Genomic DNA, 72,089 nt, shown 5'->3' with positions numbered 1-72,089 from the left:
TGAGGACAATCTCTTAAAGCCAATTTGTAACTTTGCAATATCATTCAGTAACGTGTCACACTTTTCCTTGTTCAGGGATCCCAGTCAGTTAGTCAGTCCTTTACCTGAGCCTATTTGACCCTGACTGTCTGACCAAAGTTAGACTTAAAAATGTTCGACACACATTTATAAACACATACATTTGAAACATATATTGTAGGGCCATACCTACAAAACATGTCTGTAGCATGTCAGATCACCCATTGTAGCCAGGCTGATTCTGCTTTAAATGGAACGGCTGCTGCTAGCCACGCCCCTTTGTAGCGTCACGCAGGTTTCCCCTGCTAGAGAGATTTCTACCGGGAGAAACTCAGCTAAACGCTGCGGGGATTAAATGCCATATTATGCTCCCAACCACTTCAAGCTTTATTTCTGAAACTGTATGGAGCTCAAACCTTTCTCTCTAGCAGGATTTAGCACAAGGACATTACGTTACACATAGGGTGTTTCTCAATGTCGAGGACGCTTCCTTGGTAGGACATGTCCCTCCAAGTCAGGTCCTTCAGAGTCAGGCAAGAATCCTTCCTTTCATTCAGAGAACGAAGAATGGAACAGGCTAGCAAGTGTGCAGGTGTGCGTCATATGAGAGGCCCCGCCTTACATTTTCCGCCAAAGATTTTGGAAATTGGTTTTGATTGATTGATTGAAACGTTTATTAACAGCTTGTATATTGGGTACAGTACAGTACAGCTCAAAACATACAATTGTTAAGGGGATGCAGACCAGAGAAAGACTTTCGTCTTGTTTACATCAGGGTCCCCCATTTCCAATTCATCATATCATTTAAGACATATAAGACATATTTGACATACAGATGGCTTATTTACAATTTACATACAGGTGTTTTTTTACATAGAGATTGCTTATTTACAATTTTCATTTTAGATTTCGTTCTAATACATCCTAACCGGACATTTAAGACATACCAAGTCTACAGATATACAGTTAGTAACAGAGTCTAAAATGCGAGTATATACATAGATGGGGGGGGGAAGCTGTCCATTGAACGACAGGTTGAGATTTGTACCATTACCGGGGCCAGTTTTGCAATGCTCTCCCCCGAAGGTGCTCTTTAAGAGAGGTTTTGAAGGTAAGTATAGTTTTACTTTCCTTTACAGTTGTGGGAAGAGTGTTCCACCTTGATGTGGCATAATTGCGAAACGTGTATTCCCCCTTTTTTGTGCCAAATCTGGGTTTCACATGATTTGTGGAGCTCCCTCTGGTGTTATGATCATGGTATTCCTTGACCTTTGGGAAGAATTTTGACATGTACATGGATACCATAGAGGTGTAGTGGATCTTGTAGACCAGGCCCATTGCAAGTAGCTGTACTCTGTCGTCTACTCTAAGCCATCCTAGGTTGTCAAAGTGGGCAGAGGTGAGGTGGGTTCGAGATGAAAGGTCAAGCAGTAGTCTGACCAGTTTATTTTGCGATGTTTGAAGTTTTATTTGTAGCGCCTTGGAGGTGCTATGGTACCATGAGGTGCAAGCATAGTCATAGTACCCTTGAATGAGTGCTCCTGCCAGAGTTTTCAGGGTGTTTTTGTTTACCAGAGAGGAGATCCGGTATAGGAATCTAGTTCTTTGATTGACTTTTTTTATTACATTGGATGCCATTTTGTCACAGGAGAGGTTTGCCTCAAGAATAGATCCTAGGTATGTAATTTCCTTCTTACTTGTGACAATAATGTCACCCACTGCAACTGAGAAGTCGTCGGATTTGCTGAGATTATGTTTCGAACCGAAGAGAATGGACTCTGTTTTACCCAGGTGTAATGATAATTTATTATCGGCGAGCCAGGTGCAGATTCTGCCGAGCTCGGAGCTGAGGGTTTTTTCAACCTGCAATCTGCTCCTGTCAGAGACCAGCAGGGCTGAGTCGTCCGCGAACAGGAACAAGTTGCAGTCACATGCTGATGACATGTCATTTACATAAATTAGGAACAGTAACGGACCTAATATGCTTCCTTGTGGAACACCACAGCTCACTGGGAGGGGGGGGGGACAGAGTACCGTTTACCTCCACCATCTGTTCTCTCCCCTCCAGGTAGGATTGCATCCAGCTCACCGATAGTTTATCAAAACCAATTGCTTTTAGCTTGTCAATCAGAATGGGGTGATTGACAGTGTCGAAAGCCTTTTGTAGGTCCAGCATCACCATGCCGCAGTATTTGCCCTAGTCCACCTCTTGTTTGATGTGGTCACTCAAATAAAGAAGGCATGTGTCAGTGGAGTGGGATGTTCTAAAGCCAGATTGAAATTCATAGATTAGTTTCTTTTCCGCGAGGTACTTTTCGACCTGTTCATATACTATTTTTTCCATGACTTTCGAGATGGAGGTAAGTATAGAAACAGGGCGGTAGTTGCCTGGGTCCAATTTGCTGCCCTTTTTGTGCAGGGGGGTTACTCTTGCAATTTTGAAGTCTTTGGGTACTTTTCCCTGTTTTATGGAGAGGTTAATTATGTGAGCTATGACTGGTGAGATGGCGGTTGCTGTGTCTCTGAGGAATTTGGAGGGGATATTGTCGTGGCCAGTGGCCTTGTTAGGTTGGAGGGCGCTCAGTTTAATGAGTACCTCTGCTGTTGTTACCCTTGCTAGACTGAAATCATCTTTGCGTACCCCTAGGTTTTTGTAGTAGTTCATGATGTGATCTACTCCAAAAAGCCCTGAGTGGGAGGGTAATTTATTTACAAGAGTTGTGGCTATGTTTGTGAAAACAATGTTCAAGTACTTGGCCACATCCAGTTTGTCTGTGATGAGCCTGTTATCTGTCTTTATGTTTAAGTTAGAAAATCTCGTTTTGAGTTTTTTACTGCAGCCAAGCTGGTTATTGAGTAATTTCCAAAGTTCACAGGGTTTATTTTTGTTTTCCTCAGTTTTGACATTGATGAAATTCTTTTTGGCAGTTTTGATCATGGAGCTTACGTCATTTCTTAGTCTGTTTCTTTCAATTTTTAGTTCAGTCACGTGGGCCTGGAGTTCACTGCTCGTGCTTTTGGAAAGCATTGACTGACTTTTATGAAACTCAGAGCATTTTTTGTCTCTAGTTTTCATGGCGGTCAGTATGCCGGAGTGCATCCACAGCTCAGCGCGATTTTTTACCCTGGTTGTTCTTAGGGGGGCCAAATCATTGAGTATTGCAGAGAATTTGTTTTTGAAACCAAGCCATGTTTCTTCAACTTGTGTACCACTGAGCTCATCTGACCAGTCCAGGCTCTCCAGTTCTAGGTTAAAGGCCTCGCTAGAGTAGTTTTTGAGGTCTCTAGATATGACTGTTTTGTGACAGCCGGCCCTTTGTTTTAGCTTTTTGCGGGTACAGAATATCATATAATGATCACTTAAACCGCATGCTATAACCCCTTTACTGGAGATCCTGGACTTGTCAGAGGTCAGAATGAGATCAATGGTAGTTTGTGTTGTTTCACATACCCGGGTGGGTTGGGTGATTAGCTGGCAGAAGCCGTGCAGATCATAAATCCTACTGAAGGACTTGAAGACGGACGTGTCTTCACGTTGCATATCCGTGTTCCAGTCTCCAATAATAATTGACTCTACATGTCACGATCTGTCTTTATGGTGTTTTGTCTTGTCTTGTTTCATGGTGAAAGGTCTTCACTTCCTGTCTTGCCTGTTTCTGTCTGCGTTGTGTCTTGTTTAAATCTGTCTGTGGTTCCCGGTCGTTAGTTTCCCTGGTGTGTCTAATTTACCCGATTGTGTTCACCTGGTGTCCCTGTGTTTTCTCCTCCCTCCTCACCTGTGTCTTGTTTCTGTGATTAGTCTTGTGTGTATTTAAGTTCTGGTTTTTCTGTCTGTCTTTGTCGGTTCGTCTTTTGTTGTTGACTGTGTTCACCGGTGAGTGTTCTGTCTGTCCAAGTTCTATTCGTTATCCTTGAAATAAAGGTATAATCAGTTCAATCTGCATTTGGGTCCTGCTTCCTTCGCTCTACCGTGACACTACATCCTCCACATCAGCCAAACACCCATCTAATGTATCATAAAAGTCACTCTGTTCCGGTGGTCTATAGATTGTCCCGACTATTACAGATTTAGCATTGTCAAAAAGAATTTCAACCCACATAGATTCAATATTTTCATGATGCAGGTCAGTACGGTTTTTGAAATTGGTGTCTTTATGTATGTACATGCAGACACCACCTCCATTCACGTTCCTGTCCCTTCTCACTACAAGATAATCTTCAATTTCAATCTCTGAATCTGTAATGGAATTGTCCAATTTGGTCTCAGAAAAGCATAATATGCTTGCCTTACCGTTCATGAATAGCTGCCTGAGTTCAGCCAGTTTGTGTCTCAGGCTGTTAGTGTTCAGATGAAAAATATGTAGTCCATTTTTGTTGCTTAAATGAGGCGAAGCCTGCGAGCTAGTTCAGGCAGTCAACTCGAGCACTTATGCTGCATTCATACATAACGCCCCTTGCCACTCTACAACCAACCAAACAGAGTCTCCTTAATATGCCGCTCTATTTAACCTGCAGATCTCTCTCCATGCATTGCTTGCTGCTGCTATTGCCGCAGCTACCTCTACGTCGCTGCTGCTTGCCTGCTGCCACTGCTGTGTTCACTTGCTATTGCTGCGTTCATGTTCCTGCTGCTGTGTTTCATGTTGCTGCTGCTTGCCTGCCCCACCACCACCCCAGCTTCCACCTGTAGGCTCGGGGGTTAGTTATTTAATCATCACTCATCGTGCTATGTATATCTATGGAGTGATGATGCCCGAGCCTAGTCGCCAAACTCAACTATATGCTGCTTCTAATAAACATGTTAAAGGAACACGTGAGTTGTCTGACTGAAATGCACAATGTCGTCAGCTTGCAGATATTTGTCTTTGTCCGTTACAGCAACCGGCTTGCGGCCTCCCGTGGTGTTTGGAGAGGTGGGGTGGTGGGGGGAGGGAGGCTCCGTTGTAGCTTTAGCCGTTGATATGCTAGCAGGGTGGCTAACAACATGGTGGTTCGTGCGCAAAGCATTGTGGGGATTTTAAGACCGCGGAGGATACACTGGTGCATCCTCGAAATTTCCCGCAACGAAGGATTCAGTCCTCTGTAGAATTCCAAGGATCCTGGACATTGGAACAGTCCTTCGGTGGGATTCAATGACGTAGCGTCCTTGAAATAGTGGCTCTGGAGGAGCCTTCCTCGACATTGAGAAACACCCATATTCTCTCCAGTAGCCTACAGCGTTAGCTCCATGGTTAGCTCTGAGTGCTAGCATGCTTGCTAATGTAAACACAGAGCATATTACTCCCAAAACACGCCGCGCATTGTTTCTGATACAGCACTAGCTTGACATGTTCTTTCTTAAGTGTTAACGCTAGAACAGTGCCATTATATGTATTATATATATATAAGAACTTTACTCTAAGTGCCTCCTGCTGAATACAGACACACAGCTGGGACTGCATACGGAAGAGGCTTCTCAATACTCAAATTTCCCCTCCTCCTCATTTCATTGTCTCATTATACCGCACTGTGAATGAATCAAAGTAAATATATAAGTGGTCATGAACACATCTGTCATCATTAATGGACGTCTCTTTAAAATGACCTCTCAGAGGAGAGGAGTTCTCATTTCTCTAACTGCCTGCTGCTTCCCCTCCTCTCTCCTCGGTTCCCTTCCTCAGTCCTCCGCTCGCATCTCCTGTCAACACACTCTCACTCCCTAAGCGTCCAATAACGACGTTTGGTCAGTGTCCGTGGCGTCCAGTTATGACGCTCCTAGGCTCCTTCAGCGTCATAAAGGGACGCAAATAGCGTTCAACTGATTGCAATGTATTCCCATCTGCGGCGGTATTTGACGCTCAGGGAAGCACGGCATTCGTTTGTGTCGGCTGCCCTTAAAGGCAATGTGAGCGTCCATTCCCATTGGATAACGGAGAATTGTACACCCGGAAGTAAGTATTCCTCTTACTGTCGATTGATTTTACAGTGATATCTGCACTACTTATCGACTAAAAAACACCAGATTATCCTTGTTAATTACACAACATTGATTGGTTTAAATTGTGTGCAATGCTTTTGTATTTTTCCCCTTCGATTCGGAGAAACAAATATTTTTTCTGAGTAAAGGATGGCAGAAAACACTACACTACCCAGAATCCCCAGCTATTGTTTGGACTACACCATGTGCTCCGTTTGACAAACCCTGTGATAGTCCTCAAGCTCTGTGATTGGTGAGTGTGCTCCGAGGGTTACGCCGATTCTCGAACAGCACTTGAAATGGAATGGAACCACGTCAGACTGTCCAAAACTGGATTTGAACGGGTCCACCGCGTCCCCCCCTCCCCCACCCCGTCCCCAGAACTACACATGCTGGCTATTCTGTTTCGCAACATGCTCTCTATCTATGGCACGTCTCTACTGGGAGTTGTAGTTTTAAAAGACGTTTTCGTATTTCCCATAATAAGAAGTTGCCAGTATTAAACTGTGTACATCCCTGGAGGTTTAGGGGATAGGAAACACTCAAATGTAAAACATATCATTAATAAATGGGTGAAAATTGCTTGTGCCCATAATGGGCAGCATTAATATATATATACACACATGCCAGCTAAGGTCAGAAGAGCTTTATTTAACAGCTGGTCTTATGTTTTTGACCCCTCCTGTTGTTAATAGATAACATTACATTACATTACATTAATTGATAAGCCTGAAACATGCACTTGTCAAGGTTCAGAGGCAAATTTTGCAAATATGGCAGTAGCCATCGATCAGCTTAAGATAAGATATAATTTATTGATCCCAGGTTGGAAACATTTGCGTTACATCAGCATGTGTTACAGTTGTACATTATGCAGTGGTGTTTATTTGTAAATCATTTAGTATAATCACACAAATTCTGTGTTTTATATTTAACAATTCTGTGTTCTTTATGTATTGATTGTTCAATACCTGACAAGGCCGGAGATGAAATATCTACATACATCTTATAAGAGTATAATACATGATGTATAATATCAGTTAAAATAAGTGCTTCAACATAGTTAACATTGCTGGAGGTATGCACAAATATTGATAGATGTCTTGTAATGCGCTATTGAGGAACCTGCGACCCAAGTTTTTCATTCAATGCAGAACTACACCATAGTTGTGTAGGCCTATATGATATGTCAATAAACCTTAGAAAATCTTGAAATCTTGAAAGGGATGTGCAAAATAGTAATTATATACAGTCTTTAGTGAACTATTAGTAGAGAATAACGAGTAATGAATATACTTTATAGGGATCCTATTAATATCTAATAATAAAAATAATGAAATTCAATAACATGCTTTAACCACTAGGTGTCCCTTTATATCAGCTGTGCACCTTTATGGTGTAAATACAGCCTATCTACCAATTGGATCAAATATAAAAGTCAGCCGAATTAGTGTTGATACTGCAAGGAGACGTATTGTGTGAAAAGAAATGTAAGATGTTGTTTAATTGCTGATATATTTATGACCCACGTCACGTTTTCAGTTCCTCATGTTTGTCTAGAAGTCTTCTCATCAGGGCTCTATAAATAGAGAACTACGGCAGATATGTAATATTTAATGCAGCCGAACCGTGTATTACAATGCCGTTATGTGATGACTTTCAAAGAGAAAATCAAGCACACTCGGAATAAAGTATATATTTTTTTTTTATAAATGTTTTCGGTCTGTTTCCGGTATTTGTTAATGACGATGTGCTGTGAGATGTGAGACTGGAATTGCACAGGGGAAAATAACGTATCTTTAGATGCGGATTTTGTTAAACTAATATGTTTGCGCTGTGGATCAACATTGACGGGGAAGGGGGTAGCAATAAAGATAACACCATTAAACAGTTACACAACATAACAGAAATAATATCGATAGCAGCGTCCCTAGCAACCACCTTGGTAACAATGAAAACGTCGCGATTTCCTGAAGTAATCTTCGAAATAATTAGCAAACTAAAGATCATGTACATCCACTGCACACATAATCTGAAATAACAACTCATATTTCTCGCATCAAATGACATCAAAACGCATTTTAATGGCCAAACTAACTTTAAAATAGGCATTTTCCACCGAGAATAAAACGAAGTTCGGCCATGTTTTATTTTTCTGCAGGGAGAAATTTGAAGATCACGTGACATAGACGCCAGCCATTGGAATGAATGGTGAAAAAAAACGGGTTTGTCAAACAGAGCACATGGTGTAGTCCAAACGATAGCTGGGGATTCTGGGTAGTGTAGTGTCTTCTGCCATCCTTTACTCCGAAAAAATATTTGTTTCTCCGAATCGAAGGGGAAAAATACAAAAGCATTGCACACAATTTAAACCAATCAATGTTGTGTAATTAACAAGGATAATCTGGTGTTTTTTAGTCGATGAGTAGTGCAGATATCACTGTAAAATCAATCGACAGTAAGGGGAATACTTACTTCCGGGTGTACAATTCTCCGTTATCCAATGGGAATGGACGCTCACATTGCCTTTAAGGGCAGCCGACACAAACGAATGCCGTGCTTCCATGAGCGTCAAATCCCGCCGCAGATGGGAATACATTGCAATCAGTTGAAAGCTATTTGCGTCATGACGCTGAAGGAGCCTAGGAGCGTCACAACTGGACGCCACGGACACTGACCAAACGTCGTTATTGGACGCTTAGGGAGTGAGAGTGTGTTGCTCCTGTGGGCGGGACTAAGTCTTGAGGATAGGAGTCGAGGAGGGGAAATGTAATAATTGAGAAGCCTCTGGAGACGATGGCCCCGTCTCAGGTCGGTAAATTAAATCCTTGCGTCCCTCACTTGCGTCGTTTCACTGCGTCTAGTCCCTCCCACCAGGGAAGCATGGAGGGACGCAAGGAAACCACGAGAAGCAGGGAAATGAGTTTTAAGAGCAATGGGACGTCCTTTCCTCCGGAGCGTCACGCGAAGCGACGTCCGTTTGTGATGACACCGCACAGCTGTTCGTCTGACAGCAGGTCTGTCCCCGTTATTTTCACAAACACCCCCGCCACACATTTACTGACACAAACATTTGTATCATCTGTTGTAGACCCCAATAAATAAAATAAAATAAGAACTCAATCTCAAAAAAGATAAACGCCATTCTTAAAATGTATAAACGAACAATAGTTTGATTAATATTGATTAGAAATAAAATAATTGAGAAGAAAAAGAGATATGTTATCTATCAAAACCCAGTTAGACATTCATTGGATTGCACACTTTGTTTGTTTGTTTGGATATGTAGCACATTAACATTTTAATAGCACTTAATGACTGACGAATGGAAATGACAATAAATGAAAATATAAAACGAAAAAAGCGATCATGACATTTTTTCAAATAAATGAATAAAATGATTTTTGACCACTTTGTTGTTCAGATATCACATATTTGTAACTAAATGGTACATGAATTGAAACAAAACACAGTTTAAACTGAGGAGTGACTCTCGTGAGTTTCATGTATTTTCTTCACTCCGCTGGGAAACTGCTCTCATGTCAAGAAGCATGAGATCATTGCATGCACTGCATCGTCCAATCAGTGAGTGATACACAGTAAGGAGGCGGGGCAAGTATCTGAGGATTTCATCGGAGGATGGACTGGTGGTTCCTCGATTATCGCTCCTCCATTATCGCTCCTCGGTCCTCCGGCAGAAATAAGAGCCATGGGACGGTACTCAAGATGGCGCAGACAAATCAACTTCCGGTGAGACCGAGGACCGAGGAGAGAGGAAATGAAAATAGTCGACCTGAGACCATGCCTGAGACAGGGCCGATCATAGATATATATAAACACTAGATGGCTCATGGGAGATTTTCCAGCGTAGCTGACCGGCCGCCATCTTGCTACAGTCAACAGTTACTCTGATTCGTGCTATGGTAGCTGTTGTAAGGTGAGTGATCTGCACAAAAATACTCTTAACTCGCTGAAATCTTGACTGATTTACAAACGGTTTGGTTTATTATAAACATTATTAGCATGGCTATGATACAGAATGCTTGGACATGTTGAAATTGCAGCTTTTCTTTGTGTATGTGGTTGTATTTATTAGCTGGCTAATAACAAGAGGCTGTGAGTGAGACCTAGTATTATAAAGTTGACCCAGCAACTTTACACCAGTGGGAGAGGCAGAACTGCTCTTTCTTTTCAACATAACTTAAGTTACACATGATTTCTTCCAAGTGGTTTGGCTTGTTAAAAACATCTTGCATTATGATACAGGAATTTGCTGGCTTTGTGTTTACAGAAGTACCTGACTATGCCGGACTTTTGTGCAGCCTACGGATGCTCCAATCGCCGCTGTCTGCAAACAAGAACCCGTGGGATCACCACATATGTTTATCTTTGCTCAGTCTAATAAACCCATAACATGGTTGTGAAAGAATACCAAAGCTGAGGTTGGACGATGATTGATTGTTGGTGTGCCATGTGTCACTGTGTGTCTTATTGGTTTTGTGTTATACTGTATTTTATTGTGTGCAGCTGGTCCTTATCTCCAAGACACATTTAAAACAAATAACCTTGAACCTTGAAGCCCCATCTCTCCCCACCTGCTCCTGCTTCCTACATCCCCTACACACCACACCAAGTTGTTCTTCTCAATAATAATAATACATTTATGTTGGGGGGCCGCCTTTCATAACACCCAAGGACACCTTATAGGGGCAATATAGGGAACAATTTAAACAGTGGATTTTGTGATATATCAGCCGCGGTGAGACAAGACAAACCACAAATGGACTACAGAAGGACACAAAAGGACACATGGTACCGTTTATATTATTCTTGGTCTTTTTTCAATAACATATTTCAAAGGTTCTGGATTTGTTTACAAATCTAGAAACTAAATACAAAACTAGGATGATATGAAGATCTCATGTCAAAAATAATTGTGATAAATTAGACAGAACTGGCCTGTCTGTGAGCACTTTTTATGTTGGTTTGGTTCTTCTGATAAAGGTGTGAATATCTAAATAATATACCAACATATGCTATTGTCATTAGTTGTGTCCCTGTTCTTCAAGCTAAGGCATTGCTAAATTAACAACTCTTGGCTTACAGAGTGGTAACATGAGACCGATTGTTATATATAAAATATAAATGTATTTTAATTTTATAATTTATTTATAATTTATTTAAAATATTAACAATATAATAAAATAAATGGAAATATATACACAAGCAAATATTTAATATAAATACCTTGTGTGTGTGTATAGCTATTGCTTTATCTGATTAATGTTATTTTCATATGAAAGTCCATGATTATAAGTATGCAGTATCATAACTACATTTTTGATGTTTATAAAAAACCAAACCGTTTGAAAATTGAGCAAGCTATGGTTATTTAAATAGTAAACCATAATGTTATGAATGAGAGAACTGCCTGTAGCAAGATGGCGGCCAAGTGGCAACGTCGGTCTCCATTGGTCAGCAGCGCGGGTGAGTCATCTAGTGTTTATATATAACTATGGGGCCGATAGGTTGGGACATGTCACGTGTGCCGGAGACGAGCCGGAAATACTTTTTCCCATAGAGTGGCGAAGTCCCTCCCCTTCCGGTGGACCTCCATGGGACCTTATTTCGAAAAAATTATGTATTGAAGTCAATGGAGAGAGAAAGATTATCTTTCGATCTCGTTTGAATTGTGCCACGAATTACACATATGATGTTTGTCAATTTAAAAGATAATTTTGCAAGTCAAAAAAGTCACAGTTTGTCGTAAAACTGTTGAAATACGCAACTAGAAAGACTACAAATCCCAGAGTCGCGTAAGTGATGTCACAATTGTTTTCCTCCACTAAGAGATAGCTAAGATCAGCGCCATATAGATATAATCTATCTATATGGCGCTGGCTAAGATAAGATAACTTTAACAAGATGCCTGTGTGCTTAGTACCAGGTTGTTATCATACCAGCAATGGGTCTTGCTCGTTCTTTCGCTTCCCGTCTGATGAAAGGACCAGGAGTGGCTGGATCAAGTTAGCTACCTAGCTAGTAGCTAGCACGTTAGTTAGCATTACAGCCTTGTCATTTTTATTAGCATTAAGTAACCCAAAATGTTAAACTGTAAGAGTAGTAGTCATAATTTGTGAACCCTTTGAAGAGTACTGTCACTGGTGTGATCATTCTATAATACACAATTTAAGCCCGGGGGAGAAATGCTAACGCTAGCATCGGCGATCGCCGATCTTTTCTACTTCATGCTATCTGCACAAATGGTTGACATTAAACATTAAAAAGACCAGGCAGTTCAGAGAGAATCAAAGGAAGGCAGGCAGGCAGCTTTGCAGGACATTCTTCTGGACGTGTTTCATTGTGGTGATAGTGAGGGTAGTCAATCGTTTTGTTGACAAGACAGTAGTGACGGCCATCTTGGTGACGTGTGTTGTTCTGCGAGACCAGAGATGTAGTTCATTGAGCGTTTCACACAAACAAATGTTATTTTTTTGACTTGCAAAATTATCTTTTAAATTGACAAACATCATATGTGTAATTCGTGGCACAATTCAAACGGGATCGAAAGATAATCTTTCTCTCTCCATTGACTTCAATACATAATTTTTTCGAAATAAGGTCCCATGGAGGTCCACCGGAAGGCAAGGCAAGGCAATTTATTTGTATAGCACAATTCATACAGTAATGCAATTCAAAGTGCTTTACAGGATCAAACAGAGCAAACACAATACATTGAGAAGAAATACAAAACACACAAAATAATTCATTAAAAGAAAGAAAACCATATTTAACAGTTCGAAAATTAGAACATTTAAATTTGAAAAGCCATATTAAAAAGAAATGTTTTTAGACCTGATTTAAATGATTTTAAAGTGCTAGCTCATTCTCAGATGTTCTGGGAGTTTGTTCCATGCATTAGGAGCATAGATGCAGAAGGCTGCTTTCCCACGCTTTGATCTCACAAATGGAACAGTGAGCTGGCCTGCGCCTGAAGACCTAAGGGGTCTGCTGGGTTCGTACCACTGAAGGAGGTCCTTGATATATTTGGGTCCTAGCCCGTTTAGTGCTTTATATGTGTGCATTCAAATCTTAAAATCAATTCTCTCACCAACTGGAAGCCAATGCAGCGATCTCAGCACTGGAGTGATGTGATCTGTTTTCTTTGTCCGGGTTAAGATTCTGGCAGCAGCATTTTGAATTAGTTGGAGTTTACGGAGTGATTTTTTTGTGATGCCTGTGAAGATGCTGTTGCAGTAGTCAAGCTTGCTAAAAACAAATGCATGGACACGTTTTTCAAGGTCTTGCTTGGACATAAGGTCTTTAATACGCAAGATATTTTTTAGATGGTAGTAGGCTGATCTGTTGATTGCCCTGATGTGGCTGTTAAAATTGAGGTCAGAGTCTAAAATTATACCTAAGTTTCTTGCTTGACTTTTCGGTTCGAGTAATAGTGATTCCAGGTGTGCAGAGACTTTAATTCTTTCTTCTTTGGTTCCAAAAACAATTACTTCGTTTTTTTGTGTTGAGCTGTAAGAAATTACGGCACATCCAGTCATGTATTTGTTTTAGACGTGTGATCAATAAATCAGTAGGACCGTATTCATCTATGGAAAGTGATATGTAGATTTGGGTGTCATCCGCGTAATTATGATAAGAAATGTTGTTATTTCTAATTATTTGAGTAAGTGGCAGCATGTACAAATTGAATAGAAGGGGCCCGAGGATCGACCCCTGGGGAACTCCACAAGTCATTTTGGTTCTGTCCGACCAATTGACACAAAATACTCTCGGTTTTCAACATAGGATGTAAACCATTTTAGGACAGTGCCAGACTGGGTTAAAATGTTGTGATCTACGGTGTCAAACACCACACTGAGGTCTAATAGAACTAAAACTGTGGATTTCCCACAGTCGGTATTACAATGAATGTCATTTAAAATCTTTAATAAAACCGTCTCTGTGCTATGACGAGACCTAAAACCAGATTGGAAGGTGTCAAATGTTATTGGAGGTCAAAAAAACTGGTAAGTTTAAGGTAGACAACCTTTTCAATTATTTTGCTTAAAAATGGTAAATTTGAAATTGGCCTGTAATTACTGATTATCAGTGTATCGAGTGTGTTCTTTTTTTTTTTAGCAGTGGCTTAATAACTGCAGTTTTCAAGTCCTTAGGGAAGTCACCTGAATGGAGCGACATGTTCACAATCAGTATATCTGAGGCAATATAGCAATAGACATTTTTAAAGAAGTTTGTCGGAAGACTATCAAGACTACATGTAGTTATTTTTAGATGGAATATAACGTCTTCAAGTGTTTTATGGCTGACTGGAACAAACTCTGACATGTTTGCTTCATTAATTATTTGTCCTTGCAACGGGAACATAGGGTCAAGACTCGGAATTGAGGAATTGATATCTTGCCGGAAGGGGAGGGACTTCGCCACTCTATAAGGAGTGAGAGTGACGCATAGCCAAAACCGGAAGCTGCGATAACTCTGGTGGCTACCATTAGCAGCTAACTTTTGCTCTCTGATTTTTACATAAAAATGGAATTATGGATTATAAATTATTTTTTCAAAGCTACAGACACATTATCAACCTATGGATTAACCGATTCAGCCGCGTTTTTTCTCGTTTTAATGCCATTGAACACGTCTTTTGATCAGATTGACAGCTACGGTGAGACGATCTCCCGTAAAAGCTCCGTAAAGGTACGTGTTGTGATGTCTGTGTTTGCTTCCCCTGTCGCGAGTTCGGATCCCTCAGTGATGATACTATACCTATATAATCTGTGGAACCTCAGCTTTAATCGGATATCTTGTATGTGCAGCTGCGATAAGTAATAAGGGTATCTTTATCTTGAGTTCTGTGCCAAAGTGCGTTAGCATTTTTCGTTCAGGGGTCATTTAGATGCTTTTTATGAGACTTGTGTTTTGTTTTGGTAAAAATGGTTTGTATTGACAGTTAGCTGAGATTCTTCCCGTTAATCTGGTATAACACATTAATAGGTTCTTAAATATTAAGATGAAAGAAAAATAAAAGACCCGCCGAGGGGGTCTTTGGGGCTTAACAGGGGAAGAGATCATTTCAGTAACCAATAAACCCATTTAATGTTCTGCACATCATGTTTTAAGATACATCCTTCATATCACACAATCAATCCAAATGTATTTATATGCAGATGGAAATGAGCTTTTAGCTATAATCTGGCATATAGCATCTCTTCTCTTTATGAGATTAGTGTATTTTTATGCATGGTCCTTGTTCAACAAAGACATATAATAATAAAAAAGGCTATTAATATAGCCCAATATCACACATTTGTCTCAGGGGCTTCACAGTTTGTACAGAAGACGACACCCTCTGTGCTTAGACCCTCACATCACACAAGGAAAAAAATGGAACATCGAGGAGAGCAACGGAGGAGGGATCCCTCTCCTAGTATGGACAGAGTGCAATGGTTGTCATGTGTATCTATTTAAAAGATAATACATTTACAACATAAAAGCATCAGTACATCAATAATAATCACCTCTACTTTCTCCATTTCGGAAGTTTTAAACATTCATTAACCAAAAGATGAGTTTATGGTATGATCAAACCTCCAAATTCAACGTCCAAAGTTTATATGGTAAAATATAACGTACAGAGCTTAACTAAAAAGCTGGAGACACCAAAGTTTTCAATCCAAACTAAGCAACACTCTTATCACTTTGTTTCTGATGCACTTTGTCAGGAAAACTATACAATAGTTTCTGTTTTCTTACCTAATTAACAACCTTAGATACGTTGTCTCAGTGTAATTCCTCTAACACGCAGAGCGGGGACAGCCCTGAACACCAGCCCCACTGACCTCCACAGATCAATGCCACAGCGCTCATACGCTTAATGTGCTTCATCCCAACCTCCTGTCTTAAAGAAATCTGCTCTGCCTCGAAGAAAACATGAAAATATATGAGATAGTTTAAATAATGTTGGAACGGGAAACATATTAAGGTCATGATGTCGCTGAGACCTCACTGAAGCATCTTCGTGACAATTGCAGTTGCTTTATTTAGCCATCACCACACCACCTGGGATTTAAACGTCTTAACTATAAGAAGTTTATGAAAGGTTAATGCCTCATTGCTTCGTCCATGTGGCTGACACTGAAGTCAAGAGTCCAGCAGGAGGTACAGTATGGATCAAAAGAGCAAAGTATGCACGCTGACTGCAAACCAAATAGACAATGTCTTAACCATACAAAATATATATACACAGAACATATATCGTCAGGCAGATGACGCTTTATGATCTAGGATGACAGGAAAAACAATTGATGTACTATAAAAAACAGAAACATTTAGTGTACTTCCTTTGTATTTATATATCAAGTGTAAAATAATCTACAAGCATTTGGTGTATAGACAAACAATTCAATGAGATCCATGACTGTCACTGAGCCCAGGAATATATGTAAGTATTCTCTTCTTTTCTTTACATAATTCACTACTGCCCTTATTACACTAATTGGATTGGCTAACCAATCAGGAAGAGGCAACTCCTAAGTAAGAGGTTTAAGCCAAAGGAATTAAAGGGTGGATTTCGGTTGGCAAGAGCTTCTGAATTTACTTGAACCTTGCCAAGGTACTGATCTACTCACAGAAAGAGGCCAACGAAGCTAGGAAGGACTCAAGCACCTCCCTCCCAAGATCCTTCCGCTCTAAAATCGCCTTTCAGCACAATTAGTGTTGCAACCTGATTCTCTGCTCGACAGCTCCAGAGTAACCGTCAAAATTTCTATCCTTGAGGATCTTGAGTTTCTGGAGGAAGAAAGCATGGGTGCAGGAGCAAGCGCCGAGGACCAAAAGTCCAAGGATTTGGAAAAGCAACTCCAAAAAGATGCTGATAAGGACGCTAAGACGGTCAAGCTATTACTGCTTGGTAAGTGGAATTATGAATGGTCTTGATGTATCAAGTTGTCTTTGTTGTCCCAAACAGCAGGCGATGCCAAGCGACAGAAATGACGCCTTTTCACTTTAAAAGATTCAGGAATCAACAAACTTCAATTTTTATTTTTCAAATTTAACAAAGGTTTCTGTGGAAGTTGAAGTCTTCAGAGTAGAACAGGGCTGAGAGTTGGTTTTCAAGTTTCAGAATGAGTTAATTCATGAGCAGATCATTTAATCCATAATATTGTATTCATACGTAACATTGAATGCTTCAATCTGAGTTCATTGGCTAATTTTCTGCGTATTCTTCAAATATTGGATGCGAGCCATCTGACACAGCTGTTACACATTGCTTAGTTAGATGTAAGATATGCTCAGGATTTACAGGCTTGTTTCTGGATCAAACCTTACATTAGTTTATTAGAAAGGGGGAAGACTGTTTAAGCTTGTGCAAAACTAAGAGGGCATTAGCGGGAACAGCAGAGAGGGATACGAGAGATACGTTTGCAGGTTGAGAAGTTAACAAAGGGATGTGAGATGAAGAACAAATAATTTGTAGAATAAGAAAGTCAGATTTGAAAGCAGATTTGAAAGAATATTGAAAATCAAGCACTAGTAATACACTTTTATTACATGTGTAGTCCCATAATATAATCACTGCAGAGGTTGAAGCTAGTTCGGCTGTCTTAAATTGTTTTTTTTTTGCTGATGCATAAATAAATGCATAAGCAGTGAAATCATAATTTAAAATATTCAACAACACCAAATACATTTGAAAGAGTCGCTGCAAATTGCTTGCAGGTTTTCTTGGCAGTGTCTTACAGTAAATACTGACTTGGAAGGACATGGTGTTTAAAACATCATAGCCTTTAGTCTAAATGAATCACAGCCCAGCAGTGATATGTCAATCCGCTTAGCTAACTGGTTTAGTGCAGATCCACCTGGAGACGTCTTTGTTGATCCCTCAACTCGCACAGAAATAACAACATGTGTCTTATTACCTTATTGTTATATTATAACAGCAATATTTGCATGGGCATGGGAAGAATATAGGACTACATCAAATACAGATTATTGCTGATTTGATGTAACAACACAAATACAAAAATGGAAGCAAGAAGGTTGCTCTAAAATGAAGTCAGATGAAAACAAATAGTATAGTATATAGTATAAAATGATTTTTGAAGAGCATGGACCTCTGTGCTGCTGCCAATGCATGTTAAAAATCAAGTATTTAATGCAGAGTTCATGTCTCACAACATTGCATTATTTTTTGAAAGTCTACTGGGTTGTAAACACTGTTAAAACTACCTGCACTAGATCCACAGAGGAGTCAGCATCAGAGGTCAGACAGTAAGAAGTGAGGCGGTAAGATAAGAAGAGTGCCATCTTGTGGGCTGTGAGAGTGAGAAAGAGTTGTCGTAATTTCAACAAAACCTAAGTTTAAATGTTTCCAAAGAAGACACATGCAGTCCTTTATTGTTCCCAGACTGCATTATCAAATATGTTCCCTACAGTTTGTAGATTGCTGAAAACCAAATGTCTTTTTGTTGATTAAAGTAAAAACATCTATAGTATTTCTGCAGAATAAACATGGACAGAGATCTCCCTTTTAAAGTCAGATTTAGTGTCAAAGTAAAGCCAAGGGAACATTCGTTAATGAGCACGAGGTGAAAGAATGACTCATGCATAAAGATAAAGACACTCTTCATTACATCATCACAGCTCATGCAAATCAGTCTTGATAACGTATCAGTGCCATCTTTACCAGCCCATCACAAGCAAGGAGAAACCTACAAGTTCTTTCCTGAGCGGGCGAGGTCACACGAGTGTCTTTAAATGCTCAGGCAGTAAATCTGAGGATGGAGCTTAACGTGGCTCCAATGAGAGCAGGACAGCCGGCTTTGCTCTGTGATAAACTCCTCTTGGCTGAGCTTACAATGCTGCAGAGAGCTTGATCTACCTGCATGTTTTTTTTACCAAAACAATGCAACTGTGGCTTGAATTGCACATTACTGCACAGTCCACTACTAGTGCATTGATCCATGATACAAAGTATTCACAATATTAATTTGATCCAGAGAAGCTGTTCCCAGAAAAGCAAACATAATTCTCCTCCTGTCTGGATTGCCTCCATATAGAGTTGCATTTCTTAAAGTTTAGAGGCATCTGCTTACACACTCGCATTTATCGCTGCATGATGGCCTCGATGTACAAAAACCTCCTGATAATCTGACATCAATTACTTCCATAGGACATAATTAGACTACATTATGCAGCTCAGCGAGACCAGAAAGCCAAGAGCTTTGTTGCTGTGCTGTGAGGAGATTATGCTGCCCGTTAGCCGCGCCTTTAGCCACTTCAGTGTCTCTTTTAAACCATCACAACTTCAGGCTTACCATTCTTTGACAGACACAAATAGCCAATATTAAAAGGTGTGACAGATAACACTGTCTGATGTTGTCAAGATAGTTTTTTCTGAAAAAACAAGAGAAAACATACAAATTTGTCTCGGACAAAAGTGAAAAATAAGCTCTTTTTGTAAAGCTGTACTTTTGACAATAATGCTCACACATATGTATTTACATAAAGATAGACAATAGTACATTAACACAAAGACAGTGATTAGTGAAACTGTTGACAATGGATTTCTTGAATAGCACTGGCATGATTTCCATAAACATATGTAACTTAAAGGTAACTCTAGCACTAGCACAAAGCCAGTTTCATTGAGTAGTCTTAATGTTCAGAGAATCATTGTGAAACAAGCCAAACAGATTTGGGTCACAGCATTTTGTTATTTTTGCCCAGATTGCCCCTTAAAATGTACTGCATCATCAAGACTAATTATTCTTATGTTTATTGCGTGCATTGTGTTTCTACTCAGTGGCATGTGAAGAGAAACATTTGTGTGTTTTTTTGCTTACACTGTTCTTATCTTCCAGGTGCTGGCGAGTCAGGAAAAAGCACCATTGTGAAACAGATGAAGTAAGTATTAAAATAAGGGATACGTGATTTGGTTTTGTGTCATCCACACCATGTCAGAGACAAGCTACGGGAGTCTTTTTTTAAATCTCATCAGTCGGGAATGCAGCCAGCAGGCCATAGATCCCTCATCTCTTTCTGTTTCACTTGCAGTCAAGCCTTTTAACAAAAGGTCGACAGGGCAAACATCCGCTTACTCTGATTTGTCAGCACTTGTTTTGTGCGCTACACTGTGGCAGTAAGAGCTGAGTGAGGTCAGAAACACACCACAGGGGGGCGCTGTGAGCACCAGCTCCAGTGGGTTGTTTCTATGTCATGTTAACTTCCCTTTTCACATGTGTGGAAAAAACTAAAGCATATACTTTCAAGATCCTAGTTGTTCCATTTCAATGGAGGTTTCCCCAAACAGCCTTTATATAAACATGTCTATATATCTGGGAAATAAAAATTACCACCCATAAACTATCACTTTTCTGTGTACAGGATTCTGCATCAAGGTGGTTACACAAAAGAGGAACAACTGGAGTTCAGGGGAGTCGTCTATGGAAACATCCTGCAGTCTACTCTGGCTATCATCAGAGGCATGGAGATGCTGACCATTGATTTTGGCTCTCCCACTGCACAGGTCTCATATGACACTAAAACGATGTAGACCAGACATGATTAACTTATAGAGTCAATTTTTTCTGACGTACACTAAATAGTTCTGTAGTACTGTTGCTGATGGATCGTGGTACTGTGTGCATTTAAACCAACAGGAGAATGCACAGAAGCTGCAGAACTTGTCCGACTCCATTGAAGAGGGCACAATGCCTCCTGAGCTGAGTGATGTCATCCAGAAACTGTGGAAAGACACTGGTGTGCAGGCCGCCTACGATCGCGCTGCTGAGTTCCAGCTGAACGACTCCGCTGGCTAGTGAGTCCACGTTTGCTACTGGGATAGATACAGTAGAGAGCTTTCATGTCAAACTATAGAGGCAGCTGGCTTAGTGTTTATAGATAGAGATGTTTTTAAATCTGAAGTCTGATTGCTATTTCGTTTGTTCTCAGCTACCTCAATGAAATGGAGAGAATCGCCAAACCAGACTACCTCCCCTCTGAGCAGGACGTTCTGCGATCTCGAGTCAAAACAACTGGTATCATTGAAGAACAGTTCGCCTGCAAAGAGCTGCACTTCAGGTGAGTCACAATCAGGCCTTATACAAAGCATGACACCACCAATAACTGACTGAACATTACAGCAGTGATTCTCAACCAGGGGTATATTGTATTAGCTAAAGAATAAATGTAGATATTAGGAACAAGTCAACTTTAACACCTGAACATATGGGGCAGGCATGCAAGTGTGTCCCAAAACTAGTTGGTGAAGTTTAATAGTAACGACTAAACAGTTCATAAGATTAGCTAAAAGTAATGAAGAAAATGGTCGGTTTTACTCAAAGCAGTAGTATGATTTTAACCAACCAAAATATATAGAGTTCAATTGTATGAACACATTTAATATATTCACTTTTACATAAATTCTGCCCTACATTTGAAACACACATTGTGGTTTGATGAAGGGAGTTCATCTGACAGGGCAATAGGGTTAGGGAACCATTGCCTCAAAGCAGCATGATATCCAGGGCTGACATTGTGTTTCTGTGTGGTGAACAGGATGTTCGATGTGGGTGGCCAGAGGTCAGAGAGGAAGAAGTGGATCCATTGTTTCGAGGGTGTGACCTGCATCATCTTCTGCGGAGCTCTCAGTGCATACGACATGGTGCTGGTAGAGGACGACGAAGTGGTGAGTCAAAACTCCGCCATCCTATCGTAAAGCACGAGGCGACACACGTCAGCTGGTAAACTCATCCTGTTCCTCTCTGACCTTTTTCAGAACCGCATGCACGAGTCCCTCCATCTATTCAACAGTATCTGCAACCACAGATTCTTTGCACTGACCTCCATCGTGCTTTTCCTCAACAAGAAGGATCTCTTTGAGGACAAGATCAAGAAAGTCCATCTGAGCATCTGCTTCCCAGACTATGATGGTAAGAAGTTTTAAAGCTGCCGCACTCTGTGCTGCTATGACAGGACTACGTTTGACAGCGAGATGCTAAAATAACCTATTATCTGTCAGACATGCAGTGAGAGGGGATCACACTCAGCTAACAAGTCATGGTTAAGCTTTGATTTACATGAGACTGTAACAGGAACATGTCTGAAAAGAAAATGTGTAAATGGACCTAAAATGCATAGAAACACAACTTGCTATTAATTTTACTTGTGACTCAAACTGCTCAAACTAAAGGAAGACTGAAATGATCAAATGAGGAGTCTTGAGAAACTGCAGAGAGCTTTAATACAATTATGTGATGCAAGTAATTATATTAAACTTACATCATTTGAGCTGACCAACACAGTGATGCAGAATTATGCATTGATTTTTATATACAATAATACACTCATAAATCCTCTACCATTTTTACCCCCTGCTTTTTGTTTTAGGTTGCAACTCATACGATGACGCCGCCAACTACATCAAGTTGCAGTTCATGGAACTGAACATGAAGAAGGGAGTGAAGGAAATCTACTCCCACTTGACCTGTGCCACAGACACAAAGAACGTGCAGATTGTGTTCAACGCTGTGACAGACATCATCATCAAAGAAAACCTTAAAGATTGCGGTCTCTTCTAAGCAGCTCCAGAGTGAAAAGAGGTGCGTGGCCACCACATCACAACACTGCGGGGGTCTTTGTTGAGTAATAGGGTCCATAAGAGGCAGACCCCTGACAATTCAATGTGACCCTCGTATAGCAAATTATATCTGGCAGTCCTGTGTTGCCAAGCAACTACACAGAGACACAGTTCCTCCCAAAGAAAGTTAACTTTTCGATATAGAAATACAGTGAAGCTTTAAACCCAAAGATTATGTTGCTATGGATATTACAACATGTAAACCTTTAAACAGGGCTTCTAAAGCTTAAGGCAGGTGAACGCCACTTTTACATTCAAATTTGCATTCAAAACAACCTGACCTTATTGGTAGAGGCATTTGTGGATTATTAGTTAAAGAAATAGATGTTATCAATTGTTTTTGAGATTATATATAGAGCAACGTAAGAGAAAACAGCTCATTAATACCTTGTTGCCATGTTTACGTTTTTTGTTTTTTTGTTTTAAAACCAAAATATTTTGAATTCACTGCCTTTAAGAGTTTTGAAGGATCCTAGGGGAACATGTTAAAAGATGCAAGAGATTTTACACTTGATTTGAAGTGATACAAAATTGTTTTACTTGTTTTCTCTCTGTTTTGCAGAACTTCCTTTCCTACCTTATCCCGTCACTTATTGGCATTAACTGAGTTGTGTACTGCTGGAGAGCAGAGGCTCCTCAGTTGGTCGTCTTCAGGTCATCACTCCCATGCCAAGTACCGCTTCTTGACTGATCCTCGCATATCACCACCTCCAGCAGTACATCCCTGAAACCCAATGCACGCCCAACTATCGAGTCACCATATTGTTGTTGTTGACAAACCGCTTTCTACAAGATTTTCTTAAGTACAGTATTTGTCACGCACCAGAAGCTGCTGGTTTGAAGGGATGCAGATGAAATAGTTTGGTCTCAACTCATTTGGTCGTTGCTTTCCTTTGACTACCGTGTTGTGAGTTATATTTACTATTAAAACCGAGCTCTGTAAAAATAAATAAAACACTAAAATCGGGGGAAACATTAATATTGTGAATAGCAACATTGCAACCTTGTTTTTGTTTTGAGTACAGTAGTCTCTGTGGTCTTGATATTTAAACTGTAAAAAAGTTGCTGAGAAAATATCTCAGATATTCCCAGTGCTTGCAGTATATCCAGATTACATCCAAATTGTACATGTATCTAATCTAAATAGTGTTAAATGTATTCAATTCACTTTACAATTCGATGTGATAAATAAATAAATTTCAGAAGGGCAAACATGGTAGAGAAACTTTGTACATAAGAGTAGGTAATTCCATATATTTTGAAAGATAAATCTATACGAGAGTGAAACACTAGAGGGATGATGCTTTATTATGAAAAGGGAATGAAATCTACTCAGTTTGTCCTTTCTTATTAAATGTAGAGGCACGAAATAAAGATGCATTAACTTCACGTGTGTCTGTTTCTTTGCTTCAGAATCACACAGTTAATCGAGAAAAACGGGAAAGCATCAGGCTTCTACTTGTTGGGGACACAGCTGCTTTTATACAAGTATACACATCTAGAAGTGCATTAACAATAAACCTATTGACAGAGCTGAATAAAGGAAAGCGGTAATTCATCTGCATGCTGAACACTTTCATGTTGCATTAATCACATCATTAATAAAGTATGATTGACTGTTTTTTTTAAAGATACAATAAACAAGTTAGGACAATGAGGACTTAAAGGTGAGTTGAAGTGTGTGAAACAGCTGGAGCCCTCTGCTCCAGCATACAGATGTGTCTGATGTCTAAAAATAGTCTTTCCAGTTTGCATGACCTTCTTCCCTGCATGGTTTAGGGGAACTAGCCTTGAATAATCTCACAGTGGATAACAACTAAAGGGTGTTGCCTGTGGTACAATTATGGAGTTGATTTTGTCTTTAAAACAGAAGGAAGGGATACAACTCAGTGCTATTATTTAATGTGTGAAAATGTACCAATGCAACTGAAGCAATGTAGATAAAGCTATAGGAATGTTTCCTACCAGGACTTCTCTGTGCAGGAAGTGACTTTCGTAATCCAAACTGTCCTATGCTACAGAAACAGACTTCCTCAGTATTATGGGATGGCTCAAGCCAAAAATAACAAATACAACCTCTGGCTTTTTCAAACTTCTCACTTTGTATGTTAAATGTGTATATATATATATATATGACTGAAATGAACTTGGGGGAAGGAGGCGGGTCTTGGGGGAACACAGACTTTGAGACGATCTCCACCCACGGCTCCTTCCGACGACCACCCAGCCAGTCAGTAGGCCTGCCGGACCGAACACCACCGACCAGGGACGAGTTTAAGACAACACATATCCAGTTGTCCTGTTCTGTCAAGAGATTTTTTTATATCGTTGTTTTAAAAGATTTACTTGAGAATTAAATTGACTAAATCCCCCACAATAGCATCACATTTTTGTAATGAAGAAGGCAATAACACACTTTCATGCATTCACCATTTTGTTAGCCTTTTAGCTGTGAATTATGCGAGTGAAGTTCTGTTGAATCTGCTCTGTTGGAGCGTTCGACTGGACGGCAGTGGCGGAGCCAGGACATTTTCAGTGGGGTGGCCAGGATGGAACCAGTGATGATTTTGGGGTGGCATTGAAATCTCTATTATATGAACATAAAAATACATCTCACTAGAAAATAAGGGGTTATTTAAGACACCTACAACACACCTCTACATTATGTGGGATTAAGCTAGTGGTGGAATAGAAAAAATAATATTCAGTATATGTAACTATTTTTGGCAAAGTAACAACGAAGCTTACATTATACAAATGTAATGCAATATACATACTGTTTAGCTTATGGTTATCAGCAGCACTATGAGCTAACCAAGCACAATTGCTGTAACCACACCTCCAGAACCCAACCGACTCATTTATGCTTTAAATAACCTGTAGGCCTACAGGCTTGCATCTATCTTGTAGTCCAATACTAACTGCACAGAGAGCCCCAAACGTTCCTTTCCCTGGCCACATCAACCAGCTCTGACTGGGGGATCCCAAGGCGCTCCCAGACCAGCGAAGAGATAGCCTTCTGGCTCAGCTCCCTTTTCGTCACAACGGTGCGGTAAAGCGACGGCAGTACCGCTCCCGCTGCTCCGATTCTCCGGCCCATCTCACGCTCCATTGTTCCCTCACTCGAGAACAAGACCCCGAGATACTTGAACTCCTTCACTTGGGGTAAGGACTCATTCCCTACTTGGAGTGGACAGTCCATCGGTTTCCTGCTGAGAACCATGGCCTCAGATTTGGAAGTGCTGATCCTCATCCCAGCCGCTTCACACTCGGTTGCGAACCGATTCAGTGAGTGCTGAAGGTCGCAGACCGATGAAGCCATTTGAACCACATCATCTGCAAAAAGCAGTGGTGCAATCCTTAGTCCACCGAACTGCAGACCCCCTCCCCCACGACTACGCCTCGAAATCCGATCCATGTATATTACAAATAGGATTGGTGACAAAGCGCAGCCCTGGCGGAGGCCAACCCTCACCGGAAATGTGTCCGACTTACTCTCGAGGACTCGGACACAGCTCTCGCTTTGGGAGTACAGAGATTGGATGGCCCTGAGTAGAGACCCCCTCACCCCATACTCCCGCAGCACCTCCCACAGTAACTCCCTGGGAACTCGGTCATATGCCTTCTCCAAGTCTACAAAACACATGTAGACCGGATAAGCGTACTCCCAGGCCCCCTCCAGGATCCTTGCGAGAGTAAAAAGCTGATCCATCGTTCCACGACCAGGACGGAATCCGCATTGTTCCTCCTCAATCTGAGGTTCAACAATCGGCCTGACCCTCCTTTCGAGTACCTTAGAGTAAACTTTCCCGGGGAGGCTGAGTAGTGTGATGCCTCTGTAATTGGCACACACCCTCTGATCCCCCTTTTTGAAAAGGGGAACCACCACCCCGGTCTGCCACTCCTTCGGTACTGTTTCTGACTTCCACGCAACGTTGATGAGACGTGTCAACCATGACAGTCCCTCAACACCCAGAGCCTTCAGCATTTCTGGGCAGATCTCATCCACCCCCGGGGCTTTGCCACTGTGGAGTTGTTTGACGACCTCAGTGACCTCCCCCAGGGAGATTGGTGTTGATCCCCCATCATACTCCAGCTCTGCCTCTAACATAGAGGGCGGAGTTGTCGGGTTCAGGAGTTCCTCAAAGTGTTCCTTCCAACGCCCTAACACTCCATCAGTTGAGGTCAAAAACGTCCCATCCTTACTGTACACAGCTTGGATGGTTCCCTGCTTCCCCCTCCTGAGGTGTCGGACAGTTTTCCAGAACAACTTTGGTGCCGCCCGAAAGTCCTTTTCCATGTCTTCTCCGAACTTCTCCCACACCCGCTGCTTTGCCTCGGCCACGGCTGAGGCTGTTGCCCTTCGGGCCCGTCGGTACTTTGCAACTGCCTCGGGAGTCCTCCGGGATAACAAATCCCTGAAGGCCTCCTTCTTCAGTCGAACGGCTTCCCTGACCACCGGTGTCCACCAGGAGGTTCGAGGGTTACCGCCCCTTGAGGCACCTAAGACCTTGAGACCACAGCTCCCCGCCGCGGCTTCGGCAATAGAGGCTTTGAACACCGACCACTCTGGTTCAATGTCCCCAACCTCCACAGGAATGCCCGAAAAGCTCCGCCGGAGGTGTGAGTTGAAGGCCTCCTGAACTTGGGCCCCCTCCAGACGTTCCCAGTTCACCCAAACTGCACGTTTGGGCTTACCAGGTCTATCCAGAGGCTTCCCCAGCCACTCGACCCAACTCACCACCAGATGGTGATCAGTTGACAACTCCGCCCCTCTCTTTACCCGAGTGTCCAAAACATACGTCCTCAGGTCCGATGATACGATAACAAAATCGATCATGGACCTTCTGCCTAGGGTGCTCTGGTACCACATACACTTATGAGCATCCTTATGTTCGAACATGGTGTTTGTTATGGCCAATCCATGACTAGCACAGAAGTCCAGTAACAAACCACCACTCCGGTTCAGATCAGGGGGGCCGTTCCTCCCAATCACGCCCCTCCAAGTGTCTCCATCATTGCCCACATGTGCGTTGAAGTCTCCCAGCAAGATTAAAGAGTCCCCTTCAGGAGCCCCATACAGGACTCTTTCCAGGGTCTCCAAGAAGGCCGTATACTCTGAACTGCTGTTTGGTGCATAAGCACATACAACAGTCAGAGTTTTCCCCCCCCCATAACCCACAGGCGTAGGGAGGCAACCCTCTCGTCCACTGGGGTAAACTCCAACAACGAAGCACCCAACCGGGGATTTGTGATTATCCCCACACCCGCCCGACGCCTCACACCTTGAGCAACTCCGGAGAAGAATAGAGTCCAACCCCTATCCATAAGTAAGGTTCCAGAGCCGACGCTGTGCGTAGAGGTGAGCCCAACCAGATCCAGCTGGTAACGCTCCACCTCCCGCACAAGCTCCGGCTCCTTCCCCCTCAGAGAGGTGACGTTCCACGTCCCCAAAGCCAGCTTCTGTCGCCCAGGTCTGGTCCGTCGAGACCCTCTGCTTTCACTGCCACCCTTCTGGCAGCGCACCCGACCCCATCGCTGTTTCCCGTAGGTGGTGGGCCCGCGGGACGGAGAAGCGGAGGTGTTGCCCACGTTGCCTTTTCGGGCTGTGCCCGGCCGGGCTCCGTGGCAAGCCCGGCCACCAGACGCTCGCTGACGAGTCCTCCTTCTGGGCCTGGCTCCAGAAGGGGACCCCGGGCTTTCTCCGGGCCGGGTATCCTCACTTCTTTGTTGTTCTTTCATGAGGTCTTTTGAACCAATCTTAGTCTGGCCCCTTGCCTGAGACCCATTTGCCATGGGAGACCCTACCAGGAACACAAGGTTCCAGACAACACAGCCCCCAGGTTCATCAGGGCACACAAACCTCTCTCAAAAAAACAAAACAATTATTATTTACAATGGACTACGCTTAGCTAACAGACACATTTCCACCACTCATGGTCATGGACCACACCCACCTTTTCTTTTGAAAAACTGGGTGACATACTGTCGCCCTTTAGTCCCTCTCTCTTGTCTTTTTCTCATTTATTTTCTTTTTGAAAGCCTGACTTTGTAAGTCGTTGAGACATGGTACACACGTAAGTACTAGCATCCCTGCTCCTAACATGCTCTCACTCTCTGCAAGAAAGTGCCGTGCGCGTTTGGAGGCAGGACCAAACCATTACATGTAAATAGAAGGGGGTGTACAGAGGTTTTGGATAATTAACTTTTGGAAGAAAATAAGTTGAATGAATTGTAAGTTTAGTGAGTACATTATCAATGTAGGGTGGCCAGGATTCAGCTGGGGGTGGCCACGGCCACCCCCCAGCTCCACCACTGCTGGACGGTGCTGGACGGTGCCTAGCGGCGGGATAGTTGGTGTCTACAATGGCCAGGCTTTTGAGATGTTTGGCCTCCAATACAGAAGGAGAGGAAAGAGAGAGCAATGCTAAGCTAAACCCGGCTACAGGACAGAGCGATGCACTCCGCTGAGACGAGGTGGCTGTGAGTTTACATCAAAGATGCTTGGTGCTCAAAGGCCAAAGTTCATGGACCATGTTTTACCCATGTTGTCATTTTAAATATTTAGATATTATTCGCACAGATAATATCTACGATTGTTTTGTTTGTTTATTATCCTCCTGTTGCACAACAGAAAAACTACATTTTCAGGAATTCACTTGCATATGCTGCATTTTGACAATGAATAATCCTTGAATATATCATCACTAACTAAACAAAAAATTCCATATTGACCTTAGTGATAAAAGTAGGTCATATTATACCCCCTTTGAAAAAAACACAGGGAAATCAAGATCTCCCTTTACAAATTGATTTGCAGTGATGTGTACAAAAATATTGTTCAATACAATGTTGTCAAGTTAAAAATGATTAACTATTAACTATGTAGACAGCCGTGTTGCTACTTTGTTCATTACACTCTTGCTAACTAATCCCAGACCCAAAAGGTTACGTTATATACATCAAAACTGCCCGAACAAAACGCTTCTCAATGCATAATTTAACGCATTCACACATCCAAAAATTTAAATATACTATATGCAAATATTCAATAAAAGTTATGTAATACAGAATTAAGCTTTGCAACAGAAAAAAAGTGAACAGAATGTACATCAGCTGTGAAACTGTGAAATGGATCTGATAAAACAGGCAGTCTGTTTTGGTCCATGTACATATAGACAAACTATAAATGCGTCAGAGACATCAGAGGAGCTTTACCTGTCAGCCCCAGACTGATGCAAAGGTCTTGTATATGACAGGACTTCACAAATCTCACAGCGATCATTTCACAAGCCTCCTCCACCACTTTCACTTCCTCCCACTGCGCTCTGCATCATAACATCTATTGAGTAATGGTGGTATCAAGTCCCCAAATTGCGGAATTTAGGTCCTGCATGCAGCATGGCACCAGCTTAGTCCTTAGTAACACCTACTTTCTAATTCTCCTTCTGCAGACAAGACATATCGGCCCAGAAGTCCCAATTCTGCTCCTGACACCTGCAAGGAAAAGGAAAAAAAACATAAAAATATGGCCATATGAAATAAATGCAATGCTTCAGAACATGTCATTTACAATTTCATGTATAAGCTGCTCTATTTTTGTATGACAAGGCAGCTTTGGGTCTTCCATTACAAAAATGGTTTGTTGAAAAACTCCTACACAGATTATCATATATTCTACCTGTTCAAAGTTTATTATAATCCTTTTTTTAAATAACTTTTAAAACAATGTTACTCAGTTAGTGATGGTGTTGTACTGGAGTGTTTCTTATATCGTTTTGATAAGGATATCTAGCTTTAATGATACATGGTGGAGTGCTAAATCTTAAAATCTCCAAAAAGGCAGTCCTGTTAAAAAACACTTTCAAACTATAACAGATTAAACAAAAAGTTAAATAAATGACTACACCTCTTAGAAAGTAAATCATCATCGTTGCGAAGGTAAAATGTATGTCTGAGAGCTGTTGTATTTGATACAGGTGTGCGTGTGCCTAATAAATGCGTGAATGAGTGAAATACTTACTTCTCAAACGTGAAAATATTTGTATCATTCTGAGCTGTAATTTTAACTTCAAACTGAAATCCACAGTTCGCATGGTAACATATGCTAATGTATTGACGGTAACACTTAGCATGCCAGGTATTTAAAATGTAGCTTGTTAGCATAACGTTAAGTATGTTAGCATTTTCCATCAAAACAAACACACACACTTGAATTACCTTGTCTTAAATGTCATTTTACCACGTGTAATGCACACTACAAAACAAGCAAAAACGTTTATCTTAAATGTGTACTTTTTCTCTATTTCCTTTTGTAAAACGAGTTAGCTGAATTTAGTAATGGGGAGCAAAGACTCCTAACTTCTGTCTCAGTGCATTTTGTTCCTTACATTACCATTAGGCCTACTGCTTTCTACTGGGGACATCTTCACACTGATAAACATGCAAAATGTAGCTGCTCATGGGTGATACCAAACGCCATCATAACACAGGGGTGTGTGGAAGGGAACACTTGTTTTTTAGCGATTTAAAAGTTCAGAGAGTAGATATATTGTTCTGTATTTCTCATAATTCAGATAAGTGTAGAAATCTATTTTGTTCAATGTTTTTGTGGATTTGTGAATATTTTAATGATCAAGCAATCTATAATCCTATCGCAGGGTCAATGCTATTTCCAGATCATTGAACAATATCACACAGCCTTCATCAGTGGATGGAGTTGATTATTTGATTTGATGGTTTTTTGTTTGACCCATAGGTGTTTCCACAGTTTGTTCAGTTCAAATTAATTATACTCACTTTATGACACAACGCCTTGAATTTCCAAGTGCCAGTGTCAATCTTTTGTGTATGTATCCTAACATAAAATTGACACATTTTAGCGACATTCTATAAAAACTCAGGTGAACAAGGTTATAGGATTATATTGGCTAATTTGAGTTGTATTCATCTAATTGTCATGAAGATATTTAACTCTCTGGACCCAACACATGAGTGAAATCACAGAAACTGTCTTTGCAGTGATGCAATAACCTAACATGGTAAACTGTTATTGCCACATCTCTGCAGCGCTGTGCAGGAGCTGTAGTGCAGGTGAAGGTCAGTGTGCTGACCTGCAGCGCCTGAAGCTTTAGTAAAGCCCGATCTCCCTCAGGTTGATCTTGATGATGACGTCGGTGATGGCGTCAAACACAAACTGAACATTCTTGGTGTCTGTGGCACAGGTGAAGTGAGTGTAGATCTCCTTGGTGCCCTTTCGTTTGTTAAGGTCTTCAAACTGGGCCTGGATATAACATGAAGTCTCATCGTACGAATTCCCAGCTGCAGTAAAAAAAAAGAAAAGGTAATTCATAAAAAGAACGTGGTTATAATTAACATTTAAATCCTGTCAGCTCTTTCTCTTTTTTACAATGTAGGTTAAACACATGGCATTAATCTATGACCAGTTGAAGCTGTAATTTAATGCCAGTGTTCTAACTAACTTTTGTAATTTTCTTTTGAGGCAGGTTTTTGTACATTTGTTTTTTGGATTTTATTCTGCTAGCGGCTGTTCAATTATGTATGTGACTGCTGTGCAGAAACACCTTTAGGAATGCTTAGTATGAATAAGTTAAAAATGATGAACCATGACACCAAATCATGTGTTGCAGATCTATAAATAGATGTAACTGTCCAAATCAATTATGAACATCAGTATGACTGTGGTTAATAAACCTGGCAAGCAGAATGAGCTGCAGTAAATTATTCAGTTAAACTAAAAAAGCTTGTGGCTGATGAGGTTCACATGTGTCACTTGTTCGAGCATTTACATAATAAAGAGATGTTGTTTATTTAAAGCCTATTCAACAAAAAGATTCTCTCGCTGCAACAGCTAAATAATATAGTATCATTTCAAGATATGAGATCCAACTATTCTCTTATCTTAGCATGTTAATTTCCAGGAAGTAAATGCTCAAATGCACAAAAGTAGGGCTGTGAATGATGACAATATATATCATCAAATCCCTTTTAGGCTAGGTCACCTAAAACTGTTTATTTGGCACTAAAGTTCCTGAAATAGACTATTTATTTCTTAAACTACAACAAAACTTGCTATGTCAATATATATTCTATTCGAGATATGAAAGGAGAATTTCATAGAAGATGATCACTCAGCTGTTCAAGAGATAGATACATGCATATTTGCTCTGATCAAAACATTCAAATAACACACCAGCGGATAATATCACGTCACACTTCAAGAAAAGGTTTATGCATCGCTTCGTCTCACCAGAGTATTCGGGCCAGCAAATAGTGAGCGGACTCCGGGTGATCTTCTCTTCAAACAAGTCCTTCTTGTTGAGGAAGAGGATGATGGAGGTGAGTGTGAACCACTTGTTGTTGCAGATGGAGTCAAAAAGCTTCATGCTCTCATGCATCCGGTTCTGAGGATAGAGCAGATGATGATTTGTTTTCACAGAACACACAAGAGTTGATTATAAAATAATAAGGGTTGTATCTATGTCTGATTTTTTCAACATGATTATCACCAAAATATTTTATAATGAGTGTATTGTGGTGATATATATAGAAACAATTACACATAGTGTCTGTAACCATGACCACAGAAAGGCATACGAATTGTGATTTGATGATAATTGTTTAAACAATGGTATCATATTTTTTGTAAACATTATTTTTGAGTTTTTTGCCTTTATGCAGTTCAGCTGAAGATAATCATAAAGGGCCAGAGAGGGAATGACATGCCTGGGCCTGGGGTTGAATTCCAACATGCTCCGTTGCAGTAAGGACTCACCTTAGAACAGTTTATGTGTACCAATCATGTGATTTTAAATGTAAAAGTTATTGTCAACACTGAGATATCGTCATAATAACCCTAAAATGAATGATGATTGATTTTGATTGAACTGCTTTAGTTTCAGGGTGATGGGGGGCTTAACAGTGCCAGTCAGAGCCTGTTTGGCATGATGTCTACTCAACCTGAACCAAGGGCTCTGTGTGGCACATAAAATACAATTCCACATGTACCAGAGCCTCTTTATAAAAACATATTTTACATGGCTTTTAGTGGCTGAGTCCAAATGAAAAGGGTACTAATGTGTCTTTGCCAGCACTTACAAGCTATAAAAGCTGGTTCACTGTCACACTGTCATTACTTTATAGCACATTTGAAAAGAGCAGAGCCATCATTAATGCTTTTATTAGTAACACCTCTTGTGATGTTATGTCCTTTCATAGACCTGTGGGCATGCAGCACAAAGGATTATGCAAAATAATATCTCTTATTTCTTAGATCATGATTATGGACTATATTGTCTCAGATGTTTTCAGTTTAAATGATGTCTCCAATGAGTTTAATGTTTACTGTGCTGTATCACAAATTGCCTGTGTAGGTACATTAACGTTTTGTACATCTTTTTTCTAGTATATGTGTTAAGATGCAAACAGTGTATCCTTTACTAACCATCTCCTCATCCTCAGCCAAGACTAGGTCGTAGTCACTGAGAGCTACGCAGAAAATGATAGATGTGACACCCTCAAAACAATGGATCCACTTCTTCCTCTCTGAGCGCTGACCACCGACATCAAACATCCTGCAGACAAAGACACAGAGACTGCATGAATACATGTACACTGAATGCATGCTCATTTTTCTTCTAATGCCATTTCCCCCCAGTGTTTCATGAAGATGAGTGTCCTCGTAAATCCAGGGCAAGAGCACAAACACACAATCACACACACATGCACACACACATGCATTTGTCTCCACCTGAGGCCCTGAGAGACACACTGAATCAGTACTGAGCTAACTGATGCAGAATTGTATGCTCCCACATTCAGGGATTACACATTTCCAGATCCTGCGATGTTTTTTGATGAGGTTACAGAGGCAGGCCAGGGAGGCTATTACGGTTAATGTTACACCAATATTTGTAAGTACAGGAGCTGGATAATAACATAATGTAAAAGGACTGGAGAGATGTAATCACATTTACTGCTTCATAGGTGGGTCGTATTCGGCTGAATACCAGTCAGCAACTAATGGGTGTTATAAAAGACAGTTATAAAATCAGCACCTAAGTATGTAACGTCCCAAAAAAACAAGCCAAATAATCTGCGATCAGGTTAATGTAAAATATTATTTATACTATGAGGGAACACAGACGGCTGGATGGATATGAACACAGTACAGTATAAAGGTGAGATATTGCATTAAACTTAAAGCATGTGAAACCAAGATGTTGTTACTTAAACCAACTTTGTATGTGAGTGTGATGATAAAACTGTTAAACTGTCAGTGAACTCTTTAAAGAAAACTGGGTTTTTCTTATTATTAATCTCAAAGTTATTTTAAATGTTTCTCTATTTTCTCTGTATTTCTCTATTTTGCTCTATCTGTACCATTATGTTGAGTATGTTTCTGCAATTTGTGTATGTTTGAATAATTTCTTAATCACGATAAAACATTTTTTTTTAAAAAGTGTGTTATGTCACTGACTCCAAGATTATTTTTTTTCCTTTTTTTAAAGCCTCATCATAACTTGCATTTAAAGAGGTAAAACTATATACAAAAATCCATCATGAGTTACAGGTATACTTACTTGAAGTAGAGATCTTTGAAGTTGAAGTGAGTTTCCACAATGCCAGTGGTCTTCACACGTGTACGCAGCACATCCTGCTGAGTCGGGACGTAGTTCAGCTGACAGATCCTGTCCAGGTCATTCAGGTAGCTGGGAGACAGAAAACATGTGAGCAAATACACAGATCACCGGACACTTTTTACTTTAGTAGTATCTGCAGTACAGACAGCTCACAATATGTGCTTTATAAAAACAGTTTTTCAATTTATTTTAACCTAACATGGTTTAGCCAGACAAAGTATGCTTCTTAAATGCAAGAGAACGTTTTTTTCCAACCTATATAAGCCAGAGTGAATATCTTATACATAATTTTACACTGCATTTCACAAGAGACTGTGCTCAGACATGTTATGCTATTTGGCAGCCATGTTTGAATGGAAAATTGCAGTTTCCTGTAGAGAGAAAATGGACACAATTATGTTTTTCATTTCTTATTTCTTATTTGTTTTCCTTTTATCATTTATTGTATTTTTCAATGTTATTATTAGATTTGTTTTATGTGCAACCAAGAGTTTTTTTATATTGATTCAGTTGTTTTTTTCCTGAACAGTGCAGTCATACTATAATAGAGATGGGGATGTATTTGAGAAGACCTTAAGCAAAGAAGAAAAAGGACAATGTATTGCAAAGCGGACACTTGTGTCTGGTGAAGTGGAGGATTTGCTGTGCAGACAGACTCCACAGAATGATACTAAATATGGGCTCATATTTTGCTCCGTGATAAACACTGGCTCCTTGTGGGTTGAGTTAAAACAGACTAACTGCTCTGGTTCCTCTTGTCTCGCAGTGTGGACAATGTGCAACAAGCTCGGCTGTTTTCAAAACATAGTGAGTGTCCTTGAGTTTCTTTTTCTTTCAGGGAGATAAACCTTACGGTAGCAGACAAACCAAAGGTTTACTGGACTATATTTAGCTCAAACTACTTGTTTTCATTTTTCCTAAACTTCATCAGACGGTTGTATCTAGTAGTTGACTATCATAATAATCTGAAACAGTTTTCCCATAGTCAGTTTCCCCTCCATGTTTCTCCTTTTTCAGGAATGCAATCAGAAGTACAACAAGCTGACACAAGAGTGTGAAGAACAAGACACATCTTGCCTCCCGTTGTGTTCCAGTGGTAATGTAACAGACATGAAGGAAAAAAACAACTGAGTCAAACTATACTAGTGAGAGGGGATCAACATAACAAGAAATGTCAGTTTCTTTGGTAAGAAGATGAATGACGCAATTATTTTAAACTTCCCTATTAGTCCTCACCTCAGAAAAGGAACAGAAAGGGTGTTGATTATTTTCCCGTGGATTGACAGAATAATTCATTGATTACATTTCTGCTGTATGAAAAAGAAAATAAACTCATGATGGATTGTTTAACTTTGACAAAAAAAAAAAATATGGGCTCAATTAGTAGAGCCTTGTACTGGGGCGAGGTCTCCAAGTGGAGGACCGGTTTCAATCCAGGCAGGAACCATTTGCCATGTGTCATCTCCTCTGTCTCCCTCCTTTAAAATGTCTCTACAATAAAAGCACTGGTTGCTCAAAAGAATCTTTAAAATAAATTAAAGAATGAAAGCCAAATCTAATCATTTTTCTACAGACTTCTTCCCTTGAATGGCAGTGCAGTCTTCTCTATTTTAAATCATTTAACAAGGTTGTAGTTAGTAAGTAGTCAGAGTCCTCACTATGCAGCAGAGTCGTTGAGCTGATACTCTCGTGATCGATCGAAGCACGTCTGAACTCCCACGTCGCCCCACAGCCTCTGTATCACAGTGGTCAACTCGGACGGCAACACGCCTTCCTCCGCAGAGCTCGCCAAGACAAACAGCTGGCGGGCATCGTCCTGGCAAAAAAATGACAATGTAATTTTGTTCCTGTGGTGATTTAAATCATAAATGGAAATGGCTCTTTAAAAGTCTTGTTTAAACGTACCGCTCGTGCAGCATCTCCGAACTCTATCTTTAAGCGACCCATGGCGCGGATGATGGCCATGATGGACTGGATGGTGTTGCTGTACACGACCACTTTGTACTGCTTGCACTCCTCTTCTGAGTAGCCATCTTCGTGAATGATTCTGACACAGAGACAAAATTAAAGTGTGTTTTTAGAGTCCAGATAAATATTACTCAGTGTGAACAATGGATTTAACAAATGTGGGACGATTACAGTATTGAAACATTTCATGCCACACTGTCATTAGTGCTGGAATTTGAGCTTCTGTGAGCATGCAGCATGGCTAATGTGGGAACTGGGGGAATCTATTCACGTCCTGCCAGTGTACGGCTGGCCTCTGTGGCCATTGTTTAACATGTTATGCAAAAGGGGGCTTCCTACAATGCCTAAGCAGAATGAAATGAGGGTCCCCATTAAGTTACACAGTGTTTTTTTTAACAAAGATGAACCCTGTTTGTGACCAATACTCTCCCAAACATGACTAACCTCTGACAACAAGGCTGCAGCTAAAAGTGGGAGTGAGGGTCTGTCTTTCGTCAACGCAATACAAGAATAGTGTCAGAGTTTTTTAGCAGTATGTTGGTGTTTGATGTAAGCTTTCTAAAGGTTAAACTAGTTACATTTAAGTCCGTATGTGTTACAATGGCGTTAGCAACCAGAAAATGACACCAGCAATGATAAACAGATGAGAATGCTGCGTGGGGTGGGTGCCATGTTGGCGGGACGTTGTGAGCTGGCTTTGCAGTTAAGACAACAGTAAAGCTTTTGTTTTTAAGACTTTTTATAGGCCTTCCTTTCAGACAATTGAATTTAAGACTTGTTGAGACTTTAACCGTGGAAACCCTGCATATAACGTCATGTTGAGTGTTATAAGGAATCTGTAACTTACTTCATCTGCTTGACTAGTGTGCTCTTTCCAGATTCCCCAGCACCTGAAAGAGAGGGACAGTAATTAGAGCAGCCAAATTAATATCTGACAGATTCAGTATTACATGAACGACGGATCAAACTAGCTTTTTATAGCGCTTGCACTTAATCTGAACTCATTTAATAATGCATCATCACACGGTGAGCAGTACGGTATATTTGCGTAAAAATTCGAGGAAAAGGCAGCCTTGTGATTCATTTGAAATGAAGACACTTAAGGGGGGCCTGAGGAACATATATAGTCACATGGAGGTATCATATGCTAACTGCTTACCATAACATCTGTATATGACAGCCTTAAGCTTGAACACACTGAGCATCATAGGAAATAGAGAGGTCTTTTTAGGAACTGAGAGATTTCACAACATTGTCCATCTGTGACAAGTGGCCCAGATGATATCAAAACCTCACAAAGCATGCTTACAGTATTTCAACAACAATCAGTCAACAGGAAACAGTTGTCTCGCTCCTGGCTCGGACAGTGTTTTGTCCACTGGAGAGACAATCCTAGATATCATGCTGCTGTGGGCGTTAGAGAGCAGAGCGGTCATAAAAACATCACATGTGATTAAAGACTCCGTATGCAATCTAAAAACTAAAAACGCCAACTCCTCCCTGTCCCATCTGTGGGGTCTATCTTAATTTTGTACTCCCCAAAATCAGCATCATCCCCCATCAACCAGCAAAGAATGACTGCATTGACATTTTATAACTAAATGTGAACACAGACATTTAAGGATTCAATTGGAATTGTTGTAATCATTTTAGAGACGTTCTTCTTTTTATGACCTTCCCCTTCAAAGGAAGCAAAGATATTGAAATGTCTTTAAAGGCCCTGGTTGTGATGTGGGCACCAGCTTCACACCATCTTAGCCCTTCTGAGAAGACAACCTTCAGGAGTCACTAAAGCAGTGAGAAAAGATATGTGTTAAATGGAATAACGCAGTATACTGTATATAGGGCAGCAATTTATAACTATTTCCGATATGAGTACCAACTGAATACTGTTTTTCTCTATCACTACTGGTACATGAAATGTGAAAAATGCCTGGATATTTTCCAAAGATCTAGGGGAATACTTTCAAATTGTTTGTGTTGTCCAGAACCCTAAAAAGAAAAAGAAGCCGTCTGTCATATAATCCGATGTGGTGTTTTTACCTTTCCGTGTGTTCATTATTGAGCTTTAGAGGTGCTGGTGGGCAGATTTAGTTTTTATTAGTTTATATTACATTTGGAAAGACAAGCTAGCTATTTCACCGCTTCCAGACTTTATGCTATGCTAAACATAACAAGTCTACTGACTTCTATGGGAAACATTTGATCCATTGTTGATTGGCCAAATATAGTAGATTAGAAAATAAGTTTATATTATGTAACGTGTACACAGCATGACACATACAGTGACATTTATATTCTGCATTTCACAACACTAAATAACTGCTCCACACTTATCTTTCTCAGGGTAGGCCTGAACCTAGGAACCCTAACCCCTAGCCTAGACCATGTGGGACAAAGATGAGGTTCGGACAGCACATACCTGTTAAAAAAATACGAAATACTTTTTCAATACGTGATTTAGAAAGTCACAGCTAAGATTTTAACTTTTGTGTCAGTGGAAGCTGCAATCTGTGCCTCAGGTTGACTCACTCTAAAATCAGCCAGAGCTGGATTAAAGAGGCATAAAAACATGTGTGCACATGAAAGATTAGATGTCAAGCTTGCACAACCAGTGAGAAATGATTTGCATAAACATCTGGGGGGAGTTTACACTGGAAGTAGAGCCTTCTTATGTTTACTATAACCACAGTTATTATCAGACATTTCCAGGGACAGGAATTGAAATATGAATATCTGCTTCTTCTTTTTTTTAAATCAGCAAATTAGTCAGAATGAGATTTTTTTTTTAAATAAGTAGATGCATTGTCATTATTATATTGTCTGTCATTTAGGAATACTTTGCAGATGTATTTTATCAAGAAGGCCAGCAGTAGAGTGATATGTTCAGATGGCCAGTCGGCAATAATGAAATCCACAAATTCTTTGGTTAAGCTGTCACCAGCAAAATAGATGTATGCCCAATTGTGCTGATTCCTTTCAGTCACCAATTCTCTCATTCATGGCATTTTTGGGCTGATCGTCAACTGTGGCGTCCTGCCAGTTCCACCAACTTCACACAGAGATTCACTGAGCCGTGCAGGAGTCAGTCTCCAAACCAAGCCTCATTTAGCAAGAATCTGAAATGCAGATTGTTTATGAATTACTGTTCGTGGTCAAATAGGAGACCATTTTCATTGGAGGAAGCTCTGCAGCTTTGTGGTTTGTACAAAGAGCAGCAGCAGAACTCCTCTTTTGTTTTCCCCCTATAACTCTCTTGTTCCAGCACAGACATGGGAGTGGAGGGCACTGCCTGGAAAAATCACTAAACCCCTCAACGCTGTGGTCAGAAAATGAGTGTGTCCATAGTACAATGAGACTGCATTGTACTGTTGCACCACCACACCTATCTGCCCAGTTGTTCCTCAAAGATCAGCAAGTTGCTTCATCTCAAAAACCACATCTATGGGACTTTTACTTCCTCACAACACTCAGGTCTACCTAACACAACTTCCTCACACAACAAAACAATGCAGATCAGACTGTAATCTATCAAATCTATCTATCTTTCCGCCATATCTTCTAGATCGAGGTGTAAGAAAAATCCCTGCAAACATAAAGGGAAATAAACTGCCTTGTTTCGAGAATAATGTCACCATCAGTAATGTCATCCAGAACAAACACTATAAGGGAAACGGCAGGACATCTGATTCATCTGATTTACAATGACACTTCATATTACAGTTTTTTCTCTAATCGAACACATTGTACAAATCTCAGATACAATCTTTAATCTCTGTAGCTAGTTGATTTGTCCCTTTGACTGATTCTTCTTAGAAAGTCTAGCTTTGGGGTAATAACCACCAACCACTGCGAGGAAAAAAGCGTGTGATGAGAAGACTTTTTTTTTTACAAGTAATACAATGATGCAACTCTGTGGGCATAATCTACAACATCATTGCAGAGCCTTCAGGAAGTCCTGCAGCATGAATAAATGTAGTGATGATTTAATTCCTTTGACTAATTTAATAGCTGCATCTAAATCAGATTCATCCATTTAATAAAATACTCAGTGCTCAGATTTATTCTGCCTACATGGGATAATGTTACGGGAAGTATAAAAAAACATCTCAGTAAATTACAGAATTGCAGAACTTCCTCATATTTTTTTTGTTACATATATTTTACTCTTGCACAACATTTTCTGAAAAAGTTCAACCAAAAGGTCGAGGGCATCACATCTGTATAATCAGCTAGGAAGTGCACACTTGGTACCCTGAAGACAACACAGGGGTGATACTGCACCTTCAAACATTATTTCCCTTTTGTTCTTCACTGCAGGTTCAGCTGAAATGTATACTATTATTTACTACTATTTATTTTGGAATTTTACCTCAAGCCATTCCAATAAGTCAAATAACTGGAAGTCGGGACACTGGAAAAAGTCTAATTTTGAGTAGCCTTCACATTAATAAAGGACTACATTTAAAAAAAATTGCTGCTGAAAATGTTTTATTCTTTCTTACATTTTTGTGAAATACTAGATACTTTTACTTCTCAGGGCCTCTTAGGTAATCAAATAAGACACATCTGAGATAGGAAATCACTCGACTTAGACCATGAACCGCATGATGAGGGGTCAAGTCAGACACTGCTTCATTTTGACGAGTCTCAAACTACAATGCTTGAAGAGCAAGAAAGAAAGATGGACCTTTATTGATCCCCCAGGGGAAATTCAATTTCAGTTCAGAAAGGATAGGATCTGTAGGATAAACAGAAACAGTATGCAGTGAGAAAGTCCCTGCTCTGGGCCACATGGCATAAAAAGGTTGCTTTACTGGGGGCATTTAACCCGTCTGGCACTTCTATGCAAACCCAAATTGTCAGTATCGCCAAGTATGTGTCAGTATGTAAGCAGCAGGTAGTTAAATACAGTCAGTGGTCAGTAGAGAAAGGGATAAGGGAGCGCTGAAATAGTTACCAAAAGTCACAACACTGAACCTGTTAAATATCTGAACCAATACCATGTTGTATCGTAGTGAGTCTGTCTGATATTCACTGTAACACACAATGCTTTACCTAAGTCAAAAGCAAAATGAGGATTTCATAAAAAACAACTAAAAAGAAAAACCTCTCTCAATCATCATGTCTGTATCTGCAGAGACCCTGCTGACCTGTGCGTTCTTGTCTCGCTGTGTTTTGAGATGTTTCTGCCTGTTTTTCAGCCCCTCGCCCTCGGCCTCTTCTCCCCTGGGCTCTGTGCTGCCCTGAGACTGTAATCAGTGTCGTCTGAGTATAAAGCTTTGGCAGCTCTGCTAAATTCTTCTGTCTGGACACAAAAGCTATGCTCCTTAGCTAGCCAGACTGAATATGGCTGAACTTGTTAAGCCAAAGAGGAGGGGTCGACTTTCCATGTTGTGTTTACAAAAAGCAACCTACAAATCCTACTCGCACAGATTGAGGCGAGTTAAGTCATTCATAAGTCAATCAATAGAAAATGAATAGGCGATCATTTTACATTTTCAATCGTTATGGCAACAATGTCCAACATAACTGAATCCCGGCCTTGAAATTGTGAGGATTTTATGTTTTAATTATATGACAGGTAATTGAATGATATGAGGACAAATGCTTTTTTTATTTCCTGACATTTGATGGACCAAATGATTAAGGCTAGTCAAGCTATTGTCAGATTAGTAGAGAATAATCAGCTGCAGCCTTACAATTAATCATACAGGCTGTATCATGAGGAGATACAGCAAGAAACAGCATGTCAAAGCATGTCGGTTATCTGTTGGATACTCCTCACCTTGAACATGTGATCATAGGGAGGCTCAGGCTATTTTAGAAGTGGTTTATGGAAAAAGCTGAGAAATATTTGTGTATTATTAGCTTTAACAATTTCCAAATCAAACTATTTCAATTCAAAACAACCACATCAATTGATATTCATACTGGCAAGTATAACACAAACACAAGCTTTTGCTCCCATTCTTTAGTGTTCAAGCTTTATCTCCAGGTCAGCATTTACCTGCAGCTGCAGTTAAAGTTTGCTTGCAAACAAATAGTGCACTCAAGTGATTCAAGTGATCGATCAAAAACATTTCTGAGGCAGCTGAGGACGTGTAGTTTTCCTCTCCACAAACATCTGGTTTACTTCTACAAGTTCTTTCAGTGGAGGCATGATGAGACACAGCTGCATTAAACCAACAGAAGGAGGAGGAGTGTTTGCAGTCATAAACTGAACACTGCATTACACAAGTGACAATGAAAAGTTATTAAACAGATTTCATGCATTTATACAATAACACAGTTCATACCGAGCAGAAGCAGCTTCACTTCTTTGGCTGACTTCTCTCTGTCGTCCCGCAGATTTTTATCAATCATTTTACTCCTCTCCACCGCAGCTTTGTCCTCGGCGCTGATCGTGCAGCCCATGTTCACTCTCACAAAACTTCTTTAGCGTTGGATTGTGCTTTAGCCGCTCATGAGTTGAAGGGAGACGCCTTGAAACGAGCCCTCTGGTCGGTGCGAGCTGAAGTTTCCCAGCAGGGCAGCAGAAGTGCAGAGGGGGAAAAGAGGCGTTGGCACCGGAGGCTCTTCAGCTAAACTAACCGTCTGATGCTGCTGAGCTCACACTGCCACACACACTCTGGACAGGGAGCAAATACCCGGGTTTAGGCGGAAAAACTCACCAAATAGATGTTTTAAAATATTTGTATCCAAAGTTAGAACTCACGGAAGAAAATAGAAATTAGATCATAAGAAAGCAAAAACACTTAAAAAATGAATGTGTAGGAAAAACGAAACATATAATCCACCGATTTTAACTAAAAATCTCTACTGTTCCCCTCAAAATCTGGTGCTGCTGCGCAGTCGCGCGTTGATCCAGCTGTTCCAGTTGCTGACTAAAAGAAACAGCACTGAAAAAAGGAACATTGATGCGCCCCAAGTGGCTGATGGGAAATGTAGTCGCTTCTCAACTGCCAGTATGTGAATTCACCCTGTGTCGCTTAAATATTGATCAAACCTCGAAACAAATCGAAATGTTTCTAACATGCCTCCGTGAAGGAGGTATTGTGTTATTTAAAACAAGCTGATGATGACACACCTGCAGGTTTTTTCATGACAGTTCACACTTCACACTCATTTACAGCCAGAGGAGTGGAGCAGAAGTTTTGTGTGGTGTGAGAGAGCCCCCAGTGGATGTACAGTGGATTACAGGTGTAGATGCATTGTTAAACCACAACAGACACCATCGACAGACTTCTCCGGTTATGAGGTCAGGATCACATTTTTGTTAATTTATAAAGCACTTTTTTTGTCAACAAAAGGCTATTGGACTATATGTGATATCCCATACTAAGAGAGAAGCTCACTGGTGTTTACATGTTAGACTGGGAAATCTTCTGCAAGTTAAAAGGGGTAGCATACCAAGTGTTCTTACTCAGTTTTAAAGTCTGCAGTCAGGACGGTTAGCTCATATCCAGCCCTCACTCCTAACTGCAGGGTTTCACTTAGAGAGCGTCAATAAATTACTGTTAGCATGACACAAAACTAATGTGAGTTTCAATACCACTGTGGCTAACTCGCCCAAATGATTAAAAGTGATGCAAAAAAACTAATGTGTTTTTTGTGGCACTCATTTTTAAATAATAGATGTGTAGTATTGAGTTTACAAATTCGTTTTTTAGAAGATAATTTCAGTTTTATCCATACATGTAGCTCCCATGTTATTTAACCTAGTCACTCAAATCAATGCAGCATTGTATGACTACAGACTACGGACGAGCAGCACACACCTACTTTTGGTTAATTAAAGTCTAAAACACTCTATTATAAATTCATATTTTATTGACAATTCAGCAGTTAAACATTGGACATGTTCAATACAAATATTCATAACAAACACATGTGGACTAAAAAAATAATTGAATTCCCCTTAAGTCCCCAGACCTCACTGTTGAAACCGTATATCATCATTTTTATTATTTTATATTTAAATACAAAAATTACTCTTTATCTCTGCTCCAGTCTTTTCCAGCCAAACAAACCAAGATATGTCAGGATTTAGACTTAAGTAAGACATCAATGTGATTCAATTAAATTCAGCTCTGATCCAATGAGTGGTCTCAATTATCTACCTTAAGTAAATTGTATATTACAAAATATATTAGTGATATTTTATACAAGACACCAGACTCATCCTCTAAATGAATGCGCTGTGCACCCAGGGGCCCCGAGGGGGACATGATGGTGGTAGCGGACGTGTTGTGGCCCATCACAAAGGTCAGGCTGTTTCCCTGCGCTGTGGGGGCGCCCTCCACTGCTCGACATAAAAGCTATGAGTCACTCTGTCCGATGGGGAGCAGCAGAGGAGAGGGAGAGGAAATTAGGATCATCAGAACAGAAGAGCACGGTGGAATCTGTCTTTGGGTCTTTCTACTGAAAAGTTACAAAAACGACAGGCTGACACCGATATGTATCCTGCATTAATTTGTAACATCAACTTAATAATCAATCATCTTGTATCCTTTCATATTACCTCAAACTCTGAATCTGCCTTATTCACTAGATGTAAGATTAGTATAAATCAGTAATGATTCACCAATTATTGCACCTATTGAAAATGGTGACGTCCCCTATGTTTAAGCATTTAGTGCACAAGTTGGGGTGTACATCACATAATATAGGACCTGAAATTGTGGGATAAAGTGGTCAGTGTGTTTGTGTGTGTTGGTTCATGACAAGTAAGTTAATGTCCCCCTCACTGCTGAGCTATAGCTTCCTGCCTACCTCTAAATGTCACTCCTCTTTCATCCTGTTCTTAGTACTTCATTTCACCTCTGTGACACTGCTCCCCCTTCCTGCAACACCCCCCCCCCCCCCCCACACACACACACACACACACACACATCCACAGATGCAGGCAGCTAGAGCGTGGAACAGAAAAAGGTGATTGACATGATTGATCGTGTGGCAGATGTGATTATTCGTCAAAACATTTCTTGTAACTACCACAGCAACTTAAACTTGTGCTGTTTTCTTGTATCATTTCAACTGATAGGTAACCAAAACACAGGGGAAACAGACTGTAATGATAATGAATCACAGTCTTTTCAGCTCCGGTACAAAAGACACATTAATTATTTACGATGAACAAAACAGTTTCTGACTAATGTCAGTGAATATTCCTGAAGCTGGGAATATTATCTGACATTCACCTTCAGAGCAGCTTATTTCCATGTCCTCATAATCAACAGATGGTAGCAGAAATAGAGCTTAAAGCATTTAATCAGATTGGTCGGGGCAATTTTGCTGCTACGGTAACGGAAATCCAGCTGATTGAATGTGGTGGATTCAATCAACATAAGGAGCTTTGTAATGACCCCAGACTATGAGAAATATCACCCAATTTATTACAACATTGTACGATAAAGAGGAGATGATTAATAATGTTCAATGAGTAAGATAATCTGAAGAGATAAGACTCTTGTTCCTGTACCCTCGTGGAATCAATCGAGGTAGTTCTATGTAATTTTGTTGCATAAAATGGTATGTTTATTTATTTACACACACACTTTTGAACATTTAGAATTATGGCAGTGATTGCGTCTTGAGCTCACTATTTTCTAGGGCCTCACATTACTGCACACAAAGGAAACGTTTTGAAACAAGATGACATGATGACCCTATCTGAAAAACAGTGTGCAACAGTGTCATATTGCAGGAATATGAAGAACATTATGTCTCCTCCTGACAAAGGGGCCTTTTTTTGTTCTGACTCCCAGCTAAATATGAACCTCCTGTATGTCTTATGATCATGCCAACAGTCCGGTATGAGGCAGCCCAAAATAGATAAAGGCAGCAAAAAAGAGCAAGTATAAAAAGAGACAAGAAAGTGTTTAGTAAAAGATTTGTGCCGTGTAATTTCTTTGGAAGATTTGTCACTGCTCGTGTGACTTGTGCAAACTGTTTATATTCCACCTGAGATCAGAGAAAGTCACCACAGTCTTCCATTTGTTGCTGTATGAGGCCAAAGGCAAAGCTTGCCATGTGTAAGCACCGTCTCACCTGTGTGCTGTGTAGCCACAACAAGCATGGTTGTTTAGAGCACAAACACAGGCGCACTCACACTGCTCACTTGTTTACCTGTAAACAGCACAGACATCGGGGGGGGGGGGGGGATGAGGGGGGTTCACGATGTTCAAAATAGTCCACAACCTGCTTCTTTTTTTTCTTTTTTCCTTACAGTTCAACTGTGGTTTGACAATGTTTTTGCAAAGCTTCAATCCTAACACCATTAGTGTCATACAAATTAAAGCAGTCACAATGTTTTTCTTTGAGTGGAGGAGGGTGAAATCACGAGTGTACCAATGTGAGAGGATTTTGGTGAGGAGGTGATCACAAGACTGCAAACAGATAAACATGATAATGATGTTCCTGGAAAATGCTTAATAATACGCTAGTGTGTCAGCCTGTTTATTATAAATAACACCAGCAGCACCAGCTGTGAAATGATCCTGTTTAACACAATGAATATTTCAAAGGAATAGACCATTTTAAAAATGGTTCTGAATATTCATGCATTTCTACTGGGAAAACAACTAAATTTTTACATGAAGTCCTTGGTGTTATGACGAGCAAGTGAAATAAAAACACTTATAAACATATCCTCAACAAACCAGGCACGACAGCTACAATAACTCACAATATGTACTTTTCCCTCCTCCTCTTTTCTCATGGTTTTTCTTTCAACAGACTCAAAAATATGTTTGAGATTAACTAGTTTCTATATATAGGTGAAGCAAAGTGGGTTTTATTGTTAGATAATTACTTATATGAATAATAAAACATCTGTTTGTTCATAGGGAATTGCTGTCTCGCTGAGCGAATGTGAACGGATTGTCAAGGGGCTTTTTCAAGTCTTGGTAAGTAAGTAAAACAAGAAGAACATGAAAATGGAAGTAGAGCATTTTTGATGTAATCGCAGTGATGTTTTATGACTTATTTCACACTTAACATTTTTTAACCTCACTTAAATGAGGAATAAATTAAGGAATGCATATCAAAAGTCACATTTCACTTTTTCACTTAAAATGTCATTAAATGGCTCTAAGAGTTTCCCAAGTGTGAACATTGGTGTTTCCCCTGAAGTTTTGCACTCACAGAGTTTCAACAATTCTTTTTTTATGTGATGTTTGTCACACCACTGACCCGTGATTATCACAATAGTTTAGTGTCCATCAGCTAACATCACATTGAAAACAGTCTGACACTGTATGGCTCTGAAAACATGTAATGCTCCATGATACGAGCAAGATGAAACATATTCGTCTTCGTCTTTCTCCGAAATCTCGACACAACTTAAATTATTTTGAAAAAGACAACGTGTTTTGCAGTTCACTTGGTTGTTAGCTTAAAAGCACTGTTGTAGCATGAACAAAATATGTATTAACTTAACACATTTTAGAAAATAAGAATAAAACTAAATATATTTAATGGATTATAGATGGCAAAAGAGACGGTACATGAGAGGCAGCTACAGCTCGGGCACAGTTTTGTAGCAGTTCTCTGATACATGTAGCTCATTGTTCAGCTGTTGTCGCTGTATGAACTCTGAGGTTTCTTCAAGGATCTGCCCTGGGATGTGGAAGTCAGCTGGCGTGTTCTGCTGAACAGCTGATTCCTGAAGGCCCTCAGTCTCTGGATCCTCTTGGTTGCCTCTGATGTGTGAGTTGCAGGGCTCCAGATTGCATCCAGTGCCCTGAAGGAACTGCAAAAAGTTCTCCTCGATGGAGGCCTCGCGGCTGGGCAGCTGCTCCCCTTCGCTTGGCCCGGCCCGCTTGAAGAGGCAGGCCAGGTGGCGGCCCAGCTCCTCGCGAATTTGACGGTTCAGGAAGCCGTAGAAGAAGGGGTTGGAGGTGAAGCAAAAATAGCCTATCCATGTGACAACATCCTCCAGCTGGGCCAGTGAGGAGGGAGAGGTAGAGACCACCGCCGTGTAGAGATGGAAGTAGAAATATGGCAGCCAGCAGCAGAGGAACTGGCCACCCACTGCCACCAAAACCACCGCAGCCTTCCCACCGCTGAAGGTCCTCTGTGGGGTGGTGCGGGCGCCAGTTCCACCGAGGCTGGCTGCCATGGTGGAGTGGCTGCTGATTGACTCGGAGCGTTGTCTGGGCGTGTCCATCCAAGTGGGCAGGGGGCCGTGCTGCATGGCTGCTACCCTCGCCACCTTGAACATGTTGCAGTAGACCACCAGGATGATCAGCATAGGGCAAAGAAAATAGATGAACGTAAAGAAGACCATGAAAAGTAGCCGCGTGTGTCTGACTCCCGTCCAGTGAAGTGAGCAGTGTCTCTGACCCTGAATGAGGGTCGAAGGAGTCCCCACACCCTGGTTCCCCTGAAGCAGCCATCCAACGAGAGGCAGCACCGACATAACAATGGCTTTAATCCAGATTAGCACTAACACTGTCACCACCAGCCCCAGTGTCATCTTCACCTCATGACGCATGGGGTGGACGATGTAGTAGTAGCGCTCCACGTTGATGGCACAGATGGTGAGGATGGCAGCACTCACTAGACACACACTCAGGCAGAGGTAGCTCCGACACAGCGCCTCGTCCGCAAGGATTCGGTCTGACAGCATCCCCAGAGGCATCAACACCAGCGCTGCCAGCAGGTCCACCAGACACAGGTGGAACACAAAGGAAAACTTGCGTAGCTGCGGCGTTTTAGTGATCACAATCATCACAGCCAAGTTCCCCACCACCGCCAGTACATCGATGATGAGCATGGCACACAGCGCCAAGGACCGGTTCAGATCGAGCCCCCCTGAGAGGCTTGTGGCCGGCGAGGTCACGTTAGAGATATTTGGGTGCAGAGAGGCTGGAAGTATGGGGAGGCCCGAGAGAGAATGGTTCCAGGAGGGGCTCGGTGTGACAGGGTGCTCCATGAGAGGATGGGATAAGGAGGAAAGAGTCCGCTGAATTTCACGGGCCCATCACCCATCCTCCCCCGTCATAGGGTGTCACTGAGAAGCTCAAGCGGGGGTGTCTGTCATGGCAGCTGGAGCTGTAGACCTGAGCGCCGGAGACTTCAGCCTGGAGCTTTGCAGACGCTCTCAGTTTTCACTTATTTCCTGATTACTCTTAGTGAAGTTGCCCTTCTTTCTCCAACTTGACCTTCACACTGAGAGATCTGAAACAAAAGAGAAAGTTATTTTTAGAAGAAGTGTAAGGGAAGAACCTGTGATAGTTTTCACAACATGCTCATGGTGGGTCCATGAAAAAAACCCATTACTAAAGATATACTAGTTTGAAAACTGAGTCACTGATTTCCCCAAAGCATAAATATGGAGGTGATACTCACAAAATATGACAACTTCATAGAATTGGAAAACCTAAATAACTCTTTACCCAGACTACAAATACATAATGAAATTGAGGGGAGAAAATCTCTATAAACCATCAAACTAATCTGTTAATGCAAATACTCACATGACTTTAGTTGAGCCACCGATTAAGAGACAAATCAAAGGAGGCTTAGATGAATCCTAAAGCAATCTAAGAATGTCTCACTTCTATAAAATTGAATTTAAATGCATTCTTTTGTAAAACTATAATTTATTTTATTTTACTGTGATCCTGGTAGTGATGTTGCTATATTGCTGTGAAGCCACAAGACACAGATGCAGTCTGCACATCATAATTTACTACATATTTGACATCTGCATCCTCAGATGTGTGTTTTCAGAGCAGCCGGTGCCTCAGGGGGAATTTAAAAGCGCCGAGTGGACCATATGTCCGACCTTAACGGAGTCTAGAGCAAACTGGATGAGTGAATACACTGTGAAACTCAGCATTACAGAGCTGCCTGCTGTCTGAAGTGATGGGAGACATCGATAAATACTTTTTTTATAACTACAATCATGACATGGGAAATATAAAATGTTAAGCTTCTTCTAAATTTCTTATGTATGCCATATAGAGTTTGAAAGACTGAATACACTTCTGATTAAAACGCTAGTAGCTACATTTAATTGTGAAGTAAAATCCATGTAAATGGTGGCAGAGCAGCCTCAGCAGTGAATTTGTTTTGTGGCCCGTGTAGTAGTCATGTAGAGGCTCTGTGCTGTGTTTACTGTCATAACCTCACCTGGACACAACCCCACACACTGTAAAAGCCGTGGAATGGGCACTAGGGCTTTGGTACATTTCCATGTGCTGCACACCTGCATGTGCAAGTTTTCCATTTCATAAGTGTGACAGGATTCATCCCTGCGAGGCGCTTGTTGTTTTCCTGCCCGCGTACGCACATCGAACACAGCAATCAGCTGGCAGACGTAGGCGTATGTAAGTGGCCTTTGCTGAATAGGTCAAAGGGTCAGAGTCACCTTCAGCCCATTAAAATAACCAATAAACAACATTCAGCTATGATCTAGCAACAACTTTGAAGCAGCCCTCAAGTCTAATCAGCATCGATTGTTTTATTGCTCTCTGGTGTCCGGGGTCACTTTGGGGCCCTGAGGAGCACCAATATTGAAATTCTTGATGCAAAGGAAAATTAACACAACAACACTGGGACGTGAAATGTTTTTGTCCATCAAAAGGTCTTTTATCACATGAAACCAAATTCAATTCAAAATCCCTTGAATTGCACAAAAATGTGGCTGTAACCTGTTCAGAGATCATTTTAAGAAGTTCAAACCACACCGCTATTTAAAAAATACGAGGAATTACTTAATGCCTCGCATGCAGCACATCCTCCTATTTAATGTAATCGAATCAATGAGGGAAGTACAATTAAGGGTCAAACTCTGCCTCCAAACAAACTCGCACAAAGCTAGAATTCAAGGTTTCCGCAGAATCTCTCAGGCGGCCCACTGGAAACCATATGACCCAATAATATGCACATGACACAGTATGTCTGCGAGCAGTTAACTAGCCTGTTGTTTTAGTGTCCCTTTCAGTCCTCTGCAGAATGTTGCCAATGGAGTTTAAATAAAAATGTATCATTGCCATAAATCCTAAGTCCTTAACATGGATACACAAATATATTGGATTGTGTGATGAAATAAAACAATACCTCTAGTATGCTCTTGAGTCAGATTTTACTCTTGACCCACCTTTCCAACATCCTAACTTCAATACATTAAACACACACACTCACTCTGCTAACAGGGTAGGTGATGACATACCTCAGTCTGAAGAGGGCTGCTTCCTCCTGTGCAGGTTAACAGTCTACTGAAGGAGAGTCGACCTGTTTCGCTTTCTCTCCATCACACACACACACCACGTCACAGACACAGAGAGAGAGAGACTGAGAGAGAGAGAGACGCTCCTGTGTCTCCTCCTCACCTGGCCCCTTTCATCTCGTCATCACCTCCCACCCAACCCAGCTGACCGCCCCCTCCCCATCTCTTCACACACACAACACACACACACACACACACACACACACACACACACACACACACACACACACACACACACACACACACACACACACACACACACACACACACACACAACACACACACACACACACACACACACACACACACACCACACACACACACACACACACACACACACACACACACACACACACCACTGCTTTCCTCTAGCCAGGCCTGCGTTTCAGGTTAGAGGGACAGATGGTACTAAAACAAAGAAGAGAAGGCTCCTGTCTTCCAGCCCGTGATGCACAAAGTGTGGACACAAACACACACACTTTCACACACACACTTATACTGTCTCCGGCACGCGCCCAGGGCAACTGCAGAGCCGTGCAGAGCAGACAGGCAGGCGGCGGGTGGGCAGGCAGCACCCAGCCTCCCTGCTCTCCACTGGGTCTTAGTGCCTCACTGAGTCTGGGCTTCCTTCAGCTAATCTCCCCACAGGTCACATCAGGTTCCACCAACAGGCGCAGATGTTGCCAACAATAAGGGGAGAAAATCACCTTTCCCAGCATTTCTCTGATTCTGTGTCTCCTTACGCACAGCTCACCAAGATCTCCCTACAAACACAATCCGGCAAAAGCTCTCTCACGAGGCTGGATTATTGATTAGCAGAGAGGAAAAGAATCCCAGTTGTTAATGTTAATGAGCTGAGATTAACATTTACAAAAGCCCGGCCCACACAACATACATATTACACACAGTGAAGAACTATTTTCTGCCCTGAGGGAATGACTCTGTTTACCAGTGTGAGTGGGATTCAACGGATTGTGCAATTCACATGTTAATCTCAACAATATCCTAACTCCCTTAGGGGATTTAAAAAAAAGGAAAGAAATATTCACATGTGTGTATTCAGTTTGTTATTATGACTTCAGGTAAAACTACCGGCAAATGAGAAATAACAAATGTAAGGTCATACAACCAACAGCATTTTTTTCTTTTTAAATGCCTAAAGACAGCTGAAGCATTCAGTTGATTAACTGATTTGTTGAATGACAGAAAATGTATAAGAATACATTGAGTTGTGGACTGTTAGTCAGACAAAACAAGATTGAATGTCACCATGTTCTTGGAATATTTTTTAGACTCAAAGATCAATAAAAAATAAATAAAAATCCTTTACAGAAATACAAGTTGCAGTTACATGTTAGATATTCAATGGAAAGTATGATTAATTTCAATCAAAAAGTGCATCATACGTCAATACATTCACATATGGTGCAAAGTAAATAAATACTATAGTATTACAACAACCCAATTGAACAAGAATTCCTGCAAAATTAAAATGAGTATGCTTAAGCTGCAGAGCTAATTACAACTACTTACAGTGCGAAACCTGTTGTTTGGCAACAACAATAATATCAGACAAAAAATATCAAATTTGTAATCATGTTTGAGTTGGTACTAGCCCCACTGTTAGAAAAAAATAAGGGATTTAGGGTAACAGCTTTGACAGTAGATCAATGTTTTACATTTAAATGTTTTCATGTTTATGGTTATCTTGTTAGATTGATTATCTTATTTTGGGATTAAACTGTTGTAAGCAGGCTGGCTGACTGTTGCTGCCTCTGGCTCATGTCCTCTGTTGTTTTCTCTGAGGATCCTACTTTTTAGTAATGGTGCCAAATAAGATGATTTAATAACAATGTGCTTTGGACACAAGAAGTAACCTTTTGATGTATGGAGGTGGCTGTTGTATCTGTCAACTCTAATCATTGTTTCATGTTACTGTATTTTACGCTCTGTGTATATCCCCTGTTATCCAGCCTACAGTGCATGGGCTTTATTTTTAGGTTTCCTAGTCTCGATGGATACTCTGAAGATTGCCTATCCTCCCTCAGGATTTGCATGAAGGAACTGTCCTACACATCAGTATGTGACATCTCTCTTTCATAAAGTGTATTTCCTCAGGGATTCATACATCAGTGGAAGTGCAGCTCCATAAAAATGCTGATTAGTTTACGAGTCATCGCTTGTTGTTTCTGATAAATCAATTGCTAATTTGGACACATTTTCTGTTATTGATTAGAGTGCTGTTCAACAAAGGTTACCCGAAATGAACCTGCTGTTGTTGTCTTTCGGGTGGGTTGTGCAGCAGGGGCAGTGTGATGATAAGTCTGTGCTGCTGCTGTGAGGCTGCAGTCGCCCATATGATCTGTAGGAAGAAGGCCTTATGAGATATGCATTTCCCCCTGAAATTTGTTTTATTAGGCGAATGATTATAAACCAAATGCCCTGAGAGTACAAGGTGTGATGATATAAAATACTAGTATGGGGATTTAAATAAGGAAATGCAATATAGAGGAGTCTTTGTTTGCAAATGCTCCACTCTTCTGGTTCTGTTTATGTATGTGTGTGTGTGTGTGTGTGTGTGTGTGTGTGTGTTTGTCCTGTGACTGCGCTCGTGTCTAAGGTGTTGAATAATGATAAAAATAGCAGATACTTGCTCATGCCAGCAGCTCCAATCACAGGGAGGGAAATACAATGGTTTTCATGGCAACCCAGACTACCCCCCCCCCCCCCCCCCCTCCCTCCTTCCCTTAACCTGCACTCCCTCCATCCGGCCCCTCCTCCACCACCCTCCAATTCACCAACAGCAGGCCTCAGAGCATAGACACTATCACCTGACTGACAGCCATTAGGAGAGTGTTCAATGTGTTGTGAGCATGTCGGTGATTATTCTCAGCTTTTTTTTCAATCCAAAACACAGGTGTTGTTCAATTTACTATTGATGTTGTTCATGAAGCCTTATCCAAGTTAGATCCTAAGAAACCGGCTGGCTCGGACAACGTAGAACCTTTCTTTTTAAAGATAGCTGCAGATTTTATTGCTCCACCTCTCACTACTCTTGTTAACCTCTCCCTCAGCTCAAACACAATTCCAAAAATATGGAAGTCAGCTTATGTCTTGCCTTTACTAAAAGGAGGGGAGGCAACTATTTTAAATAACTATAGACCCATCTCTAAATTGTCAGTTCTGGCTAAGGCTCTTGAACGTCTAGTGAGTGAACAGGTAAAGGAGTTTTTGTGTACAAATGACATCCTGTCTAAACATCAGTCAGGCTTCAGAAAACAACATAGCACCATCACTGCGACAATGAAAGTGGTGAATGATATTACGAGTATTTTAGATAATAAGCAGAGTTGTGCAGCTCTATTTATTGACCTTTCCAAAGCGTTTGATACCGTCGATCATCGCATCTTAAAGCAGAGGCTACTCAGTATTGGCATATCCAGCCATGCAGTGGGGTGGTTTGTGAACTACCTCTCTGAAAGGTCACAATGTGTTCATTTTGATTGGCTCACTTCTGAGTGGTTGAACATTGCAAATGGTGTTCCTCAAGGTTCTGTTTTAGGTCCACTTTTATTCTTCTTCTATATCAACAGTTTAGGTGAAAATGTCAATGGAGCAACCTTACATTTTTATGCGGATGATACCGTGATGTACTGTGCAGGTCCCTCCATTAAGGAGGCTGGTGTTAAATTGCAGGCTGTTTTTAACATTATTCAGACTCAGCTCTCTGAACTAAAGCTTCTTTTAAATATTGATAAAACCAAGGTAATGCTCTTTTCTAAAGCTAAAAAGACACCAGAGACTGCTTTGGATGTTGTAACTGCGCAAGGAATAATACTTGGTAAGTGGTTTTTTAAGTGGTTGCCTGTTACAAATGGGTATCTGGCTTGATGATTGTCTCACTTTTAAACTTCAGGTCAATAACCTGCTTATAAAGCTGAGGGTTAGACTAGGTTTCTTTTTCAGAAACAAGTCCTGTTCCTCTTTTGAAGCCAGAAAAGGCTAGTCACTGTGACCTTTTTACCTGTGCTGGACTATGGTGATTTGATATATATGAATGCACCTGCCCATTGCCTGAACAAGTTAGATGACACAGTGCCCTGAGATTTGTCACTAATTGTAAAGCACTTACACATCACTGTACCCTGTATACCAAGGCAGGTTTGCCATCACTTACTGTAAAGAGGCTCAGTCATTGGTACACGTTTATTTATAAAGCTTTGTTGGGTAAACTCCCATATTATATCTGCTCTCTGATAACACAGAGAGTTGCAAGCAGCTATTGTCTGAGATCGCATGATGTAGTATTGTTAGATGTGCCAAGAGCAAGGACTGTCTTAGGTAAGACAGCTTTTATGTGCGCAGCTCCACTTGCTTGGAACAATCTTCAGCAAGAATTGAAACTGAGCAATTTCATTCCTCTGCATATTTTTAAAGCTAGGCTAAGTGAAATGCTCGTTGATACTATGGGTACTTGTAAATGTCGATAACTATGTAAATGTAGCCTGTAAATATAATGTATGATGTCCTTTATTGTTTTATGTTTGTTTTATGTTTCATGTGGAACCTATTTGCTGCAGGTCTCCCTTGAAAAAGAGATATATGATCTCAAGGGACCAATCTGGTTAAATAAAGGTTTGAAATTAAATTAAATGAAGGTGGTCTGATTCAAGCTCAATGACAGCAGCTGATTTTATATTGTTTTTAAGTGTATTTTCACATCTCATCAGTAGGGGGAGCTCTCACATTTAACTTGTAACTGCAACACCTGCAACACCACACAATATCCTTCAAATCAGGCACATTGACATTCAAAAGCCACTGACCTTCAATTAAGTTCAGCTTTGTATATGGTTGCAACGCTGTGTCATAATCATGGCCGTAAAATGTTTGTTTCACACTGACATTTGTTGGCCTCAATCAATCACACACACTGTGGGCAAAAGGTTCAACACTTAATGGTTCAATAGTGATGTCAATTTTTAAGATCAGACAAAATGTGGAGGAAAACAAGTATTTGTCGTTCATTGTGTTTTAGTCACTCAGACACACAGACTCACTGTTCTAAGTGCGATAAAAGAGATCATGTTCAGACTGACGTCAAAAGCCCCAGGCGTGGCTTGATCTACAAAAGTCGTTTTGTATTATTTCCCAAAGAGTTTTACAAAGGAAAAAGACAAACCAGCACCTGAGGGTTCACATTATTTTAAAGAAAAAGGCCACAGTTTTTGTTTTTCATACACTGGTACTCAGACTTTTACATCGTCCTTTGTAGTCAATACATTTATAAAACATGTGGGAAGCCAGTATCTGACTAGAGTTAAATCAGCTTTGCTCCAGTTTGATCCTCCCACAGAACCCCAGAGAACACCATCAACCTGCAGGGTCACATCAGACTGATTACTAAAACCCCATCATGCACCTCAGCAGACGGGGGAGGGCGCACACACGTATCTGAGCTAATTAAACCCTCAGTGACATTGAGCAACATATTTAAGATTAACTGCAATTTACAAATGATGCTGAACTTTATTGAAATATTGTAGCTGCAAGCTAAATAGTGGTGATCTAAAGAAGAGTATTTCTGAGTTTGTTAAGTATTTTTAAATCTGCAGAGATATCATCAAATGAGTATCTACACTAACTCCTTTAAAGTTATTAGAGCATGATAACATATTTAATCTTGCCTGGTTTTAAAACAAATTGTGCAGCACTGAGGAAACCACCATTGACCATTGTAGACATTAAATACCAATGAACACATTATTACAATGTGTGACACTCTGCAACAATGTGAGTTTGATGAACACATTGCATGACTTAAATCTACCTTTTTAAAGCTAACTTTAATATCACAAGTACAATTTGGGGAAGCTTGCTGTTTTGCTGTTATGCCACATGTATTGTTGACATGTACTGTATATGTTTAGTGTTTCTTTTTCTTTTTGCTCTGTTATAACGCCTTGTGTGGAATGCTTTGGCAATGCTATGTGTAATATGTGGTAATGCAAATAAAGCCACTTTGTATTGTATTGCTTGGAGTCCTGGGATAGCCAGAAAATAAAGTACCCAATAACATTTGCCGTTTGATTTCCCAGACTAAAGCATGGGAGTCCAATCAGACACTATCTCTCTGTGTTGGCTGCAGGTTGGCACTGTCATCCTCTGCACACACTGAGTCACTGCTGAGCTGACGCTCCGGGCCACTGTCTGTCTGGGGATGCATAATAACACTGAACCTTAAAAAAGGAGCCAACACTGTAATGAAAATAAAACACTGAGGATATTATGGCCTCTTGCAGGCGTTTGAGTTGTGTCTGGCTGCTGATAGTAAAAAAAAAACATTTTCTCATCACCGTTATAATATGTTCTACCATATTTAGTTTTTCTTACAATGCCTTTTCAGTGATTCAAGTAAACTTTATCACACAAGCCCACAGATGCTCGATGACTGTTTTCACTGTCACACTCTTTATTGTGAGAACATCATGACTCCCCCTTCAAGTTTTTTATTCACTTACCAAATGTGACTGGTTTCATGTCATTGAACTGATTCATGTTTGATTATTGTAAAAGTGTTCCTTTCAATTGAAACTATAAACTGAATGACTTTTTCTTTTGCATTTTGATACTACTGAGAAAGAGCATCCAGTTGAATATGTAGCTGCTGCAGTGAGGCGAGATGTCCTTGTTGAGTCACAAAGGGACCAGAGGAGATTAACTGCTTTACACTGCGACACAACCTTCATCTGGGAGAAGGACACACTCATGGGCCTGATAGAGCAGGAGGCGACACAATGACATGAACACTATTAAAACATACATTATAATTCAATCCAAAACATCTCACCAGGCACAAGCATCCCCTTTGTTTTTTTGTGTGATTCCTCTCAACAATGATTCCTGATGCTGTAGTGTTTGGATTGCATAACATAAAATGCTTCTGTTATTTTGTCCATCCCCCTGTATGTACAGTTAATAAGGTATATACATGTATGTATGTATGCATATATAGATGCATATATAGGTGAATGTGTATATGTGTACATGTGTGTGTGTATGTATGTGTACATACATGTTTGTAGATAGATGTGTGTAGATATTTGTCATTTCAAACAACCACTGTCTATTTTTTCGTTTTTATTTTATTATACACATTTTGTTAGGTATTTCATTTGTCATTTTCGGGTCTCTAGAAATATATGATTTGCAAAACTGTACTTTTAATATAATGTGACCACAAATAAATAAAGAATTACAAAAATAAATAAGGTGAACCAAATAATATGATTTTCCTGCAATCAAATAAATACTTTCTTAACACACCTACAGTTTTTTTAAACATTGCATTGCATGTCACTTGTTAGACGCTTTTATCCAAGGATACTTACATACACTCAGTATACTGTGGGCAATCTCCACTGGAGCAATTTGGGGTGAATTGTCGCTCAAACACAACGACATGCTGACTGCAGTGGGACTCAAACTTGCTCTCCCCTGGTCAGAAAATCAGCACACTATTCCACTGAGCCACAGCCTCCCTAAACTAGAGGGACAATCTTCCAATGTATCAAAAGTAAAATAAAATACCTAAAGGTGTAGTCTTACAAGAGGTTACGTGCTGGTCCAGTTCCTGGTTAGACGTAACCCCTGGTTGAACCACAATTTATAGTTCATTGTTTGCAAAAATTCACAAATTATAATATTGTTACTCTTGGAGAGAGCCATGCCAGCTTTTTCACCCTGTTTCCAGTCTTAATGCTAAGCTCAACTGATTCTCAGTCTCCTCGTCAACTTGCTCTATCCCTTTGAAGCCAAACATGGTACATTACATTCTTCCCTTCTGTTGCAGTCCTTAATAGCACATTAACCTTAATTCATAATTTAACTGTTAAACCAGCAACAACAACTCCTCTGTGCACGGTCAATTCAGTATTTCCGCAGCAACACTCACATATGATACAAAACAGAGCAAACTCAAAGGAGGTCTCACAGCCGCAGTGTCATGTTCATAGAAACCAATCAGTGCAGTGCGTCAGTTGATGAATGGCTGTATCATCAAGCAGAACCAAGGCAGAGGCCTTCACAGCAACCCCCCCGGGCCCTCCCGTCTTTAGGTTACACATACATTTTTTCCACACTGACAAGGACGCCATATTTACATTTGCATTCTGCAATCTCTTTCCCCTCCTCGGTCACATTAAAAAGCTTGAACTCCGCAGAATAAGATGGAACATCAATAACCGTAAATATGAGCACTCTCAGCCTTTTGACAGAAGTGCATTTCCTGTCAGTGAGCATCTGCACGGCCTAGCCCAGATGTCTCCTCACTTAGCCCACCTTTAACTTTTTGGTTTATCCATATGGATGTAATGGAAGTGGGTTTAATCTGTTATCTGTTACTTTTTGTTTTTCAAAAGAGGATTATTCTCTTCCTGTATTCAGAGAAAATGCGTAGTTACATAAGAAATTAGATTATTCTTTAGAAAAAATTATATCTTAAATCCCATTTATTTTTACAAGATTATTTTATCATTTGTTGATACAGTAAACACGGAAACACACATTATCTAAGTGGGCAGTGGTCCCAAAAAATGTATTCCAGTCTGCCAACTTATGAAACAATAAATGATGGGAACAGAGAATAAGTACAGAGTGGATGTTTGTGTGTGGACTCTCGACCCTGCAGGTAAATATAAAGAGATGGGGAGGGACAATCATGGGGGCTTAGGTCAGCAGGTGGATGCAGGGGTAGAGGATGGACAACATTAGTTATCTTACGTTAGTATTGCAGCTGCCCTTACAAATGTCCTGCTGTTGCATGGCAGTATGCATTTAATTGGGACATACTACTTCACAACATTGCGCCTCTTGTTCATATATCCACTGCACAATGGATTTTGTGTTAGAATAGCCAGAAAACATGCAGTAAGATATCTGTGTAATATTGGAATGCTGAATTAACGATACCATGTATTAGGATATGCATGTTATTTATATAACACTCCTAAATCAGTGATTACAAAGAGAAACCATAAGAAAATAACATAATTAGAGTAAAATAAACTGTGACAAATGTTGTTTGTTGATTTTTTCATATACCAAAGGTTTAAACACATTCAAATTCTATGTGATGATTGTGCAAGATGAAAAGGGAATGAGCCAATGTCTGTTAAACTTTTACACAGTGAATGCCTTTGAGTTGATGGCTGTCTGCACCCTGGCTGATACAGGTGATAATCCTCACAGGGACCCTGAAACTCCAGACACAGCTCGCAGGACAAGCATGGCTTTAAGTGCTTTTGATTTCACCCAGAGTTGTTTCGTTTATGATGGACAACTTACATGGACAGCCTTCCACCACCACCTCACAAGATTGGTTTACCAAGAGAGCCATTCAAGTGCTGAAAATGTAAATACTAAGAGGTCCAGTTATGACTCCAACCCTCAGCAGCACCACACTGAACCTCCCTGCAACAACATGTCAGCGGCTGAACCAAGTCAAGTGAGAGAACGTCCTCACAGTGAAGCTGAAGCGGCACTGAGAGCTCCAGTAATGACACGGGCCGTCCCGGACAAAATCCATCTGAAACTATCAGCGTCGAGTTTGAGCCAATAGACTCCTCCGCTGATGAGTCAGATATTGGTGCCGAGGAGCGTCTTCATGGTATTGAGGTCCGAACTGGCTTCAGGAGAGAAGACCACAATGAATGTTGTCACCAACAATGAAGACTCGGGAACCATCCCCAACGAGGAAGACTCAGACGAATATGAAAATGGATGACGAAGGTTCTTGACTCCTGAGATCTGTGAAAGACCAGGGGTCGTCTGGAGACGTCAACACGACAACAGGCAGGATGACCACAAGATCTCCAAATTCCTCAGTGAGGGAAAGGTGAAGAAAGTGAATTCCCTTTTCCGACGTTCAAAGGGATCCTTCTGTCCGCTTCGTGTACCGACGTCAGGGTTTACTCCGGGTGCTCCGGTTTCTTCCCAAATAGAAAAAAAAGTAAAAAGACAAAGATATACAAGTTATATTATTACAAGTTATATATAAGTGTATTTCTGCCACTTATGTGTCAGCCTTATGTCAACTAATCTTGATATGGTGTTACTTAACTTTATACAAATACAAAATGTTATGCAAATATGATTCATTATTTTTATTAAGAATATAGGAGAAATTAGAACAATGGAAACCTTTTATCTCTGGACACCTCATTAGCTCAAATATAAACAGCTGTGTCATGGAACACGATGATGTCATAACTCCAACTGACATGCTCAGTGCAGCAGACTTCAGATTAGTGTTGTCACGATACCAACATTTTGGTTTCGATAGCGATACCAAGTCAAGAATTGCGATTCCGATTCTTTTTCGATACTTTTCTAAAAAAAAGGGAATAAATGTCTTAAAAAGTCTTAAATGTAATTATTGTGCTTTATTTCCCACCAGAACCATAACCATAACACAAACTTTTAAACAATGAGAACAATAAACAAAATAAATGACAATAATTCGTATTAAATACAATTAAGCATCATCTCAAACAACTTTTTTGTTTTATAAAATATAATTGTTTTTATATTTTATTAACATGTAATAAATAGTACAGTAATATAAATAATTATTGACAAAATGTATATTGCAGATGTTAGCCACATTGGTAAGTTAGCTAAAAAGATAGCCATATTAGACAGTTATCATTGCCATGAATTGCCTCGTCAAACTACGAAAACGTTCGTTTGTCACAAAATAAATTACACTTGTTTGACTTAGATTTGAGGGCATGGGCTTGAGCATGATGTAATTATGTTATCTATCACATTCGCTAACCTGTCTGTCTTTAAATTCTTTAAACAGCTCTGGATTCCGGTCGGCGGGTGCTTAGCGAAGTTTGATGTGTTGGCTCCCTTGGTTTGCAGGGATCTAAAACATGTCTCACAGACGGGCCTCGTGGTATCCGTAGGCTTGCCCTCATTGTCAGAGATATAGCTCAAATACTTCCAAATTTAGCTTCTGGCGTCTTTTGTGTCAACAAGCCGAGACGCAGCGGCAGCTGCACTCCCACTTGCAGCCATGCTTCTCGTTTTCTCACATGCTCTGGCAGCTAGAGCGTGGCCGCGTGCACGAGAGAGGGGAGGGACTTAGAACGTGCTTGGCGGGACTGCAGGCACGGCTGCAGTGCAGGGAGTGGAAGCAGAGCGCTGAACACACGGCTCTTATTAAAACGGCGCTTTCTCACCGGAGTACTTTTCCCCGTCATTCTTAAAGTACCGATACTAATGAAACGGAGGAATCGTACCGTTTTTAACGGCAGGGTATCGCGGTACCTTTCAAGTATCGGTACACCGTGCAACACTACTTCAGATAATGGTTAATGGTCCTGCCCTCAACAGCTCTACGTCAATTATGGGGTGTCATCATATGACGTTTCCATGGAAGATCAAGAGAAGAGAGAGAGGGTGATAGAAGAGTGAGAGGGCGATCAAGAGAAGAGACAAAGGGAGATCAAGAGGAGAGAGAGAGGGCGATCAAGAGAAGAGAGAGAGGGCGATAGAAGAGTGAGAGGGCGATCAAGAGAAGAGAGAGAGGGTGATAGAAGAGTGAGAGGGTGATCAAGAGAAGAGAGAAAGGGCGATCAAGAGAAGAGAGAGAAGGCGATCAAGAGAAGAGAGAGAGGGCGATCAAGAGAAGAGAGAGAGGGCGATAGAAGAGTGAGAGGGCGATCAAGAGAAGAGAGAGAGGGTGATAGAAGAGTGAGAGGGTGATCAAGAGAAGAGAGAAAGGGCGATCGAGAGGGGAGAGAGAGGGTGATCAAGAGAAGAGAGAGAAGGCGATCAAGAGAAGAGAGAGAGGTCGATAGAAGAGTGAGAGGGCGATTAGGAGAAGAGAGAGAGGGTGATAGAAGAGTGAGAGGGTGATTAAGAGAAGAGAGAGGGCGATCAAGAGAAGAGAGAGAGGCTGATAGAAGAGTGAGAAGGCGATCAAGAGAAGAGAGAGGGTGATCAAGAGGAGAGAGAGGGTGATCAAGAGAAGAGAGAGGGCGATCAAGAGAAGAGAGAGAGGGTGATCAAGAGAACATTGCGGCCATCAACGCATCTAAGCATATTATGGGATGTCCTCAAATGCCGTTGGCATGGTGACAGATCATTCGCCAGATCATCAAGTTAGTTCAAACGTTTGCAGTTCAAATATTCTGCTGCTTTTCCAAGCCTTTTTACTTTATTTTCTTCTCTCATCACACATTCAAGCCCCCAGTGTTCATGTATCATTTCAATCTAAATTCTTCACTTTCTTCTTACACATTACATTTCAGCATAGCAGTTTAGCGTCAAATGTTCAGCATAAAGTATTTCCACTAGCAATTGTGACCTGCTCTATCGAAATCAGTCGCATTTACCCGAAGACACATTTTGAGTTGTATACACTGTTGGAAAGAGGATATTCCTAGCTTTCTAATGATATCAGGATTGTTTTTGTACTCCAAATATTAAGCGAAATATGTCACATTATATAATGAGTCATCATTTTGAGAAAAAGTTTTCTCTTCTCTGGAATCCATCGATCTGATTGATTATTAGTGGAACAAATGATCAAAATACTACGGAGGGAAGATATTTTCGTTTGGATTACTGGTCTGGGGGAAGCTCGCGAGTGTGTGTGTATACGTGTGTGTGTGTGTTTGTGTAATTTTACGTTTGTGTGTATTGTGTTTGTTTCCCGGGGAAAACACTCACGAGAAACACCGGCTGTTGTTATGCCTGCTGTGATGTTAAGTTACTCCGTTCTCCGCTTGTAATTATGCCGTTACAAGCTTCAAAGTTGTATTTATCATCTGAATTTGCCGAAACAAGTTTAATATTCTGAAAGCCAAGACTTTGTTTAATTGAAATCAGATGAAAACAAACTGTAACGGACCCTGCCGTGTTATCTATGATTACTATACTCTTACATTCATAATTTCAGCCGGAGGGAGAGCAGATTGCGAGTGGGAGGTGCCTGTCTTCGTCCCTTTACAAGCTTCAAAAATGTATTTATCGTGTGATTTTGGAAATAAAAGTTTCATATTCTGAAAGCCAAGACTTTGTTTGTTTAAAATCAAACAACACACCCGAACCCCGAAAAAATTGTTTTTTACGTAAATCCACGTTTATTTTGAAATGAGCCGTTGCGACTTCTGACAGATTTCGATAGAGCGGGTCACAATTTCTTCAGGAATTGCATTCTCTAGTTTAAAATTGATGTTCAAATATGAAGGTAGATATGGTGCAAAATGCGAGAGCGTGTAAAACCTGATGTGAGCACTTGCAGAAAAAAAATCGGAGCTTGTGTGTATACATTTACACTTGTATAAAATATCCACGTAACTGTGAACCAAATGTACACTTGTATCAAATATCCACGTAATTGTGAACCAAATTTGAAGTCACAGAAGAAAATAAAAAGTTTTGTAGCTTGTAGAAAAAAAATGAACTCATGCCCCTTTCACACCAACGCGTTTTCAGCTCCGGCTCGGAGATGGAGCCTGAAAAGTACCGGTTTTTCCTGTTCACACCGCAGAGGCGCCGCCTCTTAGCTCCGGAATCCGGTTCACTTCCAGCTCCAAAAAATTGTCGGTCTAGAGCAGGGGTGTCCAACCAGTCGAGATTCCCAGTCGATCGCGAGATGTGTCTAAAAATAGAACAACAACATTCTGTTTTATCGTTAATGTCCTGTAACATAATCTTCCTGTGCCAGAATAATGCACTTGAACGCATCAAAGCTTTGTGATTGGCCGGCGTGACCCCATGTGTCGGGGCGTGGCTGGTGGGCAGTGGGCACTATTTCGCTGACGTTGTCCGTGTCAACAGGAGTGACAGTCCGCACACACAAGACCGCAATTATGGCAGAAGCAAAAAAGCCCAAAATATATAATTTTCACTCCGAGTGGGAGGATGATTATTTTTGTATCTATTCCAATTCAAAGTCCATCTGTCTCATCTGCAATGCGAGCGTGGCTTTATCGAAGAAGGGTAATTTAGGAGCGGCATTTCAAAACAGTGCACAAACGCTACGAGACGGAATTCCCTCCTAATTCTGCCCTACGCTTCCAAAAGGGGAGGGGCCTGAAAGGACAGCTAATGCACAGCAGTCCATGTTCACCAGGCCCAACAACAAGAGCAAGGCTGCTACCAGAGCATCTTATCGTGTCAGTCACGTTCTTGCGAAACACATGAAGTCTTTCAAAGACGGCGAAGTTGTGAAAGAAGCATTCCTGGAGGCTGCCGACGCGCTTTTGGGGGACAGTAAAAATAACAGTAGCATTTCAACAGGTTTTTGAATAAAAACTCAAGTTAGATACCGTTATTAATCAGCTGTAAGTTTTAGTTTGTTTGAACTTATTCATTATAATTAATGTACACAATGGTATAAGAATGCAAACATTCAGATCTGTTCTGTTTAAATTGATTATAGTCTATTATCAATTCAGGTTAAGAAACTAGTGTTACTTGCATCCTATTTTAAAGGCATTTATTTGTATACTCTACTAAAATGCAACAAAAAAAGGGTTTGATTCTATTAATGTTGTCTTTTTTATTGCACTTTGGCAGCAGATTCCTGAGTAGCTTCAGATCTGAGTTGTCTTATTAGTAAGCCTCATTTATACTTTTGTAGCAACACTATTTTTATATAATGGCAAAGAAAGGGTTCAGTCTTTTCTTTTTTCCTGTGTCATATGTGGCAGCACTGTTCAATGTTTCTTGAAAACATTACCCACTGTAGTATGTGACGTGTGAATAAACTCCAACTCTGTATCAACAACACTGTTGTGTAACTTCAGTTAAATACTTGTATGTGTGTAGATTAGAAAGAGGTAAGATAAAGGATCTGCAGTATTTTATGAAGTATTCATCGTACAAAGGTCAGTTTTATACAAGTAGAAGTGTGTATTTACCTGATAGTAGGCTGTCAGTAATGGCTACGCCTCTCTATTTGGACTGGTAGATCTCGGCAGACTGGCAACTTTAAAAGTAGCTCTCGGTTCAAAAAAGGTTGGGCACCCCTGGTCTAGAGGCAAGAGCTTCGGAGCTAAGAGGCGGCGTCGCTTACGTCGAGGCAGGGGCATGTGATGTTTGTAAAGTTCCAAGTAAAGTCGTCCGATGCCTTCCATTTCGTTTCGTAAGAGGATAACCAAAGCAAACAGCGCTTCAATACAATCGGCCATTGTTGTTGTTGTCGATGTGAGGGATTTCTGCGTGGTTTGGACTTTATGAAGCAGGCACGTAAACGGTGACGTCATGACGCAGCAGCGGCAGCTCTGGGCGGTGTGAACAGAGCGGGAGCAGAAATGGGAAACCGGAGCTGAACCAGAAAAGCTCCCGCTCGGAGCTAGAAAGGGAAAAGCGCTGGTGTGAAATGTTCACTTGCAGAAAAATACATATTTTTAAAATATATGTTCCATTACAACTGCAACTTGGTTATTACAACCTCTCAAATCAGTCATTACAACTTGACGAATCTGCTCTGTGGCAGTATAAATCGACGAATCTGCGGTCTTGACTTTTGCTACACTTCTTGCGATAAATGTGTCGCAAAAGTAATTTTCACCTGTATATGTGGGGGGAGGGAGGGAGGGGGGTTGGAGAGAACGACGCTATCAGAACGACGAGGCTCGGTTATGGCGTTATATTTGTGCCTCTATCCTGAGCACGCAATGAAACATGTTGAGCATAGAAAATGCTATTGAGCGCGCACTTGAACAGTTTTGAGCACAGAGAAATATATGTTCTCTCATAAAACTCCTGCTCCGTGCGCAAGCAGACCGCTGCACGCGCTCTCTCTCCCCCGCTCGCTCGACCTCTCCAGCCTGTGCGCGCTCAGCTTTGCCTGCGCTCGCTCAAGTTGTCACAGCGTTACAAATGTGCCACAAAACCAACCAATCGGAGAACTCGAGCAGGTCAATTCTGATTGGCTGGTCGTCTCCAATCATATCTTCTATCTGAGATGAGAGAGGGATTTTCAGTTGCCATCAGGCTGTTGACGTTCTTATTACACATCTATCGTTGACATTTACAGGACATGACAGACTCGAATGAAGAGAATAGCACGACACAGTGTCAGGTGAGTAATACATTTCTAGTTTTCTGATATCACGTTATTGTTTGCAATGCCTGAGTTTGCTAGCCGGCAACATAGCTATAGGGGTAGTTTAAGCAAACCGCTAACAAACCGTAGCATACATGTAGCTACATGAACCCTTCTGAGGTATTGATTACTTGCTGTAAGCATTAGAGGTGGCAGAATGACAAAACATGTTTCTCTCTCTATCACAATGTTGGGTTGACCAGAACCTGGACCAACTTCTGTTTCCTGTTCTACAATGGGCATATGCTTGCGTTAATTTTCAACCGGACAGATGAGGCTAGGATACCGGCTAAAGTTAGCAACAACACACGTTAACCATGAACAGCCTATTAATCCGTTCTCTTAATGTTATTTCTTCCAACGTTGTGGAATTAGAGAAAAGGGGCTTCTTAACTTGCTTTTATCCGGGGTGGAGGGAGTTACATATTAGTTCAATATAACATTGGGGCGTGTGATTGTAGTGGGTGGAGAAATGAGGATATCCATCTTGGAGTTCAAGCTAGTATAATATAGTTAACGTTACACAATAAGGAAGAGAGCTATTTGTGTGATACATCGCTATTGATATGGATTTAGAGTGGATATTTGAGACTTCTAAACAGTAAACAAAAACGTAACTTATGGGTGAGTGTTTTTAGCAGAGCCATATAATGTCCTTGTGATTCTGTTGATTATTACCTGTCTGTATTATGTTGCAGCTCAGCTGATTTTGGATTGATGGCAAAGGGAGAGGGACTTAAGTGAGAGTGAAAACACAAGGTAAGTTTAAAATAGGTCAGCAATTTCCCACCCTATTGCTAGATGTATCTAACCCTTTCTCCTGTCTCCCTCTCTCAGCACAAGAACCCCAGGGGGATTCAATGGAGCCTGAAGACCTGCAATGAGACCCTCACCCTGCACCTGAGTCTCAACTCCCAGAGTTTTGAAAGCCTCTCCCTGTTCTTTATTTTGATTAAACAGACGTTAAGCTTCCCAATGGTGTGGTCTTCGTTTTGTGAAAAATATGATTACCTCACATATGTTGTTGCTGTTGTTGTCTTTTGTGATGGTTAAATTGCTCCTACTGACTTGAGCCAGCCATTCTTTCCTCCTCTCTGTGTCAGTGGGGAAACTTTGCATTCATACTCCTTTCTCTGAGCGCTTGGAGCATCCCTAGGCAGCACAGCAAACCATGGGGGAGACGATATGCCAGGACAACACAGAGGAAAAGGCACAGACAAACGGCATGATATGCTATTCAATGTTTATTGAATTCCATTTATTTACAATGGATGTTCCTAAAGCAACACATTTAACATCATCATGCTGCTGCTAGCCCTTTGACTCATTGTGCTGTCAGTTGACAATCATTGATATAGGCACCTGTGGGTCTCCTGTCCTTTCTGAAAGTCATAAAGATTACATTAGTACTTTAGATTACTTGTGTCCTCAATTACCAAGGGATTACTAAAACCACCATGAATTAAAGAAATGGTAGAAATGTATCTAATCATAATTTTTAAACCTTCCTTCCCACCCTCTAAATCAGGGGTCCCCAAACTTTTTCCTGTGAGGGCCACATCACTTTTCCCTTCTCTGATGGGGGCCGGGTCAGTTTGTAACAGAAAAAGTGTGACGATCGCATGGGTGTCTAAACGTAAACATTTATTGTTTTCTAGAAAGCCACACATAACCAAATATTAATAACCCTTTCCGGGATCTTCACAGAAAAAAAGTCAGGAAATAAATAATAACACTATTAATGAAATAAATAACACTATTTATGAAATAAATAATAACCAAATAACCCTCTCTGGGTTCTTCACAGAAAAAAAGTCCATTGAAAATTACTGTAACTTTCTGTTGTGCCGTGCACAATCTTAACAGGTAAAAGTTTAGCTTAGTTGTCAGAGCAGAATCTCTCAAAATAAACGTGGATTTACGTTAAAAAAACTATTTTTTCGGGGTTCGGGTGTTTTGTTTGATTTTAAACAAACAAAGTCTTGGCTTTCAGAATATTAAACTTTTATTTCCAATGTATTTATTTCTCACTCGCAATCTGCTCTTCCGCAGCGCCGCCCCCCCCCCCTCACTCCGCTGAAATTATGAATGTAAGAGTATAGTAATCATAGATAACACTGCAGGGTCCGTTACAGTTTGTTTTCATCTGATTTCAATTAAACAAAGTCTTGGCTTTCAGAATATTAAACTTGTTTCGGCAAATTCAGATGATAAATACAACTTTGAAGCTTCGGCATAATTACAAGCGGAGAACGGAGTAACTTGACGTCACAGCAGGCATAACAACAGCCGGTGTTTCTCGTGATTGTTTTCCCCGGGAAACAAACACAATACACACAAACGCAAAATTACACAAGCACACACACTCACACACACACGTATACACACACACTCGCGAGCTTCCCCTCCAAACAAAAATATCTTCCCTCGGTAGTATTTTGATCATTTGCTCCGCTAATAATCAATCAGATCGATGGATTCCAGAGAAGAGACAACTTTGAAGGCCTTTTTTTCAAAATGATGACTCGGTGACAGTCATTATATAATGTGACATATTTCGCTTAATATTTGAAGTACAAAAACAATCCTGATATCATTAGAAAGCTAGGAATATCCTCTTTCCAACAGTGTATTCAACTCAAAAGGTGTCTTCGGGTCAATGCGACTGATTTAGATAGAGCAGGTCACAACATGTTGACAGGGGCTAGTCTAGGATTCGCATGGCCAGACTGAATTATTATTATTTTTTTTTTAAATAAAAAAAAAAATTTAATTAAAAAAAAAAAAAAAAATCATAATGCGTCTCTGGTATTGTTCAGGGGGCCGGGTCAAATGTGGAGGCGGGCCGTACCCGGCCCGCGGGCCTTAGTTTGGGAACCACTGCTCTAAATATATCAAACATTAGGATGTGATGCTCCTGACTACCATACAGGTTTAAGAAGATAATATTTGTTTTAAAGAATTCAAAGCAATAAACAACAGGCTCTTTAACCAAGGCAACGTTAGCCTAACATGTATGTTAACAGGTAAGATAGCTGTTCACACTATGTATATGTTCTACTTTCTACGTTGTAATGCTATGTTATTTCTATTTAAGATGTTTACATTTTCGATTGTTTAATTATAGTCTTTTAACTGTCTAATGTACAATGCCTCCTTGTCTTTTGCTGCTGCAACGTAAACATTTCCCCAATTGATAATAAAGTAGGCTACTTCTTCTTTTATCTTAATCCTCAAATATTAGCACATTTAAAAAAAAAACACACACACACATTGATGTAACTACATACACATATCGATATGTTGTATAAATATTGCAAATCAAAACCTTTATTGACCACTAATTACCAACAATTGCATTTATATCCTGTTATTAATGCATTCAAATCGTGATTCAAATGGCCCGCCATGAACTTTCGGGAACTTTCTGAGTCTCTCTGAACCACGTGACGATCAAGCAT

General features: G+C 40.7%; 3 protein-coding genes across 3 annotated transcripts; 1 reads left to right on the top strand and 2 right to left on the bottom strand.

Moving 5' to 3' along the window:
* The first annotated feature begins 16,776 nt into the window (after nt 1–16,776).
* gnat2 (guanine nucleotide binding protein (G protein), alpha transducing activity polypeptide 2) lies at nt 16,777–24,017 on the top strand. Its single transcript, XM_034209224.1, has 9 exons — nt 16,777–16,898; nt 19,852–19,894; nt 20,375–20,516; nt 20,650–20,807; nt 20,942–21,070; nt 21,548–21,677; nt 21,768–21,921; nt 22,379–22,590; nt 23,191–24,017. Exons 1-8 carry the CDS (start codon nt 16,793–16,795, stop codon nt 22,567–22,569), a joined length of 1,053 nt encoding a protein of 350 aa, XP_034065115.1. The 5' UTR covers nt 16,777–16,792; the 3' UTR covers nt 22,570–22,590; nt 23,191–24,017.
* Nucleotides 24,018–29,219: 5,202 nt separating this feature from the next.
* Nucleotides 29,220–44,146, bottom strand: gnai3 (guanine nucleotide binding protein (G protein), alpha inhibiting activity polypeptide 3). The gene is made up of 9 exons (XM_034209192.1): nt 43,558–44,146; nt 38,106–38,148; nt 37,196–37,337; nt 36,949–37,106; nt 35,231–35,359; nt 34,093–34,222; nt 32,899–33,052; nt 31,742–31,949; nt 29,220–30,125 (listed from the first exon to the last, which is right to left on the bottom strand). Exons 1-8 carry the CDS (start codon nt 43,673–43,675, stop codon nt 31,759–31,761), a joined length of 1,065 nt encoding a protein of 354 aa, XP_034065083.1. The 5' UTR covers nt 43,676–44,146; the 3' UTR covers nt 29,220–30,125; nt 31,742–31,758.
* Nucleotides 44,147–48,199: 4,053 nt separating this feature from the next.
* On the bottom strand, nt 48,200–52,619 carry gpr61 (G protein-coupled receptor 61). Its single transcript, XM_034208920.1, has 2 exons — nt 52,443–52,619; nt 48,200–50,443 (listed from the first exon to the last, which is right to left on the bottom strand). Exon 2 carries the CDS (start codon nt 50,196–50,198, stop codon nt 48,780–48,782), a length of 1,419 nt encoding a protein of 472 aa, XP_034064811.1. The 5' UTR covers nt 50,199–50,443; nt 52,443–52,619; the 3' UTR covers nt 48,200–48,779.
* Between the last annotated feature and the right edge of the window lie 19,470 nt (nt 52,620–72,089).

The sequence above is a fragment of the Gymnodraco acuticeps genome, unplaced genomic scaffold (assembly GCF_902827175.1).
Source record: "Gymnodraco acuticeps unplaced genomic scaffold, fGymAcu1.1, whole genome shotgun sequence".
Lineage (NCBI taxonomy): Eukaryota > Metazoa > Chordata > Actinopteri > Perciformes > Bathydraconidae > Gymnodraco > Gymnodraco acuticeps.
Note: the sequence above shows the minus strand (reverse complement) of the source record. Positions and strands in the feature narration are given on the sequence as shown.

Bases quoted from the DNA above. Each gene is read 5' to 3' on its own strand.
- gnat2 (XM_034209224.1), top strand. From the start codon at position 16,793: ATGGGTGCAGGAGCAAGCGCCGAGGACCAAAAGTCCAAGGATTTGGAA. The intron at 19,895-20,374 runs GTAAGTATTAAA...TTCTGTGTACAG, and splicing joins ACCATTGTGAAACAGATGAA to GATTCTGCATCAAGGTGGTT. The intron at 20,517-20,649 runs GTCTCATATGAC...TTAAACCAACAG, and splicing joins TTGGCTCTCCCACTGCACAG to GAGAATGCACAGAAGCTGCA.
- gnai3 (XM_034209192.1), bottom strand. From the start codon at position 43,675: ATGGGCTGCACGATCAGCGCCGAGGACAAAGCTGCGGTGGAGAGGAGT. The intron at 37,338-38,105 runs GTAAGTTACAGA...TCTCTGTGTCAG, and splicing joins ACACTAGTCAAGCAGATGAA to AATCATTCACGAAGATGGCT. The intron at 35,360-36,948 runs GTGAGGACTCTG...TCTGTCTCCCAG, and splicing joins CTCAACGACTCTGCTGCATA to CTACCTGAATGACCTGGACA.
- gpr61 (XM_034208920.1), bottom strand. From the start codon at position 50,198: ATGGAGCACCCTGTCACACCGAGCCCCTCCTGGAACCATTCTCTCTCG.